This window comes from Athene noctua, chromosome 6 (genome assembly GCF_965140245.1).
Source record: "Athene noctua chromosome 6, bAthNoc1.hap1.1, whole genome shotgun sequence".
NCBI classification, from domain to species: Eukaryota; Metazoa; Chordata; class Aves; order Strigiformes; family Strigidae; genus Athene; species Athene noctua.
Window position 1 is genome coordinate 47,207,519 of NC_134042.1, and position 72,089 is coordinate 47,279,607.

Below are 72,089 nucleotides of genomic sequence, written 5' to 3' on the forward strand. Positions count from 1 at the left end.
AGTCGCAGTTCCAACCGCCAACACAGAAGGTGGTATTTTCTCCTGAGAACAGGCTGCAGTTTCTACAGCACTGTCTGCATGTCCCTCACATCATAGCTGTATATGGTGCTGGGGACAAGAGTGTAGACATTTCTCTAGTTTGAAGGTTTTAAAGGCTTTTTTTCTCTGTTTCTGTACCTCCTAATTTATCCACACAGGAGATTTGACCTCTGCAGAAATGTGCTTTCATATCAGAAAGCACACTGGGGCATCCCAGCCCTTCAAAGGCCATCTCTTCCCTTGTATCTGCAGGTTCCAGTGCTGACCGCATTGCAAAGCGGCGTAGCTGGAAAATTAAATGGTGACACTCACGTCAAGGAAAGGTGAAATCCCCAGACACACAGGCATCCGAAATCAATAGCAGCAGACCCACTTTATGTGCAGAAGACTTCCTCCAGGCAGGCAACAAATGACTGACAGACATTTTCATTTCTCAGCTCTATCCATCCCCAGACTTAAGCCTCAGCTTCACAAATCACTGCACAGCAGTGGAGCAAAGCCCAGAAGCATCCCTTTAGCTGGCATCAATACCAGGAACGAGGCATCGCTTTACACTGACATAAATCTCAGATCATCACACCACACACCAGGGGAATATGCATGGGCAACAGCCACAGCTCAGCTATGGCTTAGCAAACTACATTTTTTACTCCATTGGCCATTCACAGGCACAGAGTTTTCAAACAGAGTCACAATTCAGAAGGGCTGTAAAAAAAACAGAAGGAGCAGCCTTGATCCAGCAGAAGCTGTCACCGCTGTCCTGCCTCCAATTCAAACAGCTGCTGCAGAGAAAAGCTTAGAAATTAAAGATTACTGGGGTAATAAAAAATTTTAAAATAATTCACCTAATAAAGAAGATCCTTCCTCACTTAATAGTTGTTATCTTACCTCAAAAAGCTCAGTGATTTATAGCTTGTGTATCACTAAGGCAAGTAAGTCTTCTCTCTTGCATTTTACCAGTTCTATTTTAACCACTTAGCATTGGCCTCCGTGACAGCACCTGGCACAAAGGATGGATACTTCCTTACGTCTGCAGTGATGCCAAGCTCTCCGAGCCAAGGACAGGATCACTGTGGGAGGCCAGGAGAGGTACACACCACACAGCAGACACAACATCGCTGTGAGCAACCTACGGTCCTTCTCCACCAGCTCTGCTCTCCCACCGTTCTCCTCACCCCATCACAGCTCTCCCACTTTCTAGCAGCAAGACAACCTCAGTCCCCAGCCAGGCTCCCCCGCAGCAGCCATTTCCCTGACACTACCAAATGTGACTATCTCCACCAGCATTTCTGGCCTCTCACAATCCCAGATCTCTAACACTTCCACAAACAAACGCCTCTTTCCGATTGCAGGAGACACTCGGGGGCTCTTCGTGGCAGACTGCAGCCTTCAGCTGCAGTCCTCGTGCAGGCAGCCCTGTGCACTGCCATGAACTGGGACCAGCACAAAGTCTGCTGACCACATTCTGAATGCACCACATGAGGCACAAAACCCCCTCACTCCCCCGAGCCATCTGCCTGTTATGAGAACAGCAACCATCATCCTGGGAGAAGAAGAGCTTCTCCTCATCTGGGGGTGTTGTGCCTTCCCCAAAAAGGGTCATGCTCACCAAATAGAAAGTGGCACACAAAACTGGGAGAAGAAGAATTGTTTTCTCTGGCAACAGGAGAGGTGTGTAAGCGAGCAGGAGTCCTTCACTGTGCCTGCCCCAGCACACACAGCTGCATGGATTGCAGTCATGGCAGTGAGGGAGGCAGCCTGTAATCCTGTATCCTCCAGTGAGATAAGGTAAATTCATACCACAGTCTTCCAAATGAATAGCCGTAAATACAATCAGGGCTGGATTTCAGCCAAGGCCTGATTCAGCTGACAATGATTTGCAATTAGAAATAAGGCACAGTTTTGTTTTAAATGGTGGGATGCATCCCCAGGGCTGCAGGGGATTTTCCATCAGTAGCATTATTTAAACTGAGAGTGGATGTCATATAAAACAATAGAAATTATGTTGGATTAGTCAGTCACTTTTTGGCTATATAAACTACTACTTCAGATACTAAAGGCTCATGCAAAGGACTATCATGTGATAAGAGCAGAATCTTATTTTATAAGAGTACCTTTCTAGTGTACTTAACTAAACACCAGAAGAATTTAGATAGCAAGTGATTCATCAGTGCTCTGGCTCACCAAGAGATTTCAGCTGTGGCACACATCTCAGTGCACTGCTAATGCTGCATTGTGGCTTTGGGCTCACCTGCACTTTTGACAACAGCCTGGTGGGGCTCCTTGAACCGTAGTGGAGAAAGCAGAGAGCTTTGCACACCCGCATCAATAGACCCTGGCTGTTCCCATGTTCTCTTCTTGAGGGACCTAGTGCTACTTGCAGGAGGAGAAGCTCCTCCAATATGGATAACGGATGGGGCAGCACTACCAAGAGATCATGGGGATGGACCAGACACTCTTTCCCAAAGCTCTAGATTAGGGTTTATATCAAAGGGAGAAGAGCAAGGGAGGAACAGGGTAATCCACATAGCCCCACTAGGTCCAAAGTGCTTGTGTTTGTCCTCACCAAGTTATTCATTTTGGCTTGCAAACACAAGTAAGTGTAATCAAAAAACCCCCAAACAGATAATTACCCATTTGCTTCGCTTCTGAAATCCTACAGCCCGCTCTGGAAACATGCACACAAGTAGTTACACCTCAGTCACCAACACCTTCTGCTCTAGCCACCGATGCCCACAGCCTTGCAAAGCTCGCACAGACATCAGGACCCCTCCACACCAGGGCCATGTCCCAGCCAGCAGCCCGCCAGCTCACGGGGTGTGCAGCCCCTCCTGCACCAGTGCTGGGACTCAGGCTGGGGCCTGGCCATGCCAGGGAAGGTGTTGAGGGTGTCCTGGAGGTAGAGCATGTCCTCATCTCTCCTTCCTTGGGGGTCAGCAGGGACCAAAGCCAATGATGTTGGAAGAGGCAGAGGCCCCAGCTTGGCCCTGGTCCCAGATGAAGACATGATGTAGCAAGCACATATCTAGAAGAGGTCAGTCGAGTGCCTCCCACTTAATATTTAAAAGCTGTTTCTCTTTTCAGCCCCGGGTCTCTGGAGTGCTCATGGCTCACAGCACAACAGACCACATTCACATTTTTCAGATGTGTATAAATGTTAAAAATAACCCTCCGGGTTTCTCTTCAAACAGGGATGAGATCAAGCCTCTGAATAGCCCATCGCGACTCCATGTCAATTTGCGGTGATCCTTGGGGGAGAAGGGGAGGGCAGAAGGAAGAGGAAAAGGTATTTCATAATGGAAAAAGTGATGAAACCACCCGTCCCCCTCCTCACCGCTCAGCGCATTGCTGCAAGATCTCCTCGCCAGCTGAAAAGCTGCGTTGCAGGAATGGGTCCATAAAAGACTCGAGGAAATTCCCATCATTGCTGAGCAAGGGAGGCTGGTCACAAGAGACAGAGTGTTACCAGGCTACGTGGCTCGAGAGATGGAACCTGATTGATTCCTGTTGCAGAGTGGCCTGTCAGGGGACTTTTGCACCATATTGATCCTTCAGCCAGTTAAGCAGGAATGCAGTTTACAGCAGGAGAGTTACACTTGCAGTCCTGGGAGGGGGGGAAAAAAAAAAAATAAAAGGAGAGGGAAAGAAGAAGATGTTCCCATTACTTGAAGACACACTGGGGAAGGGCGTTGACGTCATGGTTCTACCTGTGCACCACTGCGGTCTGAGTCAGAGCTTTGGACACACGAGAGGGTGGATTAGACAGACACAAAACTTCAATGGGAGTCAGAGAAAGCTGCAGCAGCCTTGAGAAGGTGGTACCCAGGTATCTCACTCTGGGTCTGGGTGGCAGCTGGAGCTCTTGGTTTTGCACATACCCCAGGGGACAGAGCAAGGTGACAGATGCTCAGGCAGAGCCGCCTGCAAGGTTACTGAACCTGCATTTTTAGGAGTCACATTTTGCTGTATTCTCTGGATAACTGAGGCAAGGAATAGATGTTGCCCCTCCTGCTACAAAGGAGTTTCTAGAAGTTGAAAGGGGTTCAAGAGCTGGGTTTTCTGGTTGGGCTGGGCTAAATTTTTGAGGGGAGCACATCTTTCATGGTTTCTATACCACTATTTGTTCAATAAATCTCATTGCCAGCTGGATTGGGCTTTAAGACACCAAACAAAAGCCTGGATGCATTTCTGCATTGGAAGCCTGACTCCAATGCAATGTGAAAACAGGGAGAAAGGGCAGGGCAATACTGAAAAGACTCATGCAAGCAACGGGAAGAGTCAGGAGGTTGCATTTCTGGGTATTTCTCCATGCTTATATAAGCGCAGCCTGCCCCAGAGCCCCTTCATGACCTAACACCCTTTGCTCCCTATTGCAAGTCGCACCAGGTCAGCACATGGCTGGTGGCCTGGGACCACATCCAGGGGCACGTTGCTCACAGCAGCACCGGCGGCTGCCTGTCAGCATGATGAATCGAGCGAGCCAGCAGGATCAACCGCAACCAAGTTCGTGAACACAACAGAAAATTCTCAAAGCAGGAGCCGATGTGAGACTCTCTGAGAAATAACCCCACCGACCCACTGAGCTGCACAGACATCGAGTGCTAGTTTGTTTAATTGGGGCAAATTGCTCTGCTGACGGAGAGAAAACTTAGCGGGTATTTTCTTTATATTGGCTCGGAAGGATAATTTGTGGAGGAACCAGAAAGAGAAAGGAAGTTTTGTGTTTTGGTCTTCTTAGAGGGTTTTTTTTCCCCTATATTTCTTTGATTTTGGCGAGATAAATCCCCCCTCATCCCCCACCCTCAGACAAACAGAGCAGGAGCAAAGGACACCAGACACATGGGTAAAGGAACTCATCTTGTGATAAGAAAGGCAGGGGCAGGTCAGGCCCGGCCTGAAATTCTTAGATGAAAAAAATGCCCATCAGTTCTCCAGACCAGAAAGAAAAAATCCTCCTCTCCCCACTGCCGTGTCCCTCCTCAGCAAACCCTCCCCCAAAATGTGACAGATTGGAGAGAGGCCAGTTATTGCCTCAGCAGCATTCAGCAGCATCGCTGCTGCACGTGGGGGACGGAGGCAGGGAGAAGGCAAGTCATGGCTCTGCCTTACGCGTGCCCTCCGCGGCCTGACTCCATCCTCCCCATGGTGTGCTCAAGCTGTTGGCAGGAGGCACGGACCACAGATGGCCCAGAGGGGCACGGGGACGTGGACAACACACGTGGCTCTGATTTTGCAAGCCAGCCCCTGCCAACTGCAACATTAGGGCTTTGGAAAAGGGAAGGGGGAGGATGGATGCACGGATCAGCTGAACCATATGAATCCGCCCTGCGGCCAACAGCTCGATCCCCAGATTTCCTCCTCCCTTCCCAGCTCTGACTCAGTGTCGGCTTCTCTTCTTCACTTCTGCGCTGGGTGGGAGACTGAAGCACTTAGGGGAGAGGACAGAGGCAGAGGGAAGGATTGCTCATGCGAAAAATATTTGCACGCTGACACAGGGACACACACAGACACACAGATGCAGGATCTGTGCAGCATTAGCCTGAGTGCTTTTGGCCAGGGGACTCCTCGTGGTAGGTCCCACTGATGGGGCCAAGCACTTGCCGCTCTGCAGTCCCTTGTGCAGTGGAAGGACTGGCTGGGATGCTTTTCTGTCACCTCTCACGCTGGTACAGGTGGCAGCTGTAAAAGCGGGAGCAGGGCTTTGCCTGATTTCAATGTGGCAAGTTTATGAAGACAGCTAGAGCTAGTCACAACATAATCTTTCTCCTGGCACCTGAAAAGACGTGCCATCCTCTTTCCCATCCAGTCTATCAGCACCAAAGGGGCCACATGGGACCTCCCAGCTCAGCACATTTCTGTGGGCCAGCAATGACCTGTGGGAGCCCCAACATACACCTGCAGCACCCAGTTTCCCAAGCGTCCTCCTGTTTAAGTGCCAGGGACTCTGTGGCCCCAAGGTCAGAGAGGATCAGATGCATCAAGTCCTGTGCAACCGGTTAAGTTTTCCTATCTTGCTGTCTCCCAGTCCTGGATCCTAGAGCTCTGACACTGCCTCTGTACCCATTTCTTCTGTCTCAGACCTCACTGAGGTGTGGGTGTCAGGCCCTTTATCTCCTTCCCTTTATGCTCCATCCTGCATCTCTTCTTGCCTGTTCAACTGCCATCTCTCTTTAATCTCTCACCTCATCTTCAACCACAATCACTGCCAGAGTCCCTGTCCTCCGATTTCTACCCCAGATTCACTCCAGTCCTGCAGTCTCCATCTCCAGAGCTGATTCCCTGCCATGCCATTTCTCAAGACCAGTTTTCCAGCTGTGTCGCCCCAGTCACTTTGAAACAGCCAGCTGTGCTCTTCATTTTCAAGTCTTTCCTCCCTTGGCCTCATCTCATGACTTGGATCTCTACATTTTTTTTCCCCAACTTCTTAGTCACTCCTTGTGCTCCCCAGAATTATGCTGTGAGCAGTGTCAGCTTCATTCTGAGACTGTCCCCTACCAAGATGCCTACAAGAAGGCATGAATAAGGCTAGTCATGTGCTAAGACCTCTGGCCATTCAATACTTTCTCATTATTTCATTGCACTCCTCACTCTGTCTGTCATCATCTGAGGGCTTTTGTCTTGAGCTATGATGGGGCTGCTCTCTGGCACACAAATATCCTTTCATTTGGAGCAGCCCGTGACGGGGCCACTTCAGCATGAGGAAAATTGTATATAAATAGCACACAATACACCTCATCCTTGTAATCGCTGCAGGGACACATCTAATGAACAATTCCATGGTACAAAAAGGTGCATTCAGACTGTGAATATCACAAGCATTTAAAAAAATGTTCTGTGCTATCTTAGTACCGTAGATATGACAAGTGGGATTTACTTTCGCAGGCTCTTTCCAACAGTACTGTCCGTGGCCCCCCAAACATCCATCGGCCTGCAATGGAGCTCTTTGTTGCTATTACAAAGGAAAACTTGGATTCATCAGTGAATTCAGCGGTAATTTTTATGAATGTGAAGCAGCAAAAATTGATTAAAAGAATGAGATGTATAAAAAAAGATCAAGATGCATCAACTGTTCCTCTCCCCAGTGATAACACATTTGGCATTTGTTTTCTCTGCCCTCTGGCCATCTACAGAGGAGGCAGAATAGACCATCTTGACTAAAACAGCTGAACCACCATGCACAAGACTTATCAGAGTCAGGGTCAGAGCAAGCCCAAATTATTACACATTGAAACATATTTAACATTTTATTGTAGGGAGAGGGGTCAGCCTCCCATTGCTTGATGAACCATCAAGTACATCCTGCCAGCAGCTGGAGAGCTAATTACAGCCCCACGCCCACCCCACGGGACTTCATTCTTTTTCCCAGAAATGGGGGAGAGGTCCCTGCTCATACCAGTCTCCCCATGCAGGAATTGGGCTTGGTTTGTTTTTATGATCTACATATACACAAACAGAGAGCTAAGACCTGGGAGCGCATCTGCAAAAAATCTGGAAATGGTCAACGTGCATAAACTGCACTAAAATATCAGTAAAAGTTTGTTCTGCCTCTTTGTTAGCCTCTTTGCAGTTTTGTTTTTAATGGATTTTTCTCCTATTTTAAAAATCATGTTCTCTAGGACAAAGTTAGGGAGAGGGGAACCCCGGTTACAGAGGTTGAAGTGGTGCCTCAGGAGCACATTACTTACCAGGTGCTGGAGGCACAGGCAAGAGGAAGAAGCAGATTTTGGAGGAAAAAGTTTTGAGATCTGCGGGGGGAATCTGTGAACCCCTTCTGAGGGATCTGAAACAGATAGCTTAGGAAACCAGCAAGTCATGTGGGTAGGGTTCCTTCAGAGGTCCTCACCTTGACAAAAATGTGGAAAGCTTCTACAGAATGATAATTGCTGTCCTTTTTCAGCCCTGACAACCTCTCAGGGGCCCCTCAAGTTGGCTGCCTCCTGGCATTATGCCATAAGTACACACATCCCCGTTCACACACTCTCCACTGTGAAGTTTCCACCACTCTGCCATACAAACACCTTGGCAGCAGGCTGCAGTGTGCAGGGAACCACATGTATCTGCTTTGCCCATGAAAGAATAAAATACGGTGCCCAGATGTGCAAGTATCCTAATGCGTGCAGTATGGCTCACTGACTCCGATCCCAGTGCCTCAGTGCAAGGGATTTGACTGTCAAACAGGGCAGATCCCACTACCCTGAAGGGCAAGCAGAGGCAGTAATGGGGATTGCAGTATGGCAGAAAAAATACAGCCTCAGTCAAAAATTAAGAACTGCCCTCCCTGAAAACAAGCCAAGGCTCTTCTCCCCTTCTTAGATACCATTTTCGGATGGCAATCAGAGACCATGGTTCATCCCACTGGGATCAGCCCCAGGAGAGGTGGTGGCTCCAGGGAGAGGCCACGGCACTTCTGCAGACCAGCGAGTCCAGCAAAGTCGTTGCCCCTTCATTGCCACCACCAAAGAGCTCACCGTGCAACCTGCGAAGTGGAACAAGTCCTTAAGGGAAGAGTGGAGCTTCTTTGAGCCCTAGTGTGCATCCGTGTCTGATGGAGAGCAGGAACAAATGATCCCACCTCCCAGCAGAATCCCAGCATTGCTGCTTTCTCCTCTGTTGCGCTCAGTGCAAAGACTAGAGCTCCTGGGATTTCAGGTGGGGATCAGCAAAGTGCTGATATAAGTTTAGTATAACCACTCTTCAATGAAAAACACTGGTGCGCTGCATCAGCACAAAGGGTTTTATTTTGTATTAGATGATTGACTCTGAAGGCACCACACAGCAGGAATTTTTAATGTTGTTGTTCTGCCTCAACAGCGTGAGATTGAATTTCTATACCTCTGCTTCTCTAAATGTTGCCCATGCTCAGATGCTGAGAGGCCTTTCCCTTATGCACTATGCACCCTTGCAGCCTGCAGTGGATGTGATCAGAGCAGGTTAAAAGCAAGAACAGCCCCGCTTTGCCAAGTCTGGGCTTTAGAAATTAGAAATTGTTTACTGTTTGCCATAATGGCTATTTCACATTAACACCAGAAGCTCAGATAGAAGCTATTGATAAAATATTCTGTTAGCACTACAGAGAGCTTGCTTTGATGGCCCAGCTGTGAGAACATTTGCAAATGTTATACATCACATGTCTATTAGAAATAGATGCGTTTGCTGAATTTTCAAAGAACTGGCTTAACAGTGTGAGTATTACATGGAGAGATGCCAACATGACGCTATTACTGCATCATTATTTAAGATTTTGAGCACATCAGGTTAAAAGCATAGACACTGTTCATCCAAGCACACGAAGGTGATGAAATCCTATCCACATCACCCATTCCAAGAGCCTAAGGGCAGGATACCATTGGAACACCTGGCAGCCTCTGACTCTTACATTTCCTACTGCTCTTACTGTGAATCTAATCCCTTGTGTTTACCAGGAAAACAGACTTCAAGAGAAAAAGAATCGACCATTTCCTTCATTGGTTGTTCCAGTGGCTAATCACTCTACCATGATAAATGTGCAGCTTAATTGTGTCTTGCGTCTGTCTGCCATCGGCCACAGATCCTTGCTCTGTCCTTCCTGTGAGGTACCCAGAGATTTCTCTCCAGGGAGATGTTGCAGGGATAATAAGGTCACCTCACCATCTCCTTTCTATAAAGAAAACAAATAGAGCTCTCTAGCCCTCATGGTACAAAACATCTTCTCCGGTCCTCAAGTCACTTCTGTGCCTCCTTTTTCCAGGGACCAATGGTCCAAGTTGGCTTTGCAGGGCAGTGAAAAAAGGAGCCTGTGATTTCTACTCCACAGCCTGGTCCAGCTGTCCTGCAGGGCAATCTCTGTCACCATCCCCACGTCCTGGAGCATGACCACAGTGTCTCCAGGAGGTGACAACCCATCTAGCAGGAGTGACCTCTGCTTCCCTCTGGATCTGGAACAAGGTGTTCAAATGCACAGTGTGAACAGGCCTCATTTGCCAAGGAACCCAGGGCACTGTTATTATCTTAACTACCTCTTGTCTAGCCCCACGTTCCTTTCTCAAACTAAAAAAGATGTTTTGAATGTCACAGACCAGATGGATTAAGGCATTGGGGTTACAGCTTTGAAAACATGTCCAGAGATTCCTATGCCATTCATTTCTTTCCTCTATCTCCCCTTGTTGCTGCCATTCATCAACTCTCCTTCTCTCACAGACTCAGATCTTTCCTGCAAGAAGAGAAGAAGAAAGAAGTGAAGGATGACTGCATGAGAAATGCTTGGGCTACACATCATCCGACTGTATGGTCATCTCCTGAGATCCAGGTATGTCTCTGCTGCTAGCTATAGGATCTAAAATTTTAAAGGCAACAGGTGTCTCACAGCCCCTAACTGCAATAGAAATTGGGTCTGTGTAGCAAGGTAGGAGGTAGGTAACGGCTGGTCAGAGGAGCCTTTGGAATCAGCTCCTGTGGGTAGCCATCCATCCCTCCATGATGGATAACCACCACGTACGATGGATGTCCTCCTCTCCAGCCATCCACGGTGGATGCCTATTCCTCCATCCAGCTATCCATGACAGGTATCCACGACGGATGCAGATGACGAGTACACACAGTAGCACAGAAAGACCCGGGACACCACGAGTCACACTCAGCCCAGGCTCTAGGAGTCGGTGGGATGGTGTGACCATGGCCAAGCAGCTGCCTGCTCTCATGCTGTCGCAGGTTTCCTGCCGTGCTCCTCCGTGCGCACAGACATGCTCTGTTGGAGGTGCAATAGAGAGTGTCCTTTCAGCCCTTCTGCTTCAAAGTGGAGGGATGTTTTTCTGCAAGACTGCCACGGGGATTTTTAAACAGACTTCCCATTCATACAGAGGTCAATTAACGTAGGCACCTTTGGTGGTATTTTCAGAAGCCCCCAGATACCAGAGGGCTTTGAAACGCTGCCTGCAATCACAAAGCCCAGCTCTGTGAATACCTGGACCCACACAGCAACACTGAATGCCAACTAGCCCCAGGTTTTGACAAACACACATTTTGCTCTACTCTGCATATACCAGCACCCCATAAGAAAAAAGACTTGGTGTAATTAAGGTCACCTAATTTGCTGGTTGCTGTATTATCCATTCCCAGGAGCTCCAGGCTGTTTTCTTCTCACAGTCATGGTGATGAAAGAGCAACACTGTGCAAGAGAACGGTGGTGGCTGCGGGACACAAGGAGAGACTGTGATGTTAAACCTATTTTTTTCTCACAGCCCAACCCCATTCCTCTGTCCTTTGAAACATCCTCGCTCTGAGTGCCAAAGAGATAGCATCAGAAAAAACAACTGTCACTTGAATCTTCCAGAGAAGAAGGCCAAACCTCCCATTGCCCTCTGTAGAGTTTACATAGAGGAGGGAAAAAAAGAAACCCAAAACATCACTTGACTTGGCAGGTCTGCTCCTGGGAACCCAGAAGGATGTTTGACCTTCTCCAGACAAGCACGGCAGTCACCCTGAGCTTCCAGAGAAAACCTCTGCAGTTCTTAAAAGGTCAGGGAGAGATTCAGAGGAGGCACTGAGCTCTCTCGACCAGGAAACAGGAGGACAGACTGCAAAACAGTTCCCTCCAGAGAAGCCTGGATGGGGAGAAAGAAACAAAATATTTTTCCCACACTGAGACTAACCCGAGCTATTGTTGTTTCTGGACAATCACTTTTTTTTGGGCAATGCTCTTGGTTGGACTTTGTCAGGAAAAGAAGGAAGAGCAGCTGAAATATTAACACTTCCCCTTAAGACACTGCTGATCAGACAGTCCCCAGCACAGACAAGAGCTATGTTTCCTCTTGCAGTACTGTGACCTTGGAAAGTGCTCCCTATGCAGATTTGGTACCAGCCATCAGGATGCTCAATGAAAGGGACATTTAGAGCAAGCTCAGACATGGGACAAATTATGCTAATGATAAATCTATCCCTCAACACTGGATGGACATTGATATCCACAACTAAAATAAACAAATGGTCCAGGCAAGCTGACAGGCTTGTTTAGATCCTGCTTGGGATAAATCGCAGTGCCCTTTGATCCCGTGATGTTTTTGGCGCCTGTGTTGCTGTCTAGCAGCAGGGTATATTTTTCTATCCTGAGGAGCAAGTGGATGCAGCTGCCTATAGCTGATTTATAGTAGGAAGTGATTCACAGGAAATCAAAGCTTCTCACACAGTAAAAATTGCTGTCTTTTCACCTCCACCATCAGTGCAATGATTAGAGCTCTGGGGACTTTGGTTGGGAAGATCAGCAAAGCGTTTTGTGCTTAGCGTAAATCACTTTCTGCCATGACTCACAAAGGATGCTCGCAGTGGGCTGCACCTGTCTGTACATCCCCATGCACAGGCACTGACAGCGTTTGCATTTAGTCCTCTTCTAGGGATTTGAAATTCACATTTCTGTGCTCTCTGCAGCAATGCAGGGCAGGTTCTGGGTTTAGATTTCCTCTATTAATCATGTCATTGCTTGGAAATTGGTTTCCCTGAACAATTTGTAGCTCAGATTGGGGGGTGGGGGGGATTGTCCCTGGCCATAAACCCCCATGAGCTGTGTCAGGCAAGACTGTCTTTTGTCAAAAGTTTGAAGCATGTAGCAAAATGAGGGCTACATTCAAGAATACTAGACCCTACCAAAGTATGCTTATCACTAATAATGGCTCTGGATTACCAGATGTGATTTAGGAGCTGGTTACTGCTTGCAGTTTCTGATAACTGCTCACATCAGTCCCAGAAGCCAACAAAGCACTTGTTTATTACTGCAAAAACTCGAGACCCCGCGGGACATTCAGCAAATATCTCTGTGCTTCTAAGAGAAGATTTGGCTCCTGTTGCTTCCACTGTGAGTGCAAAGCTGAGTCAAATGAGGAGGATTTGCCATCAGCATAATCAGAAACATGGTGAAAGGGAAGGATGGGATTAAGACTTGGCTGCTGGCAAGCATATGTCACTTCAATTAATTGTGCGGAAATTTCTGTGCTCAAGATAGTGATAAAAATCAAATAAAAGAGGTGTGAAAAGTCAGCTCTGGAGCACACGCCTGGCTAGTTAAATATAGAGGTGTGTGTATACAAACACACAAGTCCATGATGAATGTTTATTAATGTTTATTAACATAAACAAAGGTCTTAGTCTTATCTAGTGAGCATCAGGACTCCCACTCAAAACATCAGAAAAGCTAACTTTAGCCCCCCGGCTCTTCCTTGCCTCCCCAAGATCAAGCTTCCAGAGTGAGTTTTCAGCCAAGCTGACATCTCCATGGGCAGTATTTCTCTCTGTTAAGCCATGACCTCACACAGCTCACATCTGCACAGCAACCCCCATGCACAGCAGCAGAGCAGCAGATCTACTTCTCTCAAATCTCTCTGGGTTTTCCCTCTGTTTTTTTTTCCCCAGGTACAGGCTGCGCACCTTGGGAGGGTGGCTAAAACCTGGAAAGAAGCTCTGGTTTTGTGTGGCATTCCTGAAAACTGCCTTCTAGGTAGAGTGCTGAAGCCTTAGGCTCCTTTGAGCCCATAGAAGACACCAAAGGAGGGACTGGGAGGAGAAAATGCTCTTACCATAAAGAGAAAGGCAGGGTGGAGAACAAGTGTGTCACACCTGCAAATGCACCCTTACAGGAATGAGCCCACACACAGAAGCATCAGGGTAAGGGCCATTTATAGTCACATCCCTGGCATGGCCTTGACACACAGGAACTTACTCAGGTGGTGAAACCACACCACTGATGTAATTTTGCAGATCAAGCTTAAGCAAAATCCCAGACAGCAGGAGCTAGAGCAAGACCACAGCAGTTACAAAGCAGCAAACATGGTCCCGTGACACCAGTTGCACGGGCAGACTGGGACATGTATTGGTCCATTGCCATTGGTGCAGACCCCAGAAGGCATCCTTGTAGATTTGGGGGAAAAATCCAGTCGTATACGCACAGGGAAACAGAGATGGTTTGTTTAGTCTTTGCAGAGAAGGCAGGATCTGTCCCTACCTGAAAGCAGTACAGGCTGTGGGAAGCACCAGGAAGCACAATGTGCTCCATCTTTCCTCTAATCATTTAGTGGTTTTTTGTAATCAAGGCAGCAAGTCTCTCTCTCTTTTATTTTTGCAAACCACTTTCTTTGTAGTGGATTTTTGGTCTGGGGAAACTTTTTTGTAATCATTGCAATAAGTTACATTTATTGGCAGCAGTAGGAAAGATTCAAAACAACTCGAAAAAAACAGGATTATGTCTCCAGCACAGTAATGACAGGGATTTGAGAAATCTTGCCCCTGTGCTTTGTCTTTCATCAGCATAAGACTGAAGTTCTTTCAGCCTGGGATAATTCCAGAAGAGCTGATTGCAGCAGAATGCCTTTTTCATGTCTTGCAAGAATCGCCTGTGAAAAGGTCTTTCCTCTAGAAAGACTGCTTGGTCTTTCTTCCCTGATCTGTCCCGCTCCCACTGACAATATTGTCTTTCAAAACATCCAGTATGTTTATTTGATCTTCCTTTATTTTAACTGGAGATTTGATTTCTTTCCTGATTGGGTGGGATGCATTTAATTAACAAAAAAACCCAAACACCAACCTCATTCATCCTCAGGACTTTGTAAACAATGCTGGAGTGGTAGGTAGATACAGGCATCCTGTTTTTGTCTCTCCATATCTGACGAGGCCAAAGAAGAAAGAGAATAATCATGTCTTTAGGGTAGGAATAAAAAAAAAAAAAAAAAGGATTTTTTTATAGACCAACACATATTTCTCCTCTGAAATATATGGCAACGTTGCCAGCGTGAGGCTAGGATGGGGATAGGAAATGAATAATCAGCCACTCTTCCAGGACTCTTCTAGGCTTGTTCTGATCAACAGATCTGAGTCCCTTTAGCCTCTTCGGCATAGCTCCAAAATTAGAGAACAGAACAACTGCAAAACATAGCCCTGAGATTCCATCCAGTTCGCACAAACACACGCATGTACATGTATTTACTGAGCAACAATTCAAGCACTCTAATTGTGTTTTATAGCTCTCTTCCGTGCCAGTCCTGAAGCAGACAGGCAAACAGCACTTGTCAACTTAGCCTTCATAGGAAGACCTCTCTAAAAATTTCTCAAGTCAAGTAGGTGGGATATCATTTGAGATTAAGTGATCTAAATTTAGGTGCTTATATGTGAGCCAGGTGTCTAAAATCCTGTTATTACATCTTCGATATTCAAAAGCCTGGATTTGTTACAGAGCAACATATATTAAAATATAAGGTAACATTGCCAAGTGAGACAAGGATGAGGACAGCAGATCAGCAATCAGTATCTTCAGATGGTGGAAGAGCATCAGGATAGACACCAAGAATTAAAACCACTTCAAGAGAGGACACCTAAGAATAACTGGAGTCTGTTGAACCAAACAGATTTTGTCTGCTATTTTGAGAGGTTCTAATTCATATTGAAGAAAAAAAAAACAAACAAAAAAAAAAGAACCTCCAACATTTGGAAGATTGTAAGAGAACTTGTATTCCAGCCATAAATCCTTCTGCTGTACCTAAACACAACTCTTGAAGAGGTTTAATTCTTGGTGAGTAAAGTTCTTAGCAAGCAATCTTTTCCCACTGAGTTGGCCTCTTCATGTTTCTATTTGTGCTGCTAATGAGGTTCCCACAATCTCCAGGAAGCTGGTCTGAATTCTAATTAAACTAGACTTGAGGAACTATTCTGCCAAAGTAAGCGCTGGATCTGCCCACCCCATTGACTGAGTCATGAAGGCTGGATACATGCAGGCTGGAAATGTAAATCATATATTGACATGGAGAGTTGTACTCTCCAGTGAGGGTGCTTTCTACAGCTGCAGCATTTATTAAAGCTTTGCCATCATCCAAAACCAACACTCATAACTTGAACAGTCCCCAAGCCTAGACAGTCTTCCAAGGCTCTTCTGGCCATGTTCTGATGAGGAGATCTGGGCTCCTCTGACCTCTTGAACATGGTCCCAGGCATTAAGAAACAGGACCCTGGAAAATACAACTCTGGGACTTCATCCAGTCCTTTACACAAAATATGCATGCACAGACATTTACTGGTGTTATAATATTCTCATGGAGATGCATTATTCCAGAAACAACCATGGCATAGACATGAGGACTACAAATGCCAGCTTGGCCTTAGGAGCAACACGTCTCCATGGACTTTCCAGTTCTTTTTAATATTTATTATATGTATTTACTTATTATCTAAACCATTTTAATTGGTGAGTTCCAAAATGCTTTCACTCATTCCAAATCAAAATGCCAAGCTATCCATTCAATGGAAGTCACAACTGTGTCCTCCCCATGAGTGTCACTGTAAGAAAAAGGGCTGATTGAAAAACACAAACCCAACTTCTGTTCCACTCCCATTAGAAAGAGTTTTTCATATTTTTTTATGCCAAGTCCGGATGAGGGCCAGCAAAGAGCTGAGCATGGACTAACTCTCCAAGGAGACATGCAGCAGAGACAAGATTAGTGTCTGTTCATCCCAGGCCAATACAAACCATCCAGTCTGTGAGCACTCAGGCATGTGACAGTGTCTTCAGACTCTGACCAGACAATGAAGGTTTTCCAGCCAATGCTGTGAGAAAATCCCATAGTCCCCAACCTCTCCATCCAGACTGAGGAGAAGCAATCTTCACACAGCCTGTGTAACATAAAGAAAACAGCCTGTGCAACTATTTTAAAAGGAGATGTTTTTACTCGGGCCAACCAAGACCAGTGATGGTGGAAAATGTTTTCAGTTTCCCAGTTATACCCTTTCATGGAGAAAACCACTGGGCCATGCGCATGTTATGTGGCTAGAAGCACGTTCATCCCAGCTGGGGCTGACACAGAGGAACAAAGGAGAAAGATCATGTTGTCTCTTCTTTCCTCTATGCTAAACTCAGAAAGTCAGTGCCTGGCCCAGGCCTCGAGTGAAGATAAGTCCAGACTGTGGAGGTGGTGACCTACACATATTTGTGGTTCCAGATCCCACATTGCACAGATCTGGTCAGAAGGCAGAGCACACTGAAACTTCTCTCCAGCTTGCATATCTGGGCACTAGGACATGGGAGGAGGAATTGTCTCGTGCACGTGCTGCGGTCTCATTCCCATATCGAGAGAAACTCTTATAAGCACCTAAAAGCAAGCACTCCCTGCAAGGCATGAGCACAGAGACTCAGTTCTCCTAGGCTGGTGTGTGCAATGAGGAACATGGGACAATACATCCCAGTGAAGGGAGGTACCAGATGGCTTGTGCTTGTGTAGAACCGTGAGCTGATTGTAGAGCAGGTCCCACAGGATTAAACCATTAGGGGCCATATATACTGCAATAAAACTGTGGAAATGTTCCTCTCCCCAGCAAAATTTTTAAAAGATTTTGTTGATAAAGCAGTGTTATCATGGGAGCTGAGTGTCCTAGAGGAAATATTAACGGTAAATGTGGTCAGATAAGCAGGAAAGCATGAGCAAGGAGCTGCTGCACTACACAGCTTGCTGCTTGCTCCTGCTACATATCAAAGCAGCTGCATGAAGAGTGACCAGGGAAAGAAATGTAAGAAATCAGTGGCAAATGTTAGCAAGACTTAGTTCTTGCTAAAGAAATGTCCTGCCCAATAACAGCAGCAACTGGGGAGCTGAGAAGCACAACGCTGAACGTGAAGAAAGGCTGGCTGTTCAACCCAGCTGCTCTGCAGCCTTCGTGGTCCCAATCCAGGACCCGCTGGCATCAGTGGATGGACTCCCATCGACTTGGCCAAGGCTTGAATTGGGCCCTTTAAGAACCAAGACAAAAGACCAAGCATCTGACTTTAACTGATGACTCATCCATCACCGAAGCCCAAACTCCTCTTGACAAGTAGAGGGAAAAACCCACAAATTAAGTGACCATCGCCTGCCTTCTCCTTTCTTGCTGATTGTAAAGGAGAACTTTTGACCTTTCTGCCTCATACATCACGGCTTGGCAGGAGCTGGTTGCTCACCCCGGCTGAACTGTGCCATGCATGTAGCCCCATACAAGAGGTGCCTTTCACGTGCTAAGTGATCCTTTCCCCCCTCCTCCTTTGCTCTACTACAACAATATAGAGAAGGACAATGGCACAGCTCCATGGCAGAAGGAGGAGGCTCTCATTAGGAGCCTCTCGTTAGGGATGAAAGACCAGCTGGATCATCATACTGTCTTTTTTGCTTCATACTGATTTCCGGAAGAGGCTGATGGGAAGCGTAAGTCTTATCCTGAAGAGTTTTTTCTCTCTAAGCAAGCTCACCATCAGCAAACTCACTTGCACAGGGCATGGTTAGGTTGCTGTCAGTGGGGCTTGGGGACAATAAAAGGCTGCATGGGACTGGCTTTGCATAGGGAGCCAGCAGCGCCCTGTGGACAGGATGGGAATTCAGAGAGCTCTTCAAGGACTTGAGGCAGGTTTTGAAACCCTTAAGCTTGACCTGCATTAGCAGGATCAACTGCACAACAGGCAAAGTGGCTGCAAAGTCCCCCAGCTGGCACAAAGGACACTAATGCCTGTGTAATGGTGTTTGGGCTGCGAGCCACTGAGTGCCTTTGAGATGTGAATGTGGAGGCACTCCTCTTTGGCAAAAAAATGAGCTCTTCCTCCAGAAGTGTCCATGTCTAAGAGAAGACTGCTCTGCCATTAGCTGGAGAGGAAGGCATGAGTGCCACTGAAACAGATATGGTGACACGGGGAGCTGGTACTTAGCAGGGAAGGCCAAAACATGCAGCCAACCGGCGGCAAAATAGGGAATTTGCTATAAAACCATTCCTACAGCTCTACATCAAAGTATTGTCCAACGATAGCCTTTCTTGTACCAGCCACATGACCCATTGCCTCACCAGAAGCAGATAAATTGTTGAAGAGAGACTGCCAATCATGTGTAGTTATTATGCAGAGAAAGCCTTGCCTGCTTTGAGTTCAGGAATGAACTGCTGGAGGAACAAACACCGTTATAAAAACCACAGATTTAACACAACCATGTAGTTACCCCTACATCATCATGGTGCCTTGGTATGGTTCAGAGGCTGTCTCTCAGACAAGGAGCCAAATCTGATAGAAGAAAAAGCTGCAAGTGATGCTGAAATGGCATTTGATGCTTTGCTATAGAGTGCATGTTGCAGCTCTCAAAGAGACACCAGCGCCTCTGGCCACACTCCCACCTTGGAGTCTGGAAGTCCTAACAGGTCCTTGCTCTCAAAATGGTCACAGACGATCATCTCTCCTGAATGGAAAAATAATCCACCACCAAAGGCTGGACATGAGCAGAAATTCTGGGCCATTTTCTCCCAATAGGTTGTTTCCCCAGCTGGGTGGCACTGGGTTATGTTGCAAGCATGGGGTTTCTGCTGCCCAGTGAAACCCCTGTCAGATTTGTTCATGCATTTATTTGGTGGTCGGGGGCAAGTCCCCCTGTCAGTGCCCAGTCCCTCACCCTTTCCTGGGAATGGCAGCCTTGCCATGCTCTAGGAGTCCTTGGGAGATATTTCATCTCTATTACAAGGGCTGTGATGAGAGTACATAAGATGGAGAGATCTCAGATCACCTCCAAACTGACCTTCACGCCCTGAGATAGGTTTATATTCTGGTAACTGAAAGCAAATATGGCTTAAAAGACAGTTCGTTGTACTACAGACCAATGAAACAGTGCCAAAATTTAATCTGCTTGCTCAGTCTTTTACCTTGAAAATATTCTGCTTTGTACCTCAGCTTACTCTGTACCTATAAATTTGGGAACCAAAGGCTGAAAAAACAAGGAAGGCAAAATAAAGGGAACCTAAAATGAATAGCTCACTTCTTTTAAAATGTTGAGCTTCTGTAACAATTCTACGAGCTAGACGTTGTTCCATTCAATGACCTTCTACACCCAAAGCATGATCAGATCAGCACTCGGAGATGCTCTGCAGAACTTCACGTCCAAGCAAGCATCCTTCTCCTGCCAGCTCTCCTCAGCCCCACTCAGCCAGTCCTGCAGAAGCGTGACGTGGCTGCAGCTTCCCAACGCTGCTCCACCAGCAAGAGCCAGCCTTGCTTTTGAGCTGTGCTGTTCATTTAACATGCCTTCACTTTCCCAGGGATACACATATGTCTTTGCAGCCTCCTCTGAGGCCTTCACAGCCCGTGGAGGGAGGAAGCAGGCTGCTGTGTGGAAAGGGTGTAATCCCCATTTTTATGACCTTCCCTGCAGCTGCAGACAGTTCCTTGCATGTTTTATGCCATGTGCTTTCCCAAAAGAAGCACTGGTTTGGGTTGAAGGCAATGGGGAAGGAAAAAGCATCCCTGAACGTGATGGGGAAGTTGAAGATTGCTGGATTTCCTCTGCAGCTTCACCTGAATAAAAAGGCAGTGTGCTCCACGCAGGACCCCATCCAACGCTCCAAACCAGAGTGGCTGGGACGGGACGCGCAGTGTCACAGTGGGAAAGAGAGGGAATTGCTGGGAGGGGGAGCCCAAGGGCACCCCAGCCCCTCTCTGGGGGAAGCTACTACTCTCACAACCACCGGAATCCAGAAAACAGCTTTGCTGATTCTTAATTTTCTAGTTAATGAAGTTTGGTTTCTGTCTGCAGCCCTGCAGTGTCGGATCTATCCTACAGCATGGCACAAGGAACTGCTTCCATTGCTACCAGGGCTCTACTTGTTCCTGCAAGAGGTATGAATGCCTCCACCAAGGGGCTAACCCATGTGGACTAAATTAGTGTAAAACACAGCTTTCAACCAGATTGAGATGACTCCAAATGCATCTCTGAGGGTCATTCTTTCAGTACCTCTCAGCCTTCTTCATCAGACTTCATCTGTTTTGAAACCAAACAGACCTCCAGCCAAAAGCTGTCCTGCTCTACAGGCACATGCTAAATACCATGACCAAATTCTGCACCTTCCCATCCAGATCTGCTGGGTTAACCCACAGCTCCACCTTTCTAAAGCCAGCCCTGACCACCAGCACCCATCAGTGTGCTCCATGGCCATGTGGGAAGCACTGGCGGTACTGCTATCTGCTGCAGGGTAAATACCAGTCCTTAAACTGTCAGTGGCTCACACAGCAAAATCTGGCTGTCTATGCAATGCTTTTTGCAAGCACTTCCACTGGAGCTAACACAGAAGGAAGATAATAAGTAAAGCAAAAGAAATCCCAAATCCAGTTGATGACAAACATAAATGAAACATGTTTTGGTGTCAGTCATATGTGAAACTTATGAGACACTTGTACCAGAAATTTTGACTGGTCAATGTCAAATTCTTATTAAGGCCTGGAACGAACAATGAAAAAAGTGGCAAGAAAATAAATTGCCTGTAACTAAGTTTTGGCTAAGTGGGAGAAACAGAACCTGGGGGCCGATCTCCTTAACTGGAAAAGCAGAAGAGAACCTGCTGACAAACCCCCTAATTTCTGAGATATTCAAAACCCATGGTTGGATCCAGCTCCCTGTTTCACAGCTCAGGTGCCTGTGTGTTGGAAGGCGAGGAGCCACGCAGAGCTGAGGGCACTGCCCGAGCATCGCTGCCCTGCACCCTGCGGCATCACTCCTTCCCCGCTGCAACACCCCAGCCGCAGAGCTCACAGCTGGGCAGAGAGGTTTGTACAAACATTCGGTGCCCTCTTCAAAGGGGCCATTTCATCCCTCAATTTGATAAATGTGTAGGAGGAAGAGCCTGGGATGTTGCTCTCCAGCTGAAACCTCTTTTTTTAAATCTGGGGCTGCTGGGCTGAACGCGTATCAATCGCTCGGTGACACTGGGGTATGCAGGCTATAAGAATCCAGTCGGGGCAAATCCCTGGTTTACAGCAGATCTGTATCCTGAAAACTGATACAATTCTGAATGAAACAAAGGAAAAAGAGGAAGAAGTTTTGGTGAAAGAAGATAAAGGGATCTAAAAAAGCTGAGGGCTTGGGGGAGCAGGAGAGAAACATTTGTCACTGTATGCAGAAAAGACCGCACTGAGCAGAGAAACAGCTGATGCCATCCCCTAAGCTTCATGCAAACAATTGTTCCCATCATCTTCTGGTGAGGGACCTGGGGTTGTGGAAGAAAATCAAACTGGTGACACTGGGGCTGACGTACAGGGACAGTGGAGCTATTTTCACTGTGGGGAGTTTGCCCCTCAGTTCTTACAAGGGGAAGAGAATCGCTATTTTTATGGGCTCAGAAAAGTGCATGAGCCTAAAAAAGAATTGCCCGAGGAGCTCTGCCAAGTACCTCCGTATCTGTGGACATGTTATTTCTGAAAAAAAAAAAAAAAAATTTTTAGACAAAAGACTCTACATTACTGCATTCAGGTGTCTCTTTTGGAGCATTGCGAGGGGTTAGGTGTTACCAGCAGCTCACGACCGTGATCAAGAGAAGCAGTTTCCAGCACTGATTTTTGAAAGCCTGAAAGGTATTTGATACCTTGTCCAACACTCCCCGCCTTGGCCCCCACACTCCTTGAAAGAGAAACATCTGTTCTCTTGGGACTTTCGCTCTGTGTCATATGGCCACCGCTAAGTGCCTGTCCCCAGGCACAGCGAGGGTCCCGCTCCTGATAAAAAGGAGAAGGGGGCTGGGATCCCAGCTGGGGGCAGGGAGCCCTCCCTACCACGGGGGATGGAGGCAAGATGAAAGGAATGTGTATTTTCCCAGGTGATTCCAATAGCATCTCAAAGACCTGGCTTTCTCACTCTGGCTTTAGCCCCAAAACAAACAAACTGGTGCCAATTTGAATACGCCGAGGGCTGTCTGATTTGAGCCTCTTGTGTTTTCAGTCAGCAACCGACTGGAATTCAAAGGGGAAGGAAAAAGAAAATAATAATAGCAGATTGATAAGATTCCCTAACCCTTTCTGGAAAACACAGGGCTTAAGTCCCAGCCAGGCTGTGCTAAAAGCAGGCCCAGAGAAGCCAGGGATGTTCCAGCGGGAGAACATCAAAGTGAAAAACAAGGGGAATCGTCCCAGCAGGGATCAGCGAGATAGCAGCATGCTTTCTCTTTATTCCTGCTGCACCAGATAAGGGCACATTTTGGGGACATTTAGACCCCTGGGGTTTGAGCACCGGCCATCAACCCACCAAAGCCAGCAGTGCAGCTTTCAAGGCTCTACTGACAAGCCTCCAGCATCTCAGATCAGGAGGATCTTCCCATCAGAGCATCCTGGTCCCTATGTATCTGTCTTGGTGTTTCTTCTGATTTCTCAGAGGGTTCTGGTGCTCTCGGGCTTGCAGATACTGCTGGAGAAAAGGGATATGGGGACCCCCACTGTGCCATTCCCAGCTGCGCAGGTGGAAAATCATGTCACACAGCTCAGAGATTAGTGCTTCTGTTTCAGACCTAAGGAAAGGCTTATGTGCTCAAAAACTTTTCTCCCAACCCCACCACACAGTTATACGATCTGAGCAAAATAAAGGCTTCTCTGTCAAATCTGTCTTCAATCACAACATTCAGGAGTGGGAGCAAAGTGGGATTAAGCAGGAGAGAGTGGCCGCATGCTTCACACCAGGTCTGCATGCAGGGGAGGGTCACTGGGTGCTTGGAGGCAGCAGTGTTCTGACACCCACTGGGTGCCTCCCAGAGAGGAGAGGACATGTCCGAGGCCACCAAGACAGACAGACAGACAGGAAAGGGACAAGGATCTAGGGAGAAAAGAGACAAGCTGTCAGGCTTGATGCGCAAGAAGCAAAGGACCGAGTCTCCTCGCTGATCAGAAATGCCTGGCAGGCAGGAGGGGAAGGGTACGGGAGCAGTGACAGGCTGACAAAATGAGATTATAATTAAGAGGGTATCAGTTCCCCTAATAAGACCATGCTGGGATAGCATCCCATTGCCTTCTTGCTGACCTACATAAGCTTCGTGGGCTCTTAGAAGTCAGCTGCCTGAGGGGACTGGGACACACAGAAACACACCCGCCGCGCATCCCATCCCAGCAGTGGCACACATCGTGCTGGCTGCAGAGCTGAGGGGATTATGAAGCGTTATGATTAGTCCCTGGAAATCCCTGTGCGCATTTTGGCTGATGGCAGCCACTCTGATAAAGGGTAAAGAAGGGGACCCGCTGGGCAAATGCAGTCTTCCTGTCTCCTGTCCTGGCTGCAAAGTGAAACAGCCTCAGCAGCATCTCTCAGTCTGGGAATTTCTGCTTGTGTCCTTGACAGTCTCTGTCTTGCCTTTTCAGACCCAGTTTTGGAAGGGAGAGGCATATCTTAAATGTCTGACCCCTGGAGTTACTGACTTGTTAAGAGAAGCACATTGTTGGAAAGAAAATAGGAAAACCCGAACAGAATCCACCTCAGAGGTCCAAAAACAAAAGGCGGTAAAAAGTTTCATGTCATCTGAAAGTCTTCTGTGACTCCTAAACTCGTTTTTGTTTTCATGAGGTGCTGCAGAGCTGCAATCCCACTCACAGGACTGATTCTGCAGGTGTCCACGTGGCTCTGCAACTTTTTTGTTATTCAGACCATGACTGCGTCCAGCTCCACTGGACAGAAGCTGATTGCAAATTCGAGCCCTGGAGACCTACAAGCTCTTTACAGGGATGGCTGAGAATCACCCAGCTTGGCTCTGAAGGAAGAAAGGGCATTGAAGGTGTGGTCTCACATGCGGCGACAGAGCCCCTTCAGCGGAGTCCCACATTCCCTGTGTACTGGTTCTGCCCACAGCAGGGCATATGGTCATGCAGCTCTGCTCAGGGAATGGATGTGATCTAGGGAGAAAGCCTCATCTTCGAGAAAAAAAAAAAAAAAAAAAGAGGGATTTTATCACCTGGATGATCTCCACAATCCACTAGCATGACAAAAAAAGGAAGAAGTGAGCAGCTGGAACGACTTTAAGACAGTGTTAATATAGTTGTGAAACCACAGCCTAAGGGGACGTGTCACTTCATCGCGATTCATTGCCCGTCAGGAACAGGGGACATTTTTCCCGCTCAGCACTAGTCAAGGGTGGAGATTTCTGACATGTTCTTACAAGGCAGCCTGTCCCCAGACGGTTCCCCCATCAGTCTGAGTGGAGACAGTCAGAGACCAGGGACATACGCCACCCACAGCAAAGAAGCATGTTTCGGATCATGCCCTATTAAAAGATCAGCAATAAAACACAGAAAACAATTAAAAAATGACAATGACAGATGAGTTCGTTCCAGCCCGTCTGGAAACGCTGTTCACTCTTCCCAGGGCCAGCCTCTGCCCTGGGGACCCAGCCTCCAGCTTGCAACCCCCTTCCAGGGGGGACCCCCACTCCCGCCAGCAGGATCCTGTTGTGCTCCCTTGTACATTCTAGAAACCCTGCTTGGGGTTGCGAGCCTGTGTTTGGGAGAGTCACTGGCCTGGGTTTTCAGAGCAGGGCAGACTTGCTTTGACTTTATTGAAAGGGAACACAAATATGGTCTGCAAATGGAGCCATCTAGGAAAGGATCCACTTTTGTTTCCTAAAAATTAGCATCCTCCAGCATCCAGTCTGCATTATTCTGCATTTTGAGCTAGCCCAGATCTAATCATTTACAACAAAATAATTCATCTTCCTTACCGTGCCCAGTAAACACTCCCAATATGGTGTTTCAATGTCAAAATTCCCAGAGTCATTACCCTCCCCAGCATCAGACTCCACGGCGACGTGCAGGGTAGCCTGAGCCAGAGACTCCTTCCACAGTCAGTAAACGAGCGTGTTTTACATTAGGCACATTAAGAGGAACAGTCCTATTGCAAGGAATATTAAATTAAAGGAAAACAGCAAGGAGAAGGACTCAACCCTGGTTATACACAGAGGAATACAGGACCAGCCCTAGATTTAAAGCATGTGGGAGCACATTGCAATTTCCTCAGTCTATTTGAGCTGTCTAAAGTTACAGACACAGTTATGGGTGTGTTTCATAACTCCAGGGACAGATGGCAAATGCACTCTTATGGTATCTCCTCTGCTTCTCAGGACAGTTGTGTTATGCCACGAGGTCCTTTACCCCATAACTCTAAAAAGGGAAATCCTCTGAGATCCTACACTAGAGCTCAAATGAGCAGCACAGCCTTGCTGAAGAAGTGTGTGTGTGTATGTGTGTGTGTGCATGAGTGTGCATTTGTGTGTGGAGGTGTTATCTGACACATCTTCCAGCACAGCAGCTCAGGGCTGCAAGGTTTCTTGCCTATGGCACAGCACCAGTGTTGCAAACCTTGCACTCAGACCCCAATAAATCAGCCAACCTGTCGTGTCTCCTCACCTGGGCAGGCTCCAGCTGCATCACAGCCACTCGCCTTCCCCAGCTATTTCCCCCCCAATCCTTACAGACTTTTCACAAGGAAGCACACACATTTTTCATCCCCTCCAGGTCTTTCCCACCCCCTGTCAGCCTCTAGCACTTGGAAAAAAATATGAGATTCCCCAGCCAGGATTTACTAATACCAAGACAAACTGCAAAAACACCTGCACTTCTGCATAGTCTTGCCACATGGGATGGCTCAGCCGTAAGCAATACTCAGGGCTTGTGAAATCTCTTGTGTGGGGGGCAAGACTCACAAAATCATTTAGGTTGGAAAAGCCCTTGCAGCTCCTCCAGTCCAACCATGACCCTCACCCTGACCGTTCCCAACTCCCCCAGATCCCTCAGCGCTGGCTCAGCCCGACTCTTCAACCCCTCCAGGGATCCCGGGGACTCCCCCCTGCCCTTGGGCAGCCCATTCCAACGCCCAACAACCCCTTCTGGAAAGAAATGCTTCCTTAATAGCCAATCTAACCATGCTCTGGCCCTCACAGCAGCAAAGAAAACCAGAAAGCTGGAAGTAACAGCAGGAAAAATGAGGAAAGATTTCCAGGGTGATGCCAAACGCAGCCTGTGGAAAGAGTGGAGACACCAGCAGAACAACTGGCATGAGAGATACCGCTTGCCACATCTGATGTGCGGGTTTCCAGGCAAAAACTTCCATGCAGTGTCCCTCAGGTTCATGGTAAATACAAACATTTGCAGATAAAGTGGGCAGCACTTGGATCCTCGAAGGGCATATTTAGGGTGAGTTCTGCTGGCTCAGCAGGAGCAGCCTCAGAAGATACTGCCCTGCGGCCGAGCACTGGTAGTGATCATGCGCTCTTAGTGTTCCCTGCCTGCAAAGTCAAATGAATTCATGACAGCAGCTTAAACATAAGTGTTTCATTTGTGCGAGGGACAGGTGAAGCACTCAGCTACCGTCGCACAACTGAAGGGTGGTGACTAGTGAAGACATATAGCAGGATGTGATCAGAGGGTTACTCCCTACATGCAGCATCTCCCACAGCAGATGCTAATGTTGCTGGAGCCATTCTGACAGCTTATGCCTTTGTAAGGACGTTTTGCAACAGGTTCATTTGGTAAATGTAATCCAGGTCTCTACCCAAGACCACATAGTTCTCTGCTTAACCCAAGGTGAGTCTACAGACCCTACAGAAACTAAGGCCTAGGAAAGCCTTGCACAACTAGAGTGTGTTGTGTATTCACAGAGCAGCAAGATAAGAACCACTCATCTGGACCTTGCCTGGAGCTGAGGTGGACCAAGATCTGCAGCAGCTGTATTGAAATAATTAGGGAACTACTGAAAGGATCAATAACTCTGGGCAGGGTGGTTTGGCTCCCTGTAAAGACAGAGGCCAAATGATGGAGGCTGGAAGGAAACTCCAGATCCTCCTCCAGATCCAGATTTTTTCAAAACTTGAGCATGCTTAGATCTGAAGGTCTGGCTTGACCTTTTCTCTGCTGCTAACAGCATTCAGTGAGAAACTTACAGCATACTGAAGAACACTAATGCCTTGCTGACCTGTGTAGTGTCATTCCCCGGTGTTATTTATACAAAGCTATTTAAAACACAGTAAAAATTGTAACAGTGTCTATGTGGAAGATTCATTTTATCTAATTTTATCTGCCTACAAGCTGCATGCCTCACACTAGACACCCAACTTAAAGATGATCCAAGTCTTAAAGACTCCTTTGCAATCAAAGGGCAGAGACAAGCCTCTCTATCTGGTGATGTATCTTTCCTAACCTGGACAACCATCCTGGGAAGAGAAAAATCACCTTCTAGCTGTGTGTCCCTCTCCATCAGCCACACAGTCAGCTCAGAGAAGTTGCTTCAGCTAAATGCTTGGCTGTTAGCTGTGTAGATTACGTAAGATGTATCTTGTTGGTGTGACTAAAGATCCTATTTCCCATTTTCAGTAGTGACTTAGGCACCCCTAGCGGGTTGTTAGATTCATCAGGGACCTAAAAATACAGTTACAGTGAGGGATGCCAGGCTGTTCAGCAGAATTTAGGTTCATTAGTCACATAGCTGCCTGGATACTTCTTAAGAAGTTTCTTCCCCTTTTGGTGTCCCATGTCCAGAAAGCCTTGCACACAAGCCTGAGTGCAGCTCCTCTATACAAGGCAAGATGTAGGCTCTTTGGGCAGTGCTGTTGGTCTAATTTGTCTGAGCAACACAGGACACACCATCTCCAAGGTCTAGACTTTGAACATTACCATGATACCAAGAATGGGAAAGAAAGAACAAGCCTGACTGATGCCAATGAAGTCCTCAGTGTTGTTCATTTGTCACTCCCTTTTAAATCACATCTTCCCTTCTCTGTACACATGTGAAGAACTTCAGGCTTGGCTGGGAGCAGGCAGGACCCTGCCTCTAGACCTGTCTCGTGTTCTTCATGTTTGCTCCAGCAGGAGTGCAGGGGATACTCCTCTCTCCATCTCGTGTCTTTCTAAGGAAACAGAATTGAGCTAAATCCAAGCAAGTCATAGGAAAAGCTGACAAGAATCTTTCATGAAGTTCCTCTCCCTCCACAGGATGAACAACAGTGTCCTTGGCAAAATTGAGCCAAAAATGCTGTGAAGGCAGCAAACCAGGCAATTGCCACAGCAGTGCCTCACACCGTGCAGCAGCTCCTAATACCTGTCCTCCTTAGCATCAAAGACCACAGGCTTTGAGGCAGATCATCTGCCTTTCATGAGGTCTGGGATTATGCTGAGAGTGTCTCATTAGATCTCCGGTGCTGCCAGACAAACCCAGCCAGCTCACTCAGTGCAGCAGCAAAAGTGTCCTCTCCATCTGTATTACTGCTGCACAAGCCAGTGTGGCTGTATGAAATCCAAGGTGGCCTGACAGTAGTTTCCTCTGTCAGCAAAATCCCAAGGAAAAAAAATTTTAAAAAGGAAAAAATAAATAAGAAAAAAGCTGTAGAGGGAGCAAGCATAGCAACAAGCTGGATAATCAGCTGCAATTCAAAGCAGGGAGGATATCGGTTTATTCCCCTGATTTACCCACTGCATCTCAGAGCTCTCCGTTTTGCAACTCCCATCTCAGTGCTCAGTGAGTAAACAAATACTCCCCGAAACGAACTGCAAAAATTAGTCTCCGCTAAACATTCTTGTTTTCTGTGAGCTCTTTTCAATCATCCCACCAAAGCCGAAATTATCTTTATTAAGATAATTGCCTCACTCTAGACAATTTAGCCTGTTGTCTGCAAAATGAAGAATGACCGAAGGAGCTGAATCTGCTCCTTGCCGCATCTCTGCGACAGGGTGGGAGCCTGACGTGCTCACTGCATGCCCAGAGCAAGCCCTCCCTGCTGCGGGGCTGCCCGAAAAGGCTGACGACGTTCCTTCAGAGGCTGCTTTCAGCACTCCCCCGCCGCTCCCTTTCCACAGCCCTCCAGCCCCGAAGGAAATATTAAGTGTGAAATATTACAAACCAAAGAAAATCTCACTTTAAAGGCAACACATTCAGGAAAAGGAATAAAAACAATAATTGAGGGGCACAGCTAAGAAGACAGCTTTGAAGGGCTGGTGGCATGCTTGTTAATACCAAACATTTCTACCTCTACTTTGGAGCAGGGAGAGGTGGAGCAGCTGGAAGGTCAGCACTGAGTTGAGGAGTAACAGCTAGAGCACTTTATACTTGAAACAAGGCTTGGCAAAACTTTGGGAAATCAAGATTTTTGTCAGCCTTTGCAAACTATTTTTGTCACTGTTGTTGCTGGGCATTTGGAGACAAAATAATAGAGGCTGGGGGGAGAGGGACTGCTGTAACTTAACCCGAAGACCTATGTCTTTTCCAAGGTTCAGGGGAATGGATGACCTGCAGATATTGCTTGTTGGCTTGTACACTGTGTAACATACCGTCCACTGCTTCACATTTCCTCTCTGCCTTTTGTTTGGTTGTTCGGGTTTTTTTAGGCAGGCTCCCTAGGCTCTGTTTTTGCTTTTTTTCCCCCTGTTTCAAAGATTTTCACTCTGTTGGATCTTTTCTGCCTGCTCTGAAGATCTGTGTTTTACTGAGAATGAGCCAAACATGCACAAGCTGACTGCGGTATCTGAAGCAAACTGGAAATTCTCCCATCTAGACTTGCTGCTTTCAGGTGTCTGCTCCTTGGACCTGGTCCCAGGCACTGGTTTATTCTGCATCCATTGTGTGGGCTGAGCTTTTTGTACCCTCATCCCCAAACCCACTGCAGCCACAACAAGGCAGGGTGGTTTAAATAGTTTGATGCTCTGGTGTTTGTCACCCTGATGGCTTAAGAGGAGGTGGGTACCAAGCGGTTGTGCTCAGCATGAGTCTGGTGTCTCCTCCGACTGAAGGTCTGTGGGTGGTGGCATTGCTCGAAAAGTCATCGTGTTTCGCACTTGCAGATCAACAAGCTCTTTGCTTGCAGCTCCTCTGCAAGGATGAGGTGGGAATGGGTTCACTTGGTGGCATTGGTCCTTTCTTCTGCGGTTAAGCCTAGAGGACAGTGATTAGGAGCAGGTAGCACTGAACAGGGAGGCACTGAGCTCCTTGCAGACCTTGGGTTAAAAATAAGGCAAACCAAGAGATCTTGCTGCAATGTGCATCTACTGCTTCCAGACCTGTCTCCTCTGCTGGCTCAGTGCTCCCAGCAGGAATTGCTCATCATTAAACAGAAATGAATAACTAGTCTTTTTTTCTTTTATTTTTTTCTTTTTTAATCCATTGCACAAGCAGTCTGGAGAATATTTTCTGCAGCTGCCTGTGTGACACCCGTCTATTTTCTCAAGGCCCTGGAAACAATGGAGCCTGGTGTTTGCTGTCAGAGGCTGGGGCACAGTTCTGCCACACCATCTGTTCAGGGCAGTGGGACAGTCACGCTCTCCTCCTCCCGCCTGGCACTCGCATGGTGGCTCTGAAAACGGAGCCAGAGGAGGCAGCTAAGAGCATCCTGCAGTGAGCAGAGGCGCGGGAGATCCTTCCAGAACCTTCATAAGGGGGAAGGTGACCCACAGCAACCTCCTGCCTCTTGGAAAGCTGCAATAGATGACTTGGTGCTGGCCAGAGCTCAATGACACCCATCAGAGGCTGGTCTCCAAGGCTCAGATAGTCAACATGAATGATTTGTCAGGGAGCTAATAAAATAATCGATGCTGGGAAGAACGCCCTCAAGTAATTGATAACTGGGGTCCTCCAGGTAACATCTGGCACTGACAAATAATAATTGCCTGGCCAAGAGAAAATTGCCGCAGTGCAGATCCCTGTCAAAGATGTCTGCTGCATGTGATAGATATCACCAGTGAGTCTCTCTCCATCCCCTGCTTCACCAACAGGGAGTGAATCCATTCTATTGGAAACCCCCCGCCTGCTCCCCAATTACATCTACCACAACTAGATAATTTTAGAGATTGCTCCCCAGCCACTACCTACCCTGAGCTTTGCAAACAAAAGTAATGATCACTGCTCCTTGTTTTATTACAAGTCTGCTGAGCTCAGAGACCTCAAAATGCCACCTTGCAAATATTAATTCATGATGCTTCACGTTTGCCGCTGGTGTCAAGGAAACGTTCACAGCCATTTTCAGCTAATCATAAAAACAGAGGCTGTTACTCACTATTGTTCTCATAAAAAGTGCTCAGAAAAAGTTGGCTAGGTCATGTGCTCCATTCATTGCAAATATTGTCTTTATTTTTAAAAAGCGTAACTACTCACTCATATTTTTGTGCCCACTACAAATCAGCTCTGTTTGAAAACTAGACAAAAAAACATCACATTGGTTTAGCCTCTGGGCTTTTCTTTTGTTTATCTACGGGTCTAGATAAAACATTGACTGCAGTGAAGGTTAATCACAACAAACTAGAGCAAAGTTGTTCACCTGTTTAAATTAATTTACCAAGGAATTCTGTCTGGGGCTCCCACAGCTGCAGGGCACTCCTGCACAGTAACCTTCAGTCTGTATGCTGCACCTGCCCCTATATCAAACACCTTGGGCAACCCCGACCCCAGTGATTTAACCCAAATTCAGAGGGCAAAGGGACAATTTCACCTTCAGTTGAAACATCTGGAATGCATCAAGCTGCCAGCAGTCCCCTTGCGCTCTTAGCCCAAAGTGCTACACGTGATCACGTAGTTAGGGCCCAGTTCAACAAAAACACCTCAACCTGAGCCTAATTTTAAGTTAACTTTATGCCAAGTATTGCGCTGAGTAGGGGTGGGTGCTTGCGTGCCCTGCTAATAGAAACCATGTGCGTGCAGACAGACAGAGGAGCCTGTGACTTGATGATTTTTCTAGCCCCTTGTCAATCACGTGTTTCCCCCTCTGCAAAGTCAGAAACCCAGCACCCAAAACACACATCTCCTCCACAGTCACTTCTGTATGGTGCTAAGGCTCTGAACTGATACTTGCTAAATCTCCTCTGCGAGGGAGCTGGGTCAGCACTGCCGATATTGTAATACAGCCTAATCATTTATCCGTTCTCCCCTTCACACCATTATTCCTCGTCTAACAGCTCCGGCTTTTGGCGCTGAATACTAATGCCATGGGCTCATCAGTATGCTGGAAGGCTGCATGTGTATCTCAGCCACGCACGCTGATAGCATGAAATCCATGGAGGGCATAATAAAAAGTCACACACAGCCCCATAATACCATTAGAATACTTCAGAGCATCCTAGCTATCACTGGCATAAAGAACTGACCCCAGATGTCCCATGGATTTGGCCCTGCCACACTCATCATCATGGACACAGACAAGTCTCCTTTGCGAAATGCAAGTGAGCTGCCCAGGAAAAAAAAAAAAAAAAAAAACGGCCTTTCCAGGCTGGCTCTACCTTTCCAATTTTTTATGCAAACCTTTCATTTACACAGCTTCTCCTGCTGTCACACTGAAAGCATGACCTTGAGCAAAAATGCTTTGCTCTCCTTAAGAGACCTAGCAAGCTCCTGAAAGCAGAGAAAGCCATGCAGGAAACCACAGGAGATCAGCAGCCCTTTAGGGTGTGGGATGGGACACAAAGCAAGGCAGTAACCACCTTGTCTGAACCGGTGGAGTCCACTACTCACTTCTCCAAGAATGGCATTTATCTTCATTTCATATTTTTCTTACTGTATTTCTATTCTTTGTGGTGTCTCCCTGGCCAGGCAAAAGGGTCGTGCCGTGGTTGGGGAAGAAGCCCTGCAAGTGTCACCTCCACCCAGGAGCAATGGGGCTGGTGGGCTCCTTCCCTCTGCTGCATTTCTGGGTTTGCTCCGTAGTACTGAGCACTGACACAGCGTCTCTGATGCAAACGGCAAGCTGACGTCTGCCAGATCCTGTCAGGGGGGTAGATCCTGACCACATGGAAAAACTATCAAAATCTAACCCAACCTGCCCATTCTTGGGTAGTCATCAATGAACCTGGCTTGGGGTGGAGAGACAGCCTCCGGTCTGTAAGGAAAGACATCTGCGAGTCCCATCCTGTTTCTCCTTAGGCAGATGCACAAGTCTTAACCCCATCCACCCCCCTGATTCCTGTGCCTGTATGAATCAGGATTCTCATAATTATTATATTACAGAATAACGGAGAGAAGAGAAAAACCCCATGATCCCCAGCACTGAGTAGCTTCAGACAGATGATCCTGCCCCAAAGCACTTATGGTATGGCTTAGCAAGAGAGAAAAGCTAGGATGGAAACAAAGAAGGAAAACATGTATTTAAAATCACCCAGCAAGGAAGCAGCAGCACTGAGAACAGATCCAGCTCCCAAACCTGGGCTCAGCACCCTACTGACCTGAACACATCACCTCATATTCCAGGGGCATTCAGTAAAGAAATCAAATGTAACAGAGAAATAAACCACATGAGGCTAGTTAGCCATCTCATTATATCTCTCTGTACCAAGTGTCTGCTCCAGTGTCAGGGCTCTCTCTTTTCATCCATCCATACAATATACCCACTGTTATCCCCTCTGACTCTGGAGTCGCATGACCCAACCATGAAAAAATGGTTCTGATTCATTTACATTAAAGATGTGGATATTTTAAGGGGCATAGAAGACCTCTCGTGATTGTTAAATGTCCACAGTGAAGCACACAGAGCATAAGCCACTGGGTCATGAAATGTAGCATTTCTTTCATTCTTATCTCCTTTCTCCAGCTTGCCAGAACACTGCAAGCCATCATATTGATATATAAGCAGCAAAATCTCCCTCTCAGAATGGAAAAAATAATTCGCGTTTAAACAACATTGGCTTTTGCCAGTGAAACGCACAGCTACAACTGCAGGAAACACGACACAGGTTATTACAAATATTAAATACAAGCAACCAAAGGATAACAAGAAAGTGCAGCCGTGAGCATCGTCTCAATAATTTGTGGCAAGCTGTGTGGTGCCATAGGGAAGCAAACATAGCTGGCATGCTCTACGCAGATCTGAGTTTTCCAGGCAAGCCAATTTGAAATCAAACAGGATGGAGAAAACAGGTTGTTCTGCAACCAGACTTCAGACTCAGTTCCTCAATTAGCTTTCCGACGAAGCATTGCCTTTACTTTGAACCTAGTCCTGGGGCAACCAGCATACAGCTGATGTATCCTATGTTCAGACCACTCTTGCATGCTAGAAATACCTAGTTACAAGCAAGGCAGATCAGAGGAAAAAAAAATATGATCTCAGCCTCCCACTCCTAGCCCTGCCAGCCCTCCTCAGCCTCCCGCTCACTGTGCAAAGGCCCTGGCCCCACTTTTCTTGTGCTATGCTGGAGCAGTCGGCAAAGGCTTCGCTGCCACAAGTGCTGTCTTGTGGACCTCTCTCCTCAAACCCACATGCATGTCCCATGGACCTTGGAGAAAACAGACATCAGAGGCAGGCACTAAAAAGACCTGTCTGGCTGAGAGCAGAGCTGGAGGCTGCAGGAGACACAGCAAACCACAGCAGTGGAGGGACCTGTCCCCAGGCTGGGACATAAGGGGCCTTGGGGACCCATTATTGAGACCTAATAATACAATATCCATGCACGGAGTGATCAGTCATGCGTTCTGCCAGACATCACACACTACAGTCTATCTTTATAAATTAGCCGTTATTTCCCCTTTTGCAAGGGAAGAGGAGGAAGAGGAGAATCTCTAGCCCTTTCCCACATCTTAGAGAAGAAATCCTATATTATTAATACGGTCATCCATCATGCTGCCTGCTCTGTAAGAAATGCTCTTCTTTTAACACAGAATTCAATCCTTTTCTATGGAAAGGAAACAAATGTAATCACTACTAAGTATCGCTAGTCCTTCTTGGCTTTTGTATCTGGGCCCCTGAACATCTTGATATTCTTGGTGGATTTTCAGTGCTGCCAAAAGTTGAACTCACTGCGAGTGAAATTTCTGGAGGAAGATGGGAGTGTCCCATCTGAAAGCTATAAAGAGCTCCATTAAAAACAACAGAAAACACGCATACAACTGCAACAGATTTATTTGTTGGATTAAGGAAGTCTTCCCTATAGTTGCATTTTATGTCCCAAGCTCAAGAAAGCATCTCCAATCAGGATATCACTCAAACACATGATTAATTTTAAAGCAGACATGCCAAACACATGATCTGTTGGCCAGCTCCAACCTGCACAATACATTCACCATGCGCTATGTGTCATATTCTCCAGAACTATATTTTCATTCCATAAATTATTTTTCTTGCATTCCTGACTGCAAAGACCAGCAACCTGGTGTAACCAGCACAGCAGCATCTGTCTGGCTGTGTTGGCAACCAGCAACAATGAGACTGAGGGGAAAATATCATGGATCCCCTCCTTTCAGATGGAAATCAGAAATCATCCTTCCCATCACACACAGCGAATCTGGGACAGTACTCCCAAATTTCTGCTTTGTCCCCCCGTGTTTCCTCTGGATCTCAAATGGGAATCTCACTCCTACCAACCTTTCTAGGCTCGCCAGGGGGTGTTCTGCTCCCTGTGAGGACCCCAGTTCCATGCACTCTGTTCACAGGGGAATTTGGCTGCAAATACTCTATCTGCAACATAGCTCAAATGTCTCTCCTGAAAGACAGGAAAGAAGAATTTAACCAGCTATCTAAAGAGAGAAAGGAAGAATGCAGAGAATGAACCCACCAACATCAAAACCCAGGAAGCTGCCTTTTAGCCACGGAGACAATCTCGCTGATAGACTTGATTTTTCTCACCCCAGCCGGGAGTAATGTTTTCTTTTTTTTTTTTTTTTTTTTTTTCCCATTTGCTGAATGTGTTCATTCTACGGAGGGTTTTTTTTTTTTTTAAAAAAAAAAAAGACAACAGACATTCATGGCTCCCAGCTGTCAAAAGCCACAAAATGCCTGAGGCTGTCTGTCTTCTTGCAAATGCTGAAGCCATTTTTCTGTAGTGTATATGCTCATTAATCAAGTTTCAGACTTGACTCAGTCTGTATCATTGCCCATAAGCCAAGAGAGACACTTTAGGGTCAGTAATGTAACGCAGCATCACTAAACCTGCCACAGCATTGTCGGATGCAAATGTGTCAGCTGGGCTCTTCTACCACTGAAGCCAGTAGGAGGTTTTTATTTTAATGTGGCTCAATTCAAAGTCAGGATCAATGACTGAGGAATAGAGGTATTATCTACAGATTGGAGGACTGTTCCTTTGAATATCACCACCAGAAAACAGCATAGGCCAGACTCATCAAAATTAAATAGTTATGGTGGGTTGACTTAACTCCATCGCAGCAAGACCTAATACAATAGTGTTTAATTTCCACTGAACTACTAGACATGGGCCTAGCTGGTGACTGGTGGTGTCCCCCAAGCTCCTGTTGCTGAAGTCCAGGGAGCAAACAGCGTTCTGGGACATGGATATGTGTGGGGTGCCAAGAGGGAGAACAGACCATTCACCATTTGCTGCTGGAAAAACATATACATGCCTGGGGTTCTTACTTCAAAAAGAAAGTTGAAAAGCTGCAAATGCCTCAGAGAAGAGCCCTAATAAAGGGGGAAAGCTGGTCTTGAGTGAGAGATTAGAAAGCAAATCCTCTAAGCTAATGCAACAGAAAGTTCAAAGGTGTCAACATTGAGGCCTTTAAGTATTACAAGAAGAGATATTTTCCAGTACCAGAGCCTCTCCCAACTGTCAGAGGCAGAATGACATCACGTGGCTGCAGGTTTGGGCTGAAGACATTCAAACTGGAAATCTGGAGCTACAGAAATTGAACACTGGCAATCACGTAGAAGGGCAACGGCTTCGCTGGGGCTGGGCAGAGGCAGTGCCGTTCTGGTGCACGCCGTGCCCGCAAAACCCTCTCATCTTGCTTGTGGCCACGGGGATTGAACAAGTTAAAACTGAGGCCAGCAAAGAGCAAGCAGTGGCGTGACTTGCTGCTCACTGCCAGCTCAGCAACATCGCCCACGGGCCCAACTTGGCCAATGTGGGCTGCAGCAATTGGACATAATTGGCCCTTCTTGACGTTCTCACCTCCAGAGAAACCGCAAAAGGGCCTCCCATGTCTCTGGCAGCAGTGGAGGACCTGGGTCTCACATGGAAGCCTTGCAGGCTGCTCGTGAGGGTCCTCTTGGCCAACCTTCACTCTGAAAATGAGATATTTCATGTCTTGCATTTCTCTCCTTTAAGTCAGGTGGAGGGTCGAGGCAGGACAGCTTCACCGTGAAGCATTTGTCACATGTCAATATTCAATTAATGGCTGTGAAAATGTCCATCAGGAGTCCAGTGGCAGCCAAGCCATGTGAGGGTCACCACGGGAAGACAAGCAACAGCAGAGGGAAAAAGCAAGAAATATGAGCAGAGACCTGCACATGCTCCTGGGAGAAAAACGAGACCTTTCCCCATCTCATTTCATTCACAAAGAGGTTTTTGCTTAGAAGGTTTGTATCTTATCTCATCATTCAGGATATCTTTTAACTGCTGATAATTTTAATTTCAGTAGGCACTTAATGTGCTAATCAAAACTGATAGCTCTCAGCAGGATGGAAAATCCCAAGCGTGGATGTGATTATTGGGCTTCTAAAGAAAAACGTTGACATGTAAAGAAAAAAAAAAAAAAACCACCACATTTTTGTATAGGGATTATTTACTGCTCTCTTCACTCCACATGCTAATTCACCCACATTGGTCTGGTTTATACCCAGGGTTATCCAGGCACATGTTACTTCATCTGCTGCATCCCAGTGCAGCAGGAGGGACATAGCACAGGGCAAATGGTAGTGGGAGCTCCCTGCTTCTTGTGCCATTAACCACAGCTCTTCCGCTTCTCAGAAGTTGACAGCCAGGCTAAAATCCCACATCTGCAACTGCAGCAGGTGCTCACAAGGACTGCACAGCTATTTCTTCCAGAAGTAGGGCTTGACAGCAGTGAGAGTGCAGATGTGGCCCAGAGGTTCGGGACAGTGCAGGCGCCTCAAGCAAAACTTTCCTTTCTTCAGATTCCATTGCCAGTTCTGGGATGGTGGCCCAGCTGAGGAGGTGCCTTCAGCACGGGATCCAGTTCCCCTACTCCTGCCTTGCCACAGGCTACTGTGGGTGGGCTTACAGCTAGGGAGAAATTTCTCCTCCCCTTTCCCTGACTCAGGCTTGTAAAATACAGCCTCTTGGAGAGACCAGCACGATGATAAATCCTGATCTGCCTGGGTGACACATGGTTGTATGATACAATCAGTCCTGGGGGGAGGCAATCACTGCCCGACAAAATTAAACTGCCTGACCGCAGTGTGTGGGCAGGATGGGGAAACTCCCAAGCAGTGGTCCAAGCCCTCCTCCAGCCCCCTCATACACAGTGGTGCTCCCCAAGCAGGCCAGTGTTTGACAGAGGAGTCAGCTGTGGCAAAGACTGCAACCAACTCACCCAAAGTAAAAGCAGCCTCTTCTCCAGCTGGGAGCAGACTTCAGGACTGATCCCAAGACCAAGGGTGGCATCTTTGTTCCCTCTTAGCTTGGTTCTGCAGCATCCCCTGCTCAGCAAAGTCTGGACTCCAGGAACTGCTCCATGATCGCCCAGGATGGTTCAGCTAAGAGCAGCACGGATAAAAGTAGCAGAATTTTTCACAGATCCTAAGATAGCTCTTGCAGCAATGATGTCTCTGCACTGCTTTCCTCCCCGGTATCACCAGTCCCTGTTGATAGCCAGTCCATTGTGCCAGGACAGCTCACACCTGAAAGCCACAGAACCTCAAGGCACTCAAGAAAACGAGGATCCCCAAACCAGACAGCAGAACAAGACACCCCATGTCCTGTTCCACTCCAAACCACCCTGGATCCCAACAGACCCATGCAAACCCCATGCTGGAGGTGGCTCAGACCCGTGGACTCAGTGCAGAGCCCAAGGCATGAAGCTGTGCAAGGTCAAGGACTGGAGCAGCACAGCTTGAGCAGCCAGGTCTGGTGGTCCAGGACACAGAAACACCAAGTGGATAGCATTAATCCAGGCAGCACTGACCTGGACTGTTGTCTGCTAAGTAGCACATAGTCCAGTGGCACTGACCAGCTCATGACAATAGTAAATTATACATAGAGGTGTGAATCTGTCCCTGCAGCATGGCATCCCTGCCTGCTCATGCTTGGTCTGAGGCCTGCTACGCAGCCATCCTTGGGAGGGTCCACCAGCCCCCTCTGAGATAGTTTCCATGGAGATAGGTAGAGAAAAATGGCCACTTCTGCAGCATTTTCTTCTTCTCTCTCTACCTGCCAACACCAAACTGTGTTTTGTGAGTGCTCAGGCAGCAGTGCACAAGGGCATCCACGGTAAAAGTGAGTTTTGAGATGCTCAGGTGGCAAAGTCTTTGTGGAAATACTACAATTCCTTATCAGACTGGGTCCTTTTGTGTTTCACCTCTCAAAGAAATCCAATTAACCTGCTTCCCTTTGTACTTAGTACTTCTAATGCCAAAGAGCATCACCTGGAAGATCTTTTGTAGGCACAATAAATGCCATGGCAACTGGGGAGATATTTTCAAGAAATCCCAGCTGCAGCCTTTGGACTGCAAGTCCAGGAGACATTTCCCACATCGTAATTTCTCTCTTTCAGTATCCTCCATTTCTGAGGAAGTATTGACTAAGTGTTAAGCCTCCAGACTGAATTTCTGATTCGACCACTTGAAAGAGAAAGAACCCATCGTTTTAATTTATCTGGAAATGCTTGTACAGAAATGCTGATCACTGTGATTAATTGTCACATCTGCAGGAGCATCCTGTTCAGGGAAAAATTAGACTCAGTTCTACATGGGTTATTTACGACCCAGCTGCTCCAGCCATTAAAATCACCCTGAATATCTGCTTTCCCCGCCACAGTTTGAACAAGCACATTAGTCCCTGAAATCACAAGCCTCTGTGTTTTCCAGCTCAGTACAAAAATAAAGGCCTTGCCTCAATAAACAGCACTGTTAAGAGCACTCCTGCTAGAACAAGCCTTCCCTAGTAATGCTTCAGCTCCGGAAAGAGCCTGTTCTGAGCACTAAAGAAATCCATCAGAAGTAACCTTGGAATTTGTATGTTTATATCTGCGTAGCTGTGGAAACACTGTGAGAGAGGGCTGTTTTCTATTTTGTGAGGCAAGTAGAAAATCTATTATATTCTTCAATATTCCAAGGTTTCCTTCCCCTCCTGTTTCAAGCAAAGGGCTCTCACCCAAGCTGAGGTTTTTTATAAATGCCTCCCCTGCCCCAGCATAGAGCAATCCAGTATCGAGCACATTCCTTGGCGTCTTCACCCCTAACTGCTCTCAGGCTGTTGCAACACTCCTCGTGCTCCTGGCTGGATGTGGCAACTCAGGGGTTGACTTGGCTTTGGAAGAGTCTGGGCTGACCCCTGGTCTTGCTGAATCCGCACTCATGGTGGGGTGTCTGGGAGACACACAAGCAGTCTGGCTGAGAGATGAATCACCTGTTGTTTGGGTTTAAATAGGTTCTCTTCTCTACAACTTGCAGGAGATACTGTCGAGATGGCTGCAGACAACAGAGAGGCTGGAGAGCGCAGTGCAAAGCATCTGCCAAGGCACGTCTCTGGTTAGATCTTCACACAAACAAGCACCCCAAAACTATCCACAGGAATAACCTATCTTAACTTCTTTATTTTCACTGCTTCCCTGTTTTCTCCCCACTGCTCCTGCTCTTGTTCCCCACTCCTTTGCACCACAGCTGGGAGGGCTCCCTGGTGCCTCCTTCTATCTGATTTCCTTTTGAACTTGTGGCCCAGCCTCAGAGGAGTGAAGCCTGAGATGCGCTGATTAAGCTCTTCTGCCCAACAGGTCACCATACTGCCCCATCACCAAAAAGATCTCTTCCCAACAGAGCAAGTCCCCTTGGCATCTCTGCTTTCTCCCTCTTTCCCAGCCCATCGACAAGAGCCAGGACACCCGCAATGGGAGCAGACAGAGACTTCATCCTGCTGCCAACTCAAGCACTCATCGGCATTTGAGTAACCTCCTTCCTGGCACAGAAAAACCTCAAGCCAAACCTCTATAGGGCAGCGATCAGCTCTCAGACACCCATACCACAAACACCTCACAGAACCTCGCTGAAAACTACCTACTACTTACGCCACATCAGAATTTCTTTCCCAGGTACCTGCATGGCACCAAGCACGCCATTCCCAGCTGGAGCATCGAGCACCACTGTAATGTTAATGATAGGCAAAACCTATTAGTGCAACACAGCTATGGCATATTGCCACATACACGAGCTTGCCTTTAATGTCTGTGTGCACAAGCTGTTATTCCCTGCAGCAACCCCAGCAAACAGAGTAACCTGGGGCAGTACAACATGCTAGACTAAGGTAGGGTTAAGTAGCTGATGATAAACTATCACCATCATAATCAAAACCCACACACGCAGCAACAGATGTATTCAGCATCCTGCAAACAAAGGCTCCAGGCCAGCACTTAGTGATGTGCCAGCCAAAGGGTTTTCCCAGAACTAGGCCGAGCCTGGCATAAGGCTTGGGAAAGGAACTGCTCTTTGTGGCAGGACTACCCTCCAAGTGAGTGCATGGGACAGCACCAGAAAAGGGGCATGGGACTGGCGTTGTCCTCCACTGGTAATGCAAGAGCAGAAGCTCTCTGCTACAAAAACACCCAGGCAAGTTTTGGGGAGGAGAGGTTGCTCCATCAAAGGGTATTTTCCAGACCATCTGTTGTAACCACACTGTCAGCCTCAACTGTGAAGGAGGCAGGCCCCAGGACTGGAGGCTTCCTGCTGCTGTTGTGTTCATCAGGAGGAAAAGTGTTATTAAGAGGTGGTTAGTGATCGGCCAGGAGGCAAGGGGCTGCCCAGAGAAAGGCTTTCTTGTGACACAGGGGTACGACCACACTGGGGGCTCTGGATTCCCGCCATTGCCACTTCCCACGAGTCAGATACCAGACCATGGTGCTCACCAGGAGCATTTATAGCCACATGGCTTCTATGCCTGGTTGTAGTATGAGTGAGGAAGGGAATAACCCTGGGAGCAATCTGCAGTTTTTCAGGGGCAACAGAGGCAGAGCAGACCCCCATGCCAATGCTGGATGTTATCGTTGGCCTCCTGCTGCCAATACAGCACATGCTCTGCCATTCCTGCATTTAATGGGAATGAGATACAAAGCATATGTGAGAGAAATGAGGGCAACTAAAGAGATAAGTCCATTGCTGTGCCCACTGCATCTGTGCTGTGGCAGAAAAAGCGCAGGTGTGTGTGCCAGGGCACAGCTGGGCATCGATGATTTCATCCATGCAACATGAAAGCTGTGGCATTAGGCTGCCAGCCCATAAGGCTGCCGGACACCCCCAAGTCACAAACCCTGTTCTTATGTGCCCTGGACGGTGCTCCCTGCACACAGCATCTCCTTGAGATGGGGATGAGAACTGTTGTTTATTGCAGACAATGATTTGCCTGCTTCATACACAGGATTGTAAAAACCTCCTGATTTACCTCGCCCTAAAGCACTCTGGTGGCCTTTCCTTTGGCCTTTGCTGTAGGAAGCAAGGGGTGGGACATGGGTGAGTGTCTATAGCAGGCATGAGCCTTCTGCCCAGATTTGATGAGGGTTTTTTTCCCTTTTTAACTCTGATCAGGAAAGTATAAGCATATGAAGGAAAGAAAAACTGGATTTGGGTAGGATGCAATGGGAGGACCAGGCAAGGAAACTCTGAGTGGGAGAGAGATTGCCCCAGGCAGACCTAGGGGAAAGGTGTGGGCAGGAGGAGGAAATTAGGGCTGCCTGAGCAGAGTCACTTCTGGTACTCCCCAGCTTTGCAGTGCTTGGCTTGGCAAGTGTGTCATCTTGTGTGCAGGAGCCTCTGAAACGGAAGGTACAGGCGTTGTTTTGATGGGAGATGTTTGGAGCAAGACACCAGGGTGGAGATCAGGAGTCAGCCAAATCACATAAATCAGTGGGATTTCAGAGCATGATCTCAAGGCTTTTGGGGGTACTTAAGCATCATTGCAGATCTAGGATCCTCTCTGCCTCAGAAATGCACAGTTCAAGGCCAGCAGCATTTTCTTGATTCATAATAAAATTATTATTTCTTGCCAGGAGTGGAGATAATATGCTATTGATGTCCTTAGGTATGGGTACCTTCATGGACACTTAACATACACCCTCCTTTCTTCATTAAAAGAAACAAAACCAAAACACTTATGGAAATCTCTTGCAGAACCATAAGACCAGCTCCCTAAACGCTGCATCCCTTTGCAATCATGCATTTCCTCCCCCCTCCAGCTTCAGTTTGTAAACTATTTGAATGTTGATGGTTTTTAAATAGCACCCAATGAGGATTTTACATAGAGGGAATGGTAAAGAAAAAAAATTTCTGTGGGCTGGAGATTCATGTAAAAGCAAATTCCCTGCAACAGCAAGTTCCTCACTGCATGTCACTCCTTTTACATAAACATACCATCAGATAAAGGAATGTACGTGATTAATTCACTGCCCTCTGATGTGGTGGAGCTCTTGAATGAAACGTTTAAACTATCCTGGTTTACTACACTGCTTAAAATCAGACTCACAGGACTTACAGGCTAAGGTGGTGTGGTAAAAGGCAGGCTGAGTTTCTGGCAGACATGGAGTTGGGCAAAACGGATTGTTCCATGGGTGCTAAAACCTCTCGTGGGGGCTAGAAAAGAGGTTTTGTTTAGCTGTGCTGAGCTCTTTGTGTGAGGAAACTAGGAAGACATATTTATATCTGCTGGCCTGTGCTGGAAGCTGTTACAGACTTGAGATTCATTGCCAGTGGATGCTTTATCTTTCCTTGCTTGTGCTAGAAATATCGTGGGACCACAATGATGGCAGACTGCTAGATAGCGCAGTCATTAATAGACCAAAATAGATGGGTCCTGTCATTCAGTAGTGCTGCCGATGCTGCTAAGTTTTCAGTCAGATTTGCCTCTTCTTTCCAGGAAATAGGCCAAAGTTGGTAAAATTGCTAAGCATTTTAGGAGAGAGCTGTGGACACACGTGCTTCATGGAGGGCTGGGGTGAACCCACACGGCTCTCTGAGACTTGAGATAAAAAGCACTTTGGTGGTGGAGATCCAGGACTCTCTGCAGAGAAGTCTGGTAGCCCCATTCCTCAGAGGTAAAACTAAAGCCCTGGTAGAGTTGCTTCCAGTCCTATAAGAGGCTTACAGTGTGGCTTCAGTCCTACCTCCAGATACCACCCAACTGACCCCACTGGTGGTGATGCACCAAGGGTTGCACTGCTATACCCAAAAGAAGAGTTTGCCCTCCAAATCTCTTAGCCTATATCTCCTTGCCACAGGCTGCCTAGCCACAGTGGTTACTCATACTCATACGAAGCAGAGAGGGTTTCAATCTGGAGCCCAGAATCCTGTTTTGGCCCCTAAGCCTGTGTAGGAAATCTGGGCAAATGCCCAGTTCCTCCTTCACACCACCAGCAGCCTCATTACGGGTGCACCAGGGAGCTCTTCTCACATTAGGAGATCTCACTCTCCATTACTTCTCCAAGTGATAAACACCAGGGGTAGGACTTGTGCAGAGAAAGGGCACCCTGGCCCCTGGTCTTCCCTTGGTAAAACTCCTTCCCAAAACCCAGCCCAGATCTTCTGGCCACAGAGAACCTCTGACATTAATTCAACCCCCCCACCTCTGCCTGTATTTCAGACAAACTGGATGAAGGCAACCTCCAAGCACAAGGTCTGAGGATTTTTGGTGGGTTTGGTGGACAGGTTTGCTCGAGAGCAGGCATAGGGCAGATGAATCTTCCTACCTTCCTCTAAGCATGGAGGATCATCCCTCTTGACAAGAGGTTGTGCATCCTTGGTCAGGACTCCAAGCAATGACAGGGAGGGGGTTGGTAGCCGAGGAAAACTGTGCTCTTCAGCAGCCACCAAACACACTTGCCAAGGAAGCTGAAAACCAGACACTTCAGAGGAAAACCTAAAAAACAGGATTTAGATGGTCCTGAGTCCTGGCACTGCCTCCACAGGCCGTCTGCTGAGAGCTCCCTCTCCTTTCCTATGGGACATGTTATTCCCAGCTGTTCCCCAAGGACCAGAGAGGAAATTCCCCTGTTTGAATACAACAGTCCCTGGTTTGTGCAGGGTGTCTCCCAGCCTTGCAGTTTCCCTGCAGAAGCCTGCCCCCGTTTTGCTCCTGACCACAAAGCATTTGCTTTGCATTTAGCAGGAACAACCTCTTTAGTGTTTGAATGAATGATCAGTGTTAATTAGTAGCATTCAAAATTAAAATAAAGGTCAAAAGAGGGTAGGCATTATCAAAGAGCCTTGTTTGCTCAAAGGAATCATTAATGACACTTGTTCACTGCTTCAAGATAAACTTGTTCAGGCACTAAGTTAATGAAGAAATAAATCCTCCTCTCCACAGAACGTCACTACTCCTCAAACACAAACCACACGTCTTTCATCTTAAGGTGTGCCCTGCCCTATCTCTCATCTCTCCTTGCTGTTTCGTTTCTCCTCTCTCTCAAGATGCCAGCTCCCCTCCCTGAGCGGCTGTAAGATGGGCCCACCCCCAGATCATTGGACTTGGGCTGACAGCATCCTGCTGCAGAGGTGTCACCCCAGAGCCTTCTGCAAAGGCATCTCACTGCCCTTTCTCCAACTCTCCCTTACGGTGAAGCAGTGGACAAGGGGATGTCACGGCTTGAGATTATGGGGTAGGTGCTTTCAGGACCTCAGTCTTCTCCACCTGGTCCAGACAAGCATGAACTCCTCTGCTTCTACCCTAACCTGGCCATCCAGAGGGACCTGGACAGGCTTGAGAGGCGAGCCCACGAGAACGTCATGAGGTTCAACAAGGTCAAGTGCAAGGTCCTGCACATGGGTCGGGGCAATCCCAAGCACAAACACAGGCTGGGCTATGAGTGGATTGAGAGCAGCCCTGAGGAGAAGGACTCGAGGATGTTGGTTGACATGAAGCTCAACATGACCCAGCAACATGTGCTTGCAACCCAAAAAGCCAAAAAAGCCAACCGTGTCCTGGGCTGCACAAAAAGAAGTGTAGCCAGCAGGGCAAGGAGGGGATTCTCCCCCCCTGCTCTGCTCTCATGAGACCCCCCTGTAGTGCTGTGTCCAGCTCTGGGGGCACCACCATCATCAGGTCACGGACCTGCTGGAGCGAGTCCAGAGAAGGCCACACAGGTGATCAGGGGGCTGAAGCCCCTGTGAGGACAGGCTGAGAGAGTTGGAGTTGTTCAGCCTGGAGAAGAGAAGGCTCTGGGGAGACCTTGTAGTGGCCTTCCAGTACCTAAAGGGGTTACGGGAAAGCTGAGGAGGCACTCTTTATCAGAGGGTATAGATATAGGACAAGGGGCAATGGCTTTAAACTGACAGAGGGTAGATTTAGATTCAATATAAGGAAGAAATTCTTTAGTGTGAGGGGGGTGAGGCCCTGGCACAGGCTGCCCAGAGAAGCTGTGGCTGCCCCCTCCCTGGCAGTGTTCAAGGCCAGGTTGGACGGGGCTTTGGGCAACCTGGGCTAGTGGAAGGTGTCCCTGCCCATGGCAGGGGGGGTTGGGACTAGGTGATCTTTAAGGTCTTTTCCAGCCAAACCATTCTATGATTCTATGATTCTGTGACCTGATGCTCCTGGTTTTGCAGCTGTCTGGCTAGATACACCACCAGATCACAAGCTGCCTTGGGCAGGGCCACCTTCCTGCCAGTGTCTGCCCAGCAGCTGGCACAGGGGGCCCAGCTGAGCCTCACAGCCACGCAGGACACATGGGTCCTGCCCCTGTGGGCACTTTGCTGTCACAGAATAAGCCAGAAGCAAACTAATCAAACCTCTCACCTGAGAGCTGGGTCACCTTCTGCAGGTGCTTCGCTCCATCAACAACAGAGGGAGCCCAAGGATGTCTGTGCTCCAGAGTCAGGCACCTCAGGCTAATTTAGGGTGGGATGAATCCAGGGCTAAACGAATATTAATACATTCAGAAGCCAGCAGTAGCAGCATTCAAATATATTTATATATACATAGAGAAGGAGGGAGGGAAAGTGCATGTGCACCCTTTGGCTTCTCCATGACCCCCAGAATGCTATAAATCACTTTCAGCAGGAGAGTAAGATGCAGCAAGATTTGCCTTCTGCCCCCGCTTTCACACTGCCATAATTATGGCAAACCTGTCCCTGTCATCGGCAATGAGGAGGCTGCAGAGCCAGCAGGAGGAAAACAGGGTGCAGGAGCCAGGGGCTTTCAGACTCCAGCATGGCCCCTGCACTGAGAACGCAGCGCTCTGGCTCCCGCTGCTAAAACCACTGAAGGTCGAAGAAGATGATATTTCCATCTTTTGGAAACTAAATACAGGGAACACGCCTACACAGTCTTTGTCATAATCTCCCGAATTCGGTTAGAAGTAAAGAACAGGCAGAGGTCAAACTTTTCCTGGCTTAATACAAACGCTATCAAAATTTAACCTCTTCTCTGCCTGCAGCGCATGGATCTCCCGTTCCCAACAAAGACAGGGCCACAGTGTTCACATGCATGATGAACACATGCTTGCCTTCTCAGCGCTGTCGTTTTTCTTCTCCCCCTTCTCTGCATGCACAGGCAATGCAGACTGGGTGCATGACAACCGTCTGTGGAGAGATGCAATCTTGCATCCCATTCGGCTGCAGACACCCGGCAGAGCTGCTCTGCTCTGCCATGAGAACACGTGCCAGCCTGACGCTGCTTCACCCCATCTCACATGCTAGAGGAAAAGAGGCATGAAAGACAAGCTTCCAGGGGACCAGATGGGCACCTGTCAGCAGCCATACATCAAAAGATCAGTGCTTTGGATTGTGCAATACAAAAAAAAAAAAAAAAAAAAGAAAGAAAAAAAGGAAAAACCCCACCTTCTGCAAGATTTTCAAACACATGATTCTCAGATGCTGTGCGAAAAAAAAAAAAAAAAAAAAAAAATTGGCAGCTCTCCCCCTTTTTTCTGAGTGAGCAGGAGTGAAACAGCCCGATATCCCACATTCATCACAGCACCCCTTACCATTTTGGAAAAGCAGCAGAGGGACTCATTTCTCTGAGTTATTTCCCTCTGACATTTCAGGGGAGCGGTGGGCAGTTGCATACAGATGGCCAACCTGGAAAGCAAGAGCAGCAAAGTGGCGAAAAGTTGTATTCTGCAGCTCAGCACTGTCATTTCCCAAAAGGTCAGGAGTTAATTCTGGTCTACAGGTTTATGGCCATAAGAATCCCAAGCCCAAGAAATTGGTAATGGGCTCCAAATGTGACAGCGATGGGGCAAAGATGCTCAAGTAACTTTATCCTGCCTAGTGGATCTCTTGTGTCAAGGCAGTTTGCTCCAGCCCAGCTGTCTCCAAGCTCAGGAGACATACGGCTGGTAGGACTTGAGAGAGGGAGATCAAATTCAGAGGCTGCAAAACATGTGGTTGTTTGCTTTCCACGTCCCTGCTCAACTTTTGTCCTCTTGCTTTCGTAATGAATTTCTCGGAGGTTCTCAGCATTGCTTGCTCGTTTGCAGACTGCACTTCCAGCTACAAAAATAGCGCAGACAGTAAAACAATCTTCAGGAATCAGATAAAGAGCTCCTCCCAGGAGGAAGAAAAAGATTTCTTTCTTCTCCTTTCTTTTTTTGGTCTCTGTGTTTAAGAAGGCTGATGTGTTACAATTATAGATTGTGATTTCCATCCCAAAGTGCTTCGCAGGAGCTCTGCCAGCACCTCTGCACAGAGCTGGCAGCAGGCGCTACTGGGATGAGCGGTGCAGCCTCAGGAAGGAGCACAGCCCGCCTGGGCTGCTCATACAAACTGTCCAAATACCCGCACAGAAGAACTGCAACAGACCTTCTGGTGTAGAAATAGCCATATACAGCAGGCAACATTGTTTTCTGACATTACTTCCTCCCAAATGCAACTCAGAGAGAAAAACGCATACGTAAAAGCTCTGTGACATCACAGGCTTCTTGGGCAAGTCATTTTTGCCACTCAGGTTTGACAAGGAAAGCCTTAGGGAGCCTCCCACATACCCACCCCCACCCCCCCCCGCAGTTTCCAGCTGGCCACTCCACTCCTCCCTCCCCTAGGTCTGATGCTCACCAGACTCTTCCCAAGCCACCTCAGCTCATGAACTCTGGATGAGAGCCTGGGTCCTGCTGGGTTGGTGTTCTCCCATCCTCGTGAGTTGTATCAGCTCTCAGAGGGGTCCCGCCAGTCCTGGAGCTGGGGTGAGATAAGCCCTGGGAAAATGAGGATGGGAGAGGGCAGGGAAGGGAGTGTGGGACTTCCGCCGGTCCTTCTCCCTGCTCGCTGCTTCATTTGAAACCTTTTTCTTCTCTAAAATGAGAGCTTTATAACTCCCTTATTGCATATAGTTACCGATAAGCACTCTGATGTATGTCTGGTCACACTCTGAACCCCCTGCCCCTTGCCTCTGTGTGTGTGCACTGAAACAGATACACACAAGCCCCCCAAAAGAACCTTTAAATGCTACATAAACACAAGTAAATAAATATCATACAGCAAATGGGGCCATAAGGGACCTCAAGTGCTCTCCTAGTTCATCCCCCAAGGCAGGGTCAAATTACAGCTTCTTGCCCAACCCAGTGCTAAAAATATCCATTGGCCAAAATTCCAGTCTTCCTGGGCAACGGCTTCCTGTGACTCTCTCCTTTTCACCCTTCAAAGCCTTTCCTGGACTTAGATGTCCCTCACAGCAGTTTAAGCCCAGGCACTTTCCTGTCTCGGGCAGACACAGGGAACAGTTCATTCCCATCCCACTCGCAGCGCACATCTGGAGACGGTTACGTCTCCCACTCGGGCTCTGCTACGTTTGCGTCTCTTTTCTAGACAAACAGTGGCAGTTTGTTCTGGAAAAAACAAAGAGTCAGTGGTTGGCCATAATGCACAAAGCAGAGCTGATGATGATGGTGCTGGGAGAGGCGGATGATATGGCTCATTTGTTGGTGAGATGATGGTAGCAAGAAAATAGGGCAGGTCTCAGCAGGGGCACCAGGGCCGGGCACTATGAGACCTCAGACATATTTTGCAGAACACCTTGTCTGCTGCCAACAGCCCCAGCATCCCTTTCCCACCTCCAGGCTGGCACACGTTTGCAAGACTGCATTTTGCATCATTTTTCCATTTTTAAAGCTCTTTCAAAGATTTTCCTTGCAGGAGGTCAGAAAGAGAGATGTGGTCATAAAAACAGACTGGGCACATACTGGACCAAACCCACGTGCTCCGGCATCACCCTGAAGGTATAACTGGTCTCAATATGGCCTTGTTTCATCATTTGTTGTGGTCCTCACTCAGTGGTCCCCCTCCAACGTGGAGCGTGGCCTCAGCACACAACAGCACGTTGCAATATGAGTCACCTCCACCAAGCAAAGCACATTTTTCCACCCACGTAGCTGAAACTCCTCTGCTGGAGGTCACCACCATGGCTGCGGACAGGAACGCACGTCTGCCCCGCTGCTGCTGCACCCGCTGAGCAAATGTGCCCTGCCAGCAGTTTGCACCAACACACCAACACCGTGCATGGGAGGGCTCGTGCTCCCATCCCTCACTGCATCTCCTCTCGCAGAGACCTCAAAATTCAAGGGAAGAGTAAAAGCATGCAAGAAGTTGCATAGCAGGAATAGCAGAAGACAAAATATGCTGCATAAATTCCTGGATGTAGCACACTGATACCCTCTTTTCCTTTTAACACCAGCAAAGACTCATTAAGCCTTAGTTGTAAAGCTCCAATCACCAACGTGTGAGAATTTTTTGAGTCCTAACTGAAAGGGAAAATACCATCTACTGCAAACCCCACAGTTTAGCCTGCCTGTCACTTAGAGAAACTCCACATGAGTTTCACCCTACAAAGAGCTGATGAAATCCCATCTGAAGGTGTCAGGGCCTCGGGTCAGTCTAAACACTCTCTGGGAGCATCCCGAGTCCTCTTCCCTCCCCCAGCCTCGGAGACGCTGCTCCGCATTTTTGCCTTTACTGTTTTACTTGGCAGCTGTTTTCTTTCAAGTCAGGCTATGGCTGTGTTGCTTTTAGGTACTTAAATTCATATTCTTGATTCATTTCTTCCCTAATCACTTGGGATACCACGTTTTACAAAAGGGAGTACAATTAATCTTCCAGGGTTTTGCACGTGTGATGAAAAAGATGTGATCCGTGACAATTTAATGCCCTAGCTAGCTGCTAGACAATGGAAATTTCTGACTTATACCAAAAAAAGCCACACCCAGGCTCACAAAGACTGCAGCAGCTGACAAGCATCTTTTTAAACAGGAACATTTTTTGAGGGCTTTTTGTTGTTGTTGTTGTTGTTTTAAACTTGGCCCCAAAAATCAGTTGCAAAAGAGCAAAGCTGGCAACTTACACAGTTGTTCATGAGTTCCAGAAGCTGTTGAATTTCTCACAATGTTATCAGCTATCTGGGAGACCCACTGAGGCACATTTCATATGGTGATGGCTGTTAAAGTGATCCCGATCCCCTCCAACATGCATTCCTCCCAACCTCGGTGGTGGTTTGACAGTCAGCATTGCTCTCAGACAGCTCCATCCCATCCCAATCACTCTCTTAGATGTTAACAACCCTTCAATGGCCAACGGTAATATTGGCTGCCCATAACAAAGCTATTAGCGTGACATTTTGGTAGGAAGTTGTGGCAATGCTGCAGTAATCAAACAGAGTTATAAAAGGTTAATGAAGATGAAAGGACAGAAAACGCAGAGGAAAAGCCCAAGCAGCCAGAGAGATTTTGGCAAGATTTGCTAAACTGCTGCCCAGCCACACACTAATACATTTCCTGCATTTCCCAATCCAGCTGCTCATTTCTAGTAGCCTCAGCAAATCTGTATCGCTGGGAGAAACGCTGAGCTACTGTGTGGCTGGTAGCATTTGTAGCAACTCTTGCCCATTATTGAGCAAAATGGTCAAGTTTCCAAAAGGAATTTGGGAAGAAAGTTCATTTCATCTAGATAGGCTGTCCCTGGGGAGGCTAAAGTCAAGTATTATCGATGTGTTGCTCACCTAGAGGACATCTATTTCCAAGGCACCTCAGTATTTCTGGAAGTAAAATTTTTTATTCAGCATTATCAGAGAGCTGCTGAGAACAAGCAATCCTCTGGTACTGCTGGGTAGGACAGGATGGTGCAAGGCACTGCTTCAAAGAAGATGGGGGAAACTTCTTAATTTTTTTCCATCCTCATCAAGGAACAGTTCTGGCAGTACACATGTACTGTAGTACCCAGATTTTACACTGTGGGACTTCAGTCATTCCCTTTTGAAACTTATTTAATGCCTTAATAGAGGTCCTCATCATACTTTTTTTTTCTTTCTTTCTTTTTACCACACCATTGTTTTCTTCATTATCTCTCACACCACCTAAAATATCCTTCTTCCTCACTAGCACTTCAGGCTTTCCAGTGACTGCAGGCTCTTGCCTAATCTCTCACCTACTCCTCATCTGATGTGGAGACTGGTGCTTAGCTAAGCTATGCACATAGCTCACTGTCAGCATCGCCACATAAATCAGTCTCTCCAGCTCCAGCACGTTGCTGGTGCTATTCTCTGAATTCCTGACACTCATCGCCGCGTCTCCACGGGCGAGTGCCAAGAAGGGGACACGGACCTGCTGGGTGGGATCAGATGAGCTCAGCAGAAGAGGACTTGCAGCTCATGTTCTTCCCAGCACAGAGTATCTACACATAAAACCTAGTCCATCACCCAACAGTTTTTTTGCCATCTCCCAGAATTCTTCCTTCATATGATCTGCCACCAGAATTTCTCCATGTTTTTTCCAATTTCCCCAACTCATTAAGGAGAAGGTTAATTTTAGCCATGCTATTTAGCTTAAGTATTTCCAAAGCAAGCCTTGATCTCCTGCTCATTTCTCTCAGTTTCTCCCAGCTCCACAATGGCTGCAGGTTTGACTGCACCGCATTTAGCACTGAGATCATTTATGAAGGCACCACTTTCAGTCAGATTTACCACCAGCACCATCTGTAACCCAAGAGAGACCTCTTTCATCCCAGCCACACGTCCCCCTGCAATTATGGCCGTCAATACTGCTGTAAAGGGTAGTGTAGGCAGAGTTTACTCACTTCTAACTCCATCTCGATACAACTTGCCCTTTAGGGAACTGGGTGGTTGCTGCCTCCTTTCCCATTCCCCATGACAGCACAGACTTCTGTGTTTCATCAGCAGTGTGACTGCAGTCCCGGTGCACAGCCCTGGCTACCTCAGCTGCAACGGTGGCCATCCCGGAGACTGCCCAGCCCGGACAGCAGAGACCCAGTGCACGGCAATACCCACGACTGACAGCACTGTCCGCCTCTCCAGGCTCAGAATTTGTGTGGCCATGACAAACTTTGAGCTGGCTTTCAATTTATGTGAGCTGCCATATCCGTGATGCTTTGAACTGCCTGCATGAATAAACCACCCTGACAAGCTTAGAGTTCATGGGGATTGCAGTCAGTCATATTACAGCCCATGACAGATTTAATTGCAGATTAGAAATTCCGCAGCAGAAATATTACAGGAGACTTGAGATCCTAATTGTTTCCTGCATAAGGTAGGAGCTTAATTTTATTTTTAAACTCCCAAGTGCTGACAGCCAATATTTTGGTGTGAAAAAGCTAAAGAAGCAACTGCTACCTCACTGTGAACAGGTAACAACTTCCAGAGTTTAATCTTACACCTTAATTTGTTCTTAATATTCAGATCGTGGCAACAGCCAGGAGGCATTATCAAGCTAAGTGCTCCTTTGTGTCAATACACAGAAGTAGAAAAAATTCCCCGCCCAAATGAGCTGTGATTGTTGTATCTGCTGGAAGAAAGCCATGCTCTCTCTTGTGCCATACTAATGCACTTTTAGTGACAGAACTGATTAGGATTCCTGCTTTGGATTTGCTCAGATCTAGCTCGGTTGGCTTTTTAATCTTTGGGATAAGCTGTGGATAGAGAATTAGCCATTTAGATGTAAAAGCATTGCTGAGAAACAGTTTGCCAGCACCCGCCACAAAATGACTTTGGTGTCTGATCTGGCGAGCGGCTGCTAGATAATGAAGTGATAATCAGGGTTGTGAGGGCAGAGGGGGGATTTTGGCTTTCCAGAAGCACCAGACATCTTTGCCTGACTCTGTTTCCACTAGCACAGAAATTAGAAGCGTGCTGAGGAATGCACGCTAAGAGGGAAAATAAGCACCCTTCACTCTTCTCAGATTTAAAATGATGCTTGATAGGGGAATTACGGAGTCATCCCTGGCAAGCCAAGGCACAGGGAGCGTTGCTCAGGCTCTTTGAACCTCCTGTGCTGTATTTTGATACAGCTGCCTAATGAATTCTGTCAGGCCATGCGTCCTTCCCGTTTTGGCAAAGGTGACAAGCAGCATTGCGCAGGGTCTTGGGTTTAATCCAACAGTGAGTTTCTACCATCTGAGTCTGCTGTGTCTGACAAGGGAAAATGCTCCCCAGCATGCTCCCATCTCGCAAACAGCAAGGAGGTTGGGTGTGCTTCTTCCAGAAGGCTTCTTTCTCCAAAGCCGTTATTTTTTCCCAGTCCTAAAAAAGTCTGACTTAGCCACCTCCCTCTGGTTGCCCAGGTGGAAAAGCCTCCTGAGGCTGAGCAGGACCTGGGAGTGACACAACACCACGATGGGCTCTGCTGCAGCACCCAAGCACTGCAAACTGCTGGGACCCTGCTCCCACACACTTACCACCCTACTTTCTCGAGGGCCGGCCTCAAATTGGGCAGCAGCACAGACACACGGACCGTAGCCTAAAGATCTCATACCAGAAGCACTGGCCACACTCCACCTGAAATCATTGTCCTTCCTAATTCTCAAGGATGTCAGAAAGATTTATCCGGAGAGATTTTACTTTAAAGCTTGTGTCTTCTGGTGTATTTGCTCTTTCAGCGCTCTGGGTTCACAAGCTACTGCATCCTCCCCAAAACCCCCTCTCCCTTGTGCTGGAGGGCTATAAATTATAACAACCTGCAACGCGTTCAACTACAGTCCTGTCCATCATCTGTGCGTGGCATTAACCCTGTGAAACTTGGTCACCCAGATCTGCATTTCCCAAGCTTTGAATCCTTATCCATTGCTAAACCCCTCAGACAGCCGAAGAATGAAGCGCGTACAGCAGCCGGCATTTCTAAAGAAAACTTGATGGCTTTCTGACACCCGACACATGCAATTCCCAACAGAGTTAATTGAAGCTAATTCCTCAAAGGCTGAGATGAGAATATCCCCATAAATTATGTTCCTGCTTCATTCCAGACAAGGACAGCATGAATGCATTACACGCAATCCCCCAATTTACAGTATTAAAACTGGCAAGTCAATCAAGGAGACAGCATAAAGTCACTTGAAAGCTGAAACTAATTTTCAGCCTTGTTCCATCTGTACTGTAACCTGAAAGGTTGATTTTCGAGGGCATCTTTCATATTTCCACGCACAGCAGGACCCATTCAGCAAGAGAAGAGCCTTCTCCATGGATGCGACGTGTTTGGTACAGCAGAGCCCCTGCTTGGGGGATTTTGCTGGGGTACAGGTTTTCAAGGCCATTATTGAGGCAGCTTTCAGAGAGGTCTCTAGAGACCTCTGAGTTTCCAAGACAGAGAAAAACAACGTAGGACTGAGGGCGCCACGTCTCTGCTGCTGTTGCAGAAAGCCAGGGCTGATTATTGGAGAGGGCACATACGCACACAGACACACACGCACAAAATCTAACCTATAACACTGCTACTGCCAATCCGCTCTCATTAACACAGAGTTATTTTTAAATCTTGTGGGTTTTGGACACAGTCCTAACGACAAGTTATTTTTAAATGGCACTTTAAAGAAAGAAGCACATTTCGTGTGCCATTCATGTCACTCTTTTAGGGACTAAAATATCGCTGAATTGTACTGCTGGGATTATGCAAATTAAAACCAGATTCAATAAAAACTGCCCAGCTTCTGTGCTGCTCCAAATCAGAAGGACTGAAAATACATTTCTGGGAACTTCTATTGCCTTGCAGAATCTCTGGAGATGTAAGAATTGGAAATTATTTGAGTTGTGGTCTATACCCAGTTAGTTATCTCTTGGAAGATGCAGGAGTGTTTCATGTTCGATACTGGGAAAATAAATACCCAAGTGGAGCAAAGGTGAAAAGTTTAGCCCAGATAGATCAAATAGAAAGCCTGTGACAGAACCAGGATCTTGTGAGTCTGAACCCCATGATATAACCTGATATAGACTAAAGAATCAGACTTCAGCATCATATGCCATGGTATAAATGAGCCATAGGGCAACGCTACTATATCACTTTTTCATTTATAAGGTATCTCAGACATGCAGTATTTGGCAGTTAATGTTTGCACCAAATTTAAGCCCAGCTATGGTGAATCTCAGTAATTCTCACTGGAATCCATAGACTTTAAGGGCCCAGGGAGATCTTAACAACTATCTCACCCGACCTTCTGGACAACATAGAACAAACACAGTTTGTGCCTCAAGCCCATAACTCCTGAATGAGCTATGACCCATCCTCAGGGAAATATGCAGACTCAACATAAAGACTTAGAAGATGGAAAATCCAACTTGTCCTTAAATTACCATTTCAAGGTTAGTTGCCTTCCTCGCTCCCAGTCCTCCAGCTCTAATTAAGATGACTTTCATTTCCATTGTAACTTTTTCTGCTAGAATGAAACATCACCTCCTATTAGAAATTTCTTCCATACACAGGCACTCCAAGACCACAGTCAAGTCCTCTTCTAACCATCTTGATCAGCTAAACCAGGGGGGTTACTGTAAAATAATATATTCATCACCTGTAAAATAATATATTCACCACCAGCTGTGTTGTAGGTCTACACGCAGGGATGTTGCTGCTCTGTAAAGAGTAGCAGTTGCCACAGGTCAGCTGAGGTTCAGTAAATGTCCACACAAACATCCTTTGCCCAGAGCTAACACGGGATTATCTTTACATCTATAACACAGCTCAAGAACAGTGGTAAACTCATCTATATTCTTTTCCTTTTGTCTGATTGCATTGGAGAGAATAATTCATGAATGAAATGTTCAACTCAGGAAATGTTAAATACACTGACATGCATCCCAAATGCATTTAAATAATGTAATATTTACCTGTAAGAAAACATCATGGTGATTTAAACACAGTTTTTAAAGATTAAATGGTAAAAATTGTGTTACCAGTTCAAACTCACAGAAAAGAATCCACTTTAGAGAAAACCATTTTCATTTCTACAAATGAAAGGTTGGAAAAATATTGCCCGTCAATGATACATGAGCAATATAATGTTCTGTTCCTCTGTTCTACCTGAGAGGTAATGTTAATCCTTTTGATTTATTCACAGCTCCTTAACTAATACTGTAATAAATGGTATTGACAGTTGAACTCACTTCTGTAAGAAATTCATTGTATTTGCAGCACCGGCAGTAAGAAATGCCTTCATGGTCCTGACAGGAGATCTAAAAAAAATTAAAGAGTTGAGAACAAAGGCTATAGAAAAATCAGATAGGCATAGCTGATTAGGAAATGTGACTTGCTTATATGGGGGTAATTTTTGTATGCATCTAAGGCTGTGCACTGCACATAAAAATGTTGGGGTGGTTCTTCAGTTTAAACACATGAATCTTCAGTTCTTTGCTTCCCAACATAGAGATGGCTGAGCTACTGACCACCATAGAGCACCGGCTTTGAAAAGGCTGGCAAAAACCTGCATCAGTTTAATCTTATTAAAATACAGAGCAGTTTAAAGATACTATCCCCAGTGACTTACTGATGGCTCAATTGCTGCTACAATCTATGCAAGGCTTCGAGTGATGAAACTGTATTAGCTCCTGCCTTGTCTCTCCTTTTCAAAACGGTTTCAGAGGTTACTGCTATCACTGGCTCATCAGCGCTCAAAGGAAATACTTTCAGAAGCAGAACTAGAAATGTCTCCTCTTGCATTACCAGTATGTAATTAGGGGAAAGCTGCATTCCTTTCAGCTGTACACACAAAGTGTTTGCTAGAAATGGACTTAACTAGGGTCAGACAACAGTAATCAGCTATAACTCACTCAAGAGCATTCAAAGGAATTAATACCGATTACAGGTTATGAGCTAATTTAGTCATTCTTTTAAAAAAATAAAAAGGCCCACTCTTGTTAAAAACAGAGCACCTGGCACAACAGAGCGCTGCCAGCCTGCCACAAAGAGCCTCTATTACACCCCTGCGGTGCGTATGAAGCAAATCCACAGAATCAGCAATAGCTCAGGATGAGGCACCAACCCAGAACCAAATTTGTGCCATTGAAATACCGACCTATGATTATTTTCAGGCAACAGCAAAAAGCAGCCTAAGGTTTGATTACTGAAAGAACATAATGTTACACAATTGCACGACAATAATTATAATGGTCCTGAACTGCCAGGGCTATGTGCTTTAGGAAGAGAGAAAACAGGGGCTATGTCTGAAAAAATTAAATCTTCTCCTTCTTGGGGAGTGAGGGAGAGGGAGAAGTGCCTGTGCTATGCAGTCCAGCCGCCTTGCACTGGGTCCAGCAGCACTAAGGACACACACGCCGGCAGCTCAGCTAGTGCAATCAGCAGGGTAAATTGTCATCTTTAATGATTTTGAAGTCTCTCCCAAGCAAACTACCTCATAATGAAACAACGGTCGCTCTCAGCTAAATTCACAGTCCCACACAATGGGACCACCAGGAGCTACAGCACAACCGAAACCCATAGCGGCGCCTTGGCTTTTTGAAGGCATTTGTTCAGTTGTCTTTCAACAGGCACTAAGCAATTTGTGCTTGTACCCTACTATTTAACAAAGCTGGTTCAGGAAGGAGGATTCAATGCCTGCTTCAAATCATTTCCCCTAGAAATGGTCATTTTTACCCACAATGAAAATAGAGAATTCCCATTGCCGGGAGGGCATAGCTCTCATCAGAGTAATCCTTCTGAAATCTCCCTGCGAGGTGATGAAAGAAGAGGAGGTGTTCTGAGAAGAGGGGGGAGATTCCCAGCACAGTCATCATCTCTCTGCTCCGTGGAGGGCTTTTTAGTAGGCAAGGAGAGGAACGGCTCAGCACAAACAGCAAGACACGGAGATACTCGCCCCCAGCACAACATAACATTGTCTGGAAAACTTGCAGAGGGAGGTCCTGTTACAGAAAATGTTAATATTTTAGTGGATGGCAGAAAGAAAACGCAAGCCATAGTGTTTACAAATTAAGAGTTTTTCAAAATATTTCAGTTCTTCAATTTTATTTTAAAGGAGCTGGGATGCTGAAGAAGGCATGTTGCTGTTTCTAAGGAATGCTACCTGTTCTGCAGAGATATAAATCAAAATCAAAAAGGATGGGTGTGATGCAATATTTTCAGCTACCCATGGGATTTCTCCCACTGACTTTCCTCAGAGCTCAATAGTCAGAGAGGGAATAAATGTGGCAGAGAGACTGGGGACATATTTTATCAGGAAAGGTAAGCACAAGAAGCATATGGTGGGGAATTAGATGGTGTGAAGTGTGAAAGATGTCTCTGTGAAGCCAGAGACCTCTGTGCTGGGGCCCACTGATCAGCCTGGAGGATGTGACACTCCCAAGTGAGGGGGAATGGCAGGAAATAAAGCCACACCACTATCACCTCCACAGCCAGAGCATGACCAGACCCAGATGTGGGCACTCACCTTGGGATAATGTCATGAGTTATCAGTGATCCTCAACGGCAGGTAAAAGCAAAACCACACCTGTGACTCATGAAATTTAAAAAAAAAAAAAAAAAAAAAAAGAAAGAAAAAGAGGGCTGTGAGGAAATAGAGATTATTGTGCTTCAGGTGGAAATATGCTTTGTGGAACTTCAGAAAAAGGGCTCTAAGGACTGCACTCAGCTCATCTCCCCATTCTCCAGACACCTTAACCCATCTTCTTTGCTTATTTTCATTTGCATCTCAAGGCCAGAGCCAGCCTGTTCAAGTCCTCTGCTGCACCACTCACCATATAGCCAATAGGATAATTTTGCAGCCAGCATTCTGATGGCTTTATAATCCCTAACAAAGTTTAGACCATTCCCTGCTTTACCTCTGTGGCAAGGTGGAAGCCTCTACCGAGAGGAAATCTTCAAAGGACTTTGCATAATGTCATAACAAAATTGCAGCAACCAGCCAGATCTGGACTCGGGATCTCCCTCAGTGAGACCCGCTGTGTGAGCAGCCCCTGGTTATTCCTCCCCTCTGCTGCTGCCCGAGGAAGACCTTGTGCTCCTGATACTTTTTTTTCTAGAGGAGAGTGCTTGAGAAAACAAGCTGTAGGGTGTCACAGACCTCTCAGCTCCCAGTCCCATACCTTCCACAAAAATCCGGAATTTCCAGATATGTTGTGAAGCTGCTGCAACATCCTTTTGCAAGATGAACGCGCAAACTTAAATGTGAGGCAGATCAAGGAATCACCCTACACAGATGCCTCTTTCCAAATACCTAGTGCTATCGTCCAAGTCTTTTAACTGAGTCCAGCGTCCTCTTGGTGATTACCCAAGGCTTTGTTAGACATGCAAATGAGACACTCATCTAGGATCTTCTTAGATGAGGACGTTGTGATGCGCTGCCTGCCTTACAGTGACAATGAAAGATTTTTTTTTGCTCATAATGGAGACTTGCTGAGTGTGCATAGGAGAGCAAGCACTCAGAAACCAAGGTTTTGAGGAGCTGACAGCATTCCCAACCGACAGCACACCAGTTCGCCTGTTCAGCGAAACCACCGCGAACAGTAGTGAGGAGCAGGCAGGCAGCCAACAGAGATTGCTGCCTCCTGTGCTCGTCTTCACCTCCCTTTCATCTTGCAACCTCACTTACCCTTCTAACCAAAGCTGTAGGCTTCAGGCTGAGGCTGGCTGCCTGTCTATACGTTATTAGTCTGGCCTCCTAAAAGGGACTTTGGACACTGGTACAGCGCAAAGTAAGAACGAAAGTGCAGTCACCGTTTCAGAATCGGCATCTAACACACCCAGTAGTATCTGAAACACCCAACACTCATGCCAAGGACTAGTTTTCCAGCTAACCGCTGAGAAATGTTGACACTTTGAAACACGTTCCCTGATAGATTATTGCAATCAAGTCATGGGCATGGCACTATTTAGTAGCATTTATTAGGTGCCACAGTTTCAAATAGTTTAAACATTATCAGTGAATGAAGCAGGCAGTTATTAGGTAACAACCTGGATGCACTAAATATTCACTCTATCCCTGTGTTATTCATTCCCTTACACCATCATTTTGTGATTCTAAAACATTTTGTTAGGATTAAGGTATTCTGTATCTGTAGGAATGGGAACAGCAGGGATCAAGAAATGGAAAGGGGACGGTAAAGGAAGAGCAAGAGCTCAGAGTAACTTAGGGGCAACTGGCAGCTCAAAGGATGAAACTGCCAAATCCATCCTGGAAGTGAGCTTTTGCAAAACAACTTCCTGGGATAGGGCCTTCACAAGGGCAAACAGCATGAAGAATCCACTGACCTGCCAGCAGCCAAGGAGATGCAGCTCTGGCCCAAGAGGACGAGGGAGCCTGAAATCCCATTGCTCTGCACAGGCAGCAAGAGCCACACACGCAGCGTTACATAGAGCAGCTCAATTCAGCCCCCAAAGTGGCACAACCTGGCCACCATGGTGTTATACCCGCACTAAAAAACCTTATCTGATGGAGATATATTCTGCTCGTTCCAGAGTCAACTTCAGCTCTCCACTGTGCAGCATCAACTTGTTCCAAAAGACCAAGAGTTAAGTGCCAATACTTGTATTTTTAGATATGGCTCCACCATGCTGCATTTGAGCATTATTTCCACATGCTGGTGTGTTTTGCTAATTCGTTCTGCTCATTTCCAGGAGGATCCCACGGGGTTAAGGAATTAGCCTGAGGCATGGGAAAGTTGAGCTTCATTCCTTGATCTGCCACAGAAACCCCAAGTGCCACTGGGCATATCACTCAGCGCCTGCACTTGGGTCTCCTAACTGTAAAATAGGGATAGGAACCCTGTGAGGGTGTTGGCAAGAAGATAAAACGTATTACCATCTGGGAGGTGCTGCGATGCTGTGATAAGAGGAGCCATGCAAGAAACTTAGATAAACAGTTTCAAAACTCCCAGCTTTTCGGTGCTTTCTCTTCCACACTTGACGAACTCTGTGATTTCACCCAGCCAGCTCCAGTCTTGTTTGCTCACAGTTTCCTAAGCGTTAGAGGTTTCCAGCCCAAATAACGGGTTTTCCCTCAAATTGCAAAAGGTTGTGATCTTTACAATGGCAGATTGCACCCTACGTTTTAAAGGGAGTAAGCAGAAATTTCAATAATGCTTCGAGGCCAGTGGAACTAAGGCTTTACACTTTGAGCACAAAACATCTGTGTCATTTCCCAACGCCATCTCATCGACCACGACATTCACCCTCGGAGCACAACACCGGGTGAAGCCTTCACCAGAAATGCTACATCTCTAATGATTGCAAGCTCTGTTTTGCCCATCAGCACTCCAGCAGACTTTTTAGGAGCAGGAGGGAAAGAATTATAAATAAATCATTCCTCAAAAGCCCTAGAAAAAAAAACCCAATCCTGTAAATACTTTCTAGGATCAGTGGTTTAAGCTTTCGTAGAGACTGAAGAACTAGAGATGACATGAAGTCACGACACGGCAGGAAGATGTAAACAACACATGAAAAAAACATTGCATTTCAAAAGATAGGGTACTTCTAAGACCACAGCATTCTAAACAGAATTATCTGATGCCAGCACTGTTTATTTGGTGTCTGAGGTCTCACATGCAGGGCAACCACAGCTTATCAGAGAAGAGTTGTCACCCATTTAGAGAGAAGCTTTAAGCTAACAAATCCTTGCACCGTGGAGATACCAACCACATGTGAGAATGGGGCTGATCGTACTCATTTTCCACTAGGGAGAGCAGTTACCAGCACCACTACCTTCTTCCCCAGGATTAACACCAATCAAACAGCAAAAGAAACGAATAGGCAAGCCAAGCAGGAGTCCTAACATCAGTATTCCAGTTATCCAATGTGCATATGTATACAGCTAAATACTTAAATAGATTCTGTAACTTCAAAGCGCCACATTACCTGGCTGAATTAACCCCCACTTCCACCCTATTAGAGGATGCTTAAGAGAATAAGAAGCTTTCAGTCATGTTCAGCAATACAGTTGTCATGCACGCTGGGGTACGCTACACAGAAATCCAGCAAGAGAATACTGTGAAAGATTTTTTCAGTTTCTGAAATGCCTTTGCTGATGGGCCAGTCTATTTGCAAAGACTTCTGTCATTCTGCAGGTTCGTATAACATCAAATACCTTTCTGGCCCCTTGAGAACCTGTGGATTACAGTTAAATAAGCCCTAGTAGCTTGTTCCTCGACATTAACTATGGGATTGTGTCGACATATGAAGAGTCGACTCATGTTGTGTTGCTCAGCATTTACCCTGTGCCAGCCATGAGCATGCTTGGGTAATTCTGTCTAAGTAGTTACTAAAACAGCAGAACTCAGGAGAAAAGACTCCTGCAAAATTTGGCACCATTCCAGTTCACCAGTTAAATGTTTCCATCTGATATTCAAAACAGGCAGGTGGAAAATTATCCAGAGACACCCCATCATGTTCTGCCTGAACAAATGCAAGAGGGACTAAAATACCACTCTGGACAGTAAGTCAATTTAAATCTAAGTGTTTTCCCATCGATCCTTCAGATTTTCTGGAAGATGCAGAGGCTGTTTTGCTGTGGACAAGACCCATGTGTTTGAGGGTTTGGAGGGGGGGCGGGGGGTGTTAATTTATGTTTTCCTCTCCATTAGTAGGATTCAAAGGGAGTCCAGCTTGTTTCATCATGCCAGCCTGTCATTTTATTCCAGCAGGCCTCCTATGCAAATAAAATCACCCAGTGGGTTTGTAAGGTCTGCTCCTAACAGTGTTATAACTAATTACCCACAAAAGCCAAGACGATGCTAAGCAGAGCATGCTCAGAACTGCATGTCACCTGACATAAAAAAATTAACACACATTACAAACACTGATCCCCAAGATGAACTCCACTCATGACAAGATGGCTTTTGCTCTCACGTAACAGGGGACACATCAGATGTAGTTTTTCCATGGTATGATCTCCACGCTCAATACACTACCAACCTCACAGGTTGCAAAGAGTCAGCAATCATGTCAGTGCTTCTGACATTGCAATGTCCATTAGAAAGATGTATTAGGCTTTATTATAAACAAACAGTCTTTGGTACAAGGAGCCGTATTTCAATTACTTAAGCCCTAATGCCAAACTTGGTCTGTTTCAGAAGCAAGATAATACAGCACTCACATAGTATATTATCCTTGCTTTTCAGTAGCCATAGATAAGTATCATTATGTCACTGTGAAAAAATGCACTCAATTATCCTACGTTGTTATTACTTAATCTGCGTTTCAAAAAAAGCTTTAGACTGAAAAGATGTTAGATAAAGGCTAAGCATTGCAGATAAAGGCATTGCTTCACTGAGTATATGCTGTAAAAGCATGAGCTGCGGTTGCACACATTTAAATGAACCACAATCCTCTCAGCGCGTTCCCATATTGGCAGAACCACAGCCACGACGGGCTGCTTGCACAAGACAGTGGTTGAAGCGCTAAAAGCAAAATGCAGAGCTAGGCTGGGGAAGGAGCCTGCTTCATGTACGAGAGAGGCTTTGCAAAGACTTCCCTTACACCTGATGTCCTCCTTGACGCAAGGAGACTGGGGCCCCGCTAAGGTCTGTCCAGGCACCAAGGCTCCTGTGGCACAACTGAAGGGGATGGTCCAGCCTGAGGCTTTCTCAGATGGGAGAAGGAACTGTATTCACAAAAGCATGGCTACCAGATTCTCATTCTCTACACAGTCACCCACGAGAGGTAGCAAGACTCTTATTTTGGATACCCATGTTTGGATTACGGCTGCAACCCCGTGTCAGTGCTGTGTACTTTAATGGTCCCAGAAAATGGGTCTGGCACTCTGAAATGACGACAAATTGATTGAAACCAGATGTCGTGAAAAATGCCTTTTCCAAGTTCAATGGCACATGAATGGTCTTAGCATGCCCCCAGATAATCTGACTTCTGTGCCCCAGTCTGCTGCAATAAACTAATTGGGAGGATAATATTTTGTCTCTGCATTGTGAACTCCTTGGGGAAAGGAGCTTTTTAATTGCATACACAGCCCATGACCTGGTAGGTTCTAAATCTCACTGGATGATGTGCAAAGTTATAGCGAGACCTCAGCTGAACACCCTGAGCTCATGTTACTGTCTGGATTAGCAAAACTTCAGACTATTAAATGGTCTGTATTCTTCAGGCATTGCTAGGAGTTTGGTTTTCCCACTGAGCTAAATTCTTTTTGGCATAATCAAAAGAACACAAACAATACACCATATAGGTATAAAAGCACAGAAGTAAAAGCAACATCAAGCTGTTGTTTGGCCAAGGCAGCTGATGCACTAAGGCAATATTGGCTTTGTAGGAGAGCAGAGATGGCCAGAGCCTGCATGCTCAGGCCTCATCACTTTACAGACCTCATCATAGCAGATGTATTTACACCGGCTCCACCTAATTAACACACCCTGCCAGACCCAAACTTGTATTCTTCAGCCTGCACATGCAGAACAAGACCCCAGTTTGGTCAGCTTGTACTCCCCAAGGCAGATAAAAATGACCTCAAAAGCCAAGCTTGATTCATGAACTGTCATTAGATGTTCCCTGGGAGTATAATTGATTGATCCTGTTTACCTTTGGCACTGCAAGGCATTTAACATCAGGTTGGGAGAAGCACAGCTTTGTAGTTGTTATTCTAATGGGCTTCAAGACAGAGCTATTTGTTTAGGAGCATGATAAGACTTTTCAGACCACTGGCTCCCCAGGCAGGGCTCTGAAAGTCTATCACAGCACACGCAAAGTCACAGCACTAAAGATGCTCTTCAGAGTATTACCAAGAAAACCTGTCCCTGTTATATTTCCCTGTCAAAATTACAAAAACTCCAATGAATCCTACAGCGTTCAGCTCACATTTTTTTCCAAAAACTGGGGGAAGAAGCCTGCAGCTAATGTACGGAAGAGAAAAGGTTGAGAGCAGACTCTCCTGGTGACTAATGCAGCCGAGATAAACATCTAGATGTTTGCTAAAACATACAGTATCACACGCAGATTAAAGGCTCCTTCCGAGATTTTGCAAGCAGCCAGTAACTCCTACCCAGCCATCTGCCCAGAAAGGGCCTCCGACTTGTCAACCAATCCATTTCCCGCCAGTGCCACAGGCTGGGCGATACCGATCTCTGCTGTGTTTTGTTATGAGAGCTTTGATGTACGAGTCTCTGCCAAAGCGGCAGCCCCCTTTAGGGAACAAAGCCTCGGTCTAGCCAGGCTCTTCACCAGTTGTCCAGGTATTAGGTGCTTTTTCCCAGCTCCGGGGCAACCCTATCACTAACCTTTTCCTGTGACCTTTTGCAGGGAACCTTCTGCTCGTGGCCATCTGTGTCCTCTCCCTTTTCTTTTAAAGCATTCACCTGAGCGTTTGCAGCAAGCAATTACACACACACTGGTTTGCATCAGTCACAAAAGCTGTAAGCCTCCAATTAACCACCTCATGCCTTTTAATGACACAGCGCTAAACAAGGAAGAGAATTAGAGGGAACATCCTCAGAAGTGGCTTGCAGCAGGACAGAGCCGTCTTTATTATTGTTTATATTAGGGTAGCACCTAGGAAACTCAGCTAGAGGCTGTGAAAACAAAGAGAGAACTTATGAAATTAATTTAATATGGAGAATTTATAGTCTATAGGACAAGACAGAGTAGGTGGATGAGGTGTAGTGTAATGAGGAGAACACAATGATTTTCTAAGGATCGGAATAACCTGCCAGCATCCTTCACTCATCACTGCCAAGTTCCTGTATCCTCCCTCCTCAACACCACTTCAAGAGTGTGAATGCTGGCAAGAGGGCTCAATAGCAAAGGCAAGTGCTTTTTTGACTCCCAGAAGACCCATGCTGCAAAGCGCAGGGGAACACGTTGTCTCTGTCTTCAAAAGATAGCTGAAGATACTGCACCTGCTCAGAAGGTTTCAGGCAAAACAGCATTTCAGAGGAATTCACCAATTCAGCAAAATCTCAACAAGGTGAGTCAATTTTGCCCAGGTTCCCATGAAACTCGCACAGGTCTCCAAACATCAGAAACCTGCTGAGTTTCCTGCCTGGTCACCCATCTGGTTCCTCCACTGTTCAGGTTTCCAGGGCCCTGGGGCAGCCTGCTGCCAAATAGACTGCTTCACAAGAGGGGATTTCACTGCTCCCACACTTCTCAGTCTGGGGTGTCCCAGACATTAGACCATCTCAGGAAGGAAACAAGAGCATCCACAGATGGAGAGCCCATGAAACCCAGTGGAGAGGCTCAGCACTCCAGAGATCAGCTCTTGAGACAACCCACAGTGCAAGCTGGTGCACTATTCCTTGTCACAGAATTTCTACCTGCCTGTGTTTTGCTCCACTCGGGAGGGAATCCGGACTAATTTAACAGAAATTAAACTACTTCCCCAAACAGAATCCTTTTTAAACCCATTCCTAGCAGACGCCCTCACACGACAGCTGTAGCTGTTTCACTCTCAACAGCAGCCTCTGCACATCATTCCTGTTTCAGCTGCTCTCAGGTCAGAGGCTGAGAGCTGTATACCCTGTACAGCCCACCAGAAACACTGCAGGAATATAAAAATCAGTCAAATCTAAATTGCCTGGTCTGGAAGGCAGGTGATACAAACCATCTTACAGTCCCATGAGCTCCCCAAAGGAGGAGAATGAGGTAAAATCTCTGTATCCATCAGCTTCTAATGGAAATACTTGATCTGCCTGGGGACTACACACCTGATATTTGAGTGACTACAGCATCATGGGCTGACCTCAGGGCTCAGACCAGCTCATCAGACTCACAAAGAAAATAGGGGAAAAGGGAGAGATTCCCTTGGAAAAATCACTGCCTAAATGACGTTTTTACTGTGATTTGCTAGAAAATACGGGAGACATTTTGGAACGATTGAGATGAGGCAATACCAAAACAAAAGGGACTGAAGGATACTTAAAGTATGTACAAGAGGTTCTGCTTCATGTAACACGGGACATTTCTCACTGCTCATGGACCAAGAGATAGCAGCAGCAGCTGCTGTGCACAGACACCTTTGTTTACCCTCTTCAGTCACCAATAGGCTCCACTTTTATCTAGGCTCTGAGAAACATGCTTCCAGAAGCCTGTGTTGTTCCCAAAGACATACCTGCAACACGTTGAGAAGCGCCAAGGCTCCTCCTTGGGATACAGCTGGCCATGCTGTGAAAGCTGAGAGCTCCCGAGCACCCTGTGGGGAAGTTCTCCTGGGAAACCTTGGTGAGAGACACTGATACCAGCTGTAGGGTTATGTGGGGCCTGAGCAACAAGCTATCTGTCAAGACCTGTTTATTAGGATATTTACTCACAAAATTGGCCTTTTCATCAGGGCACCATAAGTGGTTTCTGAAATCAGCCCTGACCACCAAGAAAACAGTCTCAGAATCAATCAACAGGAACAAGAGTGGATCCAGCAGACAGAGGAATCAGTTTATAGTAAAAGGACCAGCTACATTTTGCCCAGCTTCACAGCTCCCATTTGTCCATTTTGCTACCCCTCTTAATCGTAGATCAGTAAATTATTTGGGGTTTTAGATTAATATCAATGAGGATCCTTTGGCAGGACAAAGGACCTTTTGTTTTCTTCCCCTATGCAAAAGCATTGACTCTCTGCTATACAGTAAGGATGGCAATTTATTATTTTCACTTCTTTTGCTGGAATTCCTGTCCATATCATGCCACTTGTGTTGAGAAGTTAATAAAGGGGGGAAACACAACAGAAAGGAAACCCAGCTCTCCACCTTTTTTTTTTTTTTTTCAAATATGAAATTTATTGCCCATTTCATATTTTTGTAATGGATACACCAAGTTTACTTAGACCAAAGACATAACTGCTGTGCTCTGAAAGCATCCCCACAGAAGGATGACTTCAGATGAGAGTCAAGAGAACAGTGGACAAAAGTTAAACAATTCCACTTTAGTGGCAAAGAAAAGGGAAAGGAGGAAGGCTCAGAGAGCCCACATTACCATGTACACGAGCCCAAGCAACCTACCCAGGGTGACGGTGGGAATCTGCAACAGGCCCAGGGGAAGACACATGCTCTGAGACAAAAGTCAATGGCTCAGCAACAAAAGCTTCTCTCTGAGCTAAGACTACCCTTCAAAAGCAGCAAATCTTACCATAGGTCAACACAAGAGAAAGAAAGCAGCAGGGACCACAGCTGAGATCACTATCTCCATGGCAGGGAAGGGGAGGGGAAAGAAGGGAGCTTGTCATTTAACGTTAATAATAAACATTTCTGAGCATGCTTCTTCCTTCCCTGCAGGAGCATCTTCAACCTAAGCACTGATGGGCTTCATTCGTCAGATCCAAACCTCCCAGTCCCAATATCCCTGTCAGAAAAATTTCTTGGGGTAGCTGTGGATTGTGCAGATACAGGGATGCTGCAGGGTGTCCTGCACAGTGTTGAAGACAGCGGTGTGTTGCCACAATGTGTTGTTCCATATGAGCCTCTCAGAAGACACCTGTAAAAAATGGGTATGTTGCAGATGAGAAGGGGATAGTTTCTCTTCCTTGCAAGCAACTGAACATCAAGGAAAACACTATCATGAGGTGTTTGACAGGAGAAACAAGCCAGAACTTCAGTTGCAGTCAGCGCTTGTGCTTTAATGCCAAGCCACAATTTATTTCATGAAGAAGAAAAAAGAAGTAAAGGAAACACTTACCAGGATGAACATGCTGTCTACTGTGGCCTGGAGGCAAGAAGGTGGCTGAAGCAATAGCAGAGATCGGGATATCCAGGTCAACAGCCACACTGCCCTTGACCTCACTGGCCACCTGGTGAGATGGCTGCTCGCTTGATGCAGCCAGGCGCTGCTCCTGTGGTTGGTGCTCCGGCCTTTGCAAGCTGCTCCAACAGGATTTACAGACCGCTGTCTTATCAAACCTGATGGATTTCCTCTCCCACTCCTTTCCCAGCCCTTGCCCTGCACTGGGAGATACAGAGCATGATGCAGCATTGAGGACTGACCTTATGTCTAGAAGGAAAAGGCCATCACCATGATTTTGCCTTCCAAGGCTCTGGATTTTTAGCAAACTCCTACTCTTTCCTGAGTTCACCTTCCCAAGAGAAGAGCAACTTCAGGAAACCGTGTCAGTCAAGAGTCCAGGAAAGAAAACTGTAATGTGATATAGGTCTAACCTGCAGAAATGCTGGGAACGTCTCCTTTTACAGTGGGCTCTTCCAAAAGGAAACCAACCCACTGTAAATAATGTGTCTAGGAAGAGAAGACAAACGTTTAACCCTTCCTTTGCCTCTACTGTTTGCTCAGTCAAACTGCAATTTGCCTTGAAGCCAGGCAAAGTCTCCCTCTCTGAGCTTCCGAGCTCTGTTCTCCAGCTCTGGGTAGCCCAGAGATCCCACTGTTTTGCTAATCCCACTGCCTGAAACCGGGATTCAAGTAAGATTACCCAGGTACATGAATGGGTGGTGCTCCAGGCCCTACAGGTTTGGTGTCTGTGCTTGGCCCTCCTTGCCTGCATCATTCTCCCAGCTCCACCTGGACATCCAAGGGAAGGAAGCAAATGTAGAAAGGGTCATTCTGTCTCTTCCCAAGTGCCATTCACAGGGTTTATATAATGTCCTGCTATTGAAACGGAGCACAAGAACATTCGCTTTTATATATCTCAAAGTGCTTTTAGCTCGGTGTCCTCAAATACAACATATAGCAAATGCACCTCATCCTTTAAAGTTCTAAACCTAATAGTTCTTTCTATTACTGCTTAAAGCACGGACTCAAGATACTGCTTCTCCCAAATTCAGATTAACAGTCTGAATCAAGTTTCACCATACAGGGTCTGGCTCTTAAGGGAGAGCAGGGAGTTCTTCCAACATAAGCCAAAAGAAGTCACTGGGACAGCTTGTACAAACAGACATAAAACGCTTGCAAAGACAAGCTTAGAGACCTTGATCCACCAGCATTCCTGAGCATGTGCTTAATTCACCCCAACCACCAAGTAGTCAAAGCATGTGCTGAAATGCTTCGCTGACTAAGAATGGTCTTAATCACATGCTTAAACACTTACTGCATGAGTACTTCAGAGATTAAGATTGATTAGGTCCTTCTCCTCCCCGTACCTCATGTTTCCCCTCCTCCTCATGAAAATCTCATTTCTGAAGACATGAGGCTCACAGAGTGCAAGGAGACACAAGGAACATATTTGTCAACAGGTTGCAAATTTTCCAGTTTCTTGCCCTTGACCACAGAAATGTTGAACCTTTTTTTTTGGAGAAAACACTTAAATTTGCTTACAAAGCCATTACATCATGAGGTCAGAGTCTAAATCATATCATTTTTCCTTTAGTATTGTTATGA